This window comes from Opisthocomus hoazin, chromosome 10 (genome assembly GCF_030867145.1).
Source record: "Opisthocomus hoazin isolate bOpiHoa1 chromosome 10, bOpiHoa1.hap1, whole genome shotgun sequence".
Classification (NCBI taxonomy): domain Eukaryota; kingdom Metazoa; phylum Chordata; class Aves; order Opisthocomiformes; family Opisthocomidae; genus Opisthocomus; species Opisthocomus hoazin.
Genome location: NC_134423.1, coordinates 2,000,762 through 2,071,256, shown reverse-complemented (window position 1 = coordinate 2,071,256; position 70,495 = coordinate 2,000,762).

Sequence of the window (70,495 nt, the reverse complement as noted above, 5' to 3'; positions counted from 1 at the left end):
CCAGTCTCTGTGCCTCTGTGCGAGCAGTGCCATGGGCAGATGAGGCTGAGCAACAGCTTTCCAGGCTACCTATTTCTGGCTGCGAGCTATCTGCAGACGTTCTCATTTTCGGAGCAGGGCTGCCAGAGTCGCCCGGCACGGACCTGCACATACAGTTTTGAAGTTTGAGGTGGCAAGACAAGCAAGCAGTCACCAGTCTCTGTGCCTCTGTGCAAGCAGTGCCATGGGCAGATGAGGCTGAGCAACAGCTTTCCAGGCTAGCTCTTTCTGCCTGCAAGCTATCTACAGACATTCGCATTTTCTGAGCATGGCTGCGTAGGCCCCTGCATGGACACCCAAAGATACGTTTGAAGTTAGCGGGGGCAAGACAAGCAAGCAGCCCCAGTCTCTGTGCCTCTGTGCGAGCAGTGCCATGGGCAGATGAGCCTGACCAACAGCTTTCCAGGCTAGCTCTTTCTGGCTGCGAACTATCTGCAGACGTTCGCATTTTCGGAGCAGGGCTGCCAGACGTGCACGGCACGGTCCACCTAATATACGTTTGAATTTTGAGGTGGCAAGACAAGCAAGCAGCCCCAGTCTCTGTGCCTCTGTGTGAGCAGTGCCATGGGCAGATGAGGCTGAGCAACAGCTTTCCAGGCTAGCTCTTTCTGCCTGCGAGCTATCTGCAGACTTTCGCATTTTCAGAGCAGGGGTGCTAGAGGCCGCATGCACGGACCACCCAAGCTACGTTTGAAGTTTGAGGTGGCAAGACAAGCAAGCAGCCCCAGTCTCTGTGCCTCTGGGCGAGCAGTGCCATGGGCAGAGGAGGCTGAGCAAGAGCTTTCCAGGCTAGCTCTTTCTGCCTGCGAGCTATCTGCAGACTTTCGCATATTCGGAGCAGGGCTGCCGGAAACTCCCTGCACGGTCCACCTAAGATTCGTTTGAATTTTGAGGTGGCAAGACAAGCAAGTAGCCCCAGTCTCTGTGCCTCTGTGCGAGCAGTGCCATGGGCAGATGAGGCTGAGCAACAGCTTTCCAGGCTAGCTCTTTCTGCCTGCGAGCTATCTGCAGACGTTCGCATGTTCGGAGCAGGAGTGCTGAATGTGCCCGTCACGGACCCCTAAAGACACTTTTGAAATTTGAGGGGGCAAGAAAAGCAAGCAGTCACCAGTCTCTGTGCCTCTGCGTGAGCAGTGCCATGGGCAGATGAGGCTGAGCAACAGCTTTCCAGGCTAGCTATTTCTGGCTGCGAGCTATCTGCAGACGTTCACATTTTCAGAGCAGGGCTACCGGAGACGCCCGGTACGGACCACCTAAGATACATTTGAAGTTTGAGGTTGCAAGACAAGCAAGCAGCCCCAGTCTCTGTGCCTCTGTGTGAGCAGTGCCATGGGCAGATGAGGCTGAGCAACAGCTTTCCAGGCTAGCTCTTTCTGGCTGCGAGCTATCTGCAGACGTTCGCATTTTCAGAGCAGGGTTGACAGAGTCGCCCGGCACGGACCTTCACATACATTTTTGAAGTTCGAGGTGGCAAGACAAGCAAGCAGTCACCAGTCTCTGTGCCTCTGTGCGAGCAGTGCCATGGGCAGATGAGGCTGAGCAACAGCTTTCCAGGCTAGCTCTTTCTGCCTGCGAGCTATCTGCAGACGTTCGCATTTTCAGATCAGGGCTGCTTAGGCCCCCGCATGGACACCCAAAGATACGTTTGAAGTTTGAGGTTTCAAGACAAGTAAGCACCCCCAGTCTCTGTGCCTCTGTGCAAGCAGTGCCATGGGCAGATGAGGCTGACCAACAGCTTTCCAGGCTAGCTCTTTCTGGGTGCGAGCTATCTGCAGACGTTCGCATTTACGGAGCAGGGCTGCCTAGGCCCGTGCATGTACACCCAAAGATACCTTTGAAGTTTGAGGGGGCAAGACAAGCAAGCAGCCCCAGTCTCTGTGCCTCTGTGCGAGCAGTGCCATGGGCAGATGAGGCTGAGCAACAGCTTTCCAGGCTAGCTCTTTCTGGCTGCCTGTTATCTGCAGACGTTCGCGTTTTGGGAGCAGGGATGCCGGAGGCACCCTCCACGGAATCCCAATATACGTTTGAATTTTGAGGTGGCAAGACAAGCAAGCAGCCCCAGTCTCTGTGCCTCTGTGCGAGCAGTGCCATGGGCAGATGGGGCTGAGCAACAGCTTTCCAGGCTAGCTCTTTCTGCCTGCGAGCTATCTGCAGACTTTCGCATTTTCAGAGCAGGGCTGCCAGAGGCCGCATGCACGGACCACCCAAGCTACGTTTGAAGTTTGAGGGGACAAGAGAAGCAAGCAGCCCCAGTCTCTGTGCCTCTGTGCGAGCAGTGCCATGGGCAGATGAGGCTGAGCAACAGCTTTCCAGGCTAGCTCTTTCTGGCTGCGAACTATCTGCAGACGTTCGCATTTTCGGAGCAGGGCTGCCGGGGGCGCCCGGCACGGACCACCTATGCTACGTTTGAAGTTTGAGGGGGCAAGACAAGCAAGCAGCCCCAGTCTCTGTGCCTCTGTGCGAGCAGTGCAATGGGCAGATGAGGCTGAGCAAGAGCTTTCCAGGCTAGCTCTTTCTGCCTGCGAGCTATCTGCAGACGTTCACATTTTCAGAGCAGGGCTACCGGAGACGCCCGGTACGGACCACCTAAGATACATTTGAAGTTTGAGGTTGCAAGACAAGCAAGCAGCCCCAGTCTCTGTGCCTCTGTGCGAGCAGTGCCATGGGCAGATGAGGCTGAGCAAGAGCTTTCCAGGCTAGCTCTTTCTGCCTGCGAGCTATCTGCAGACGTTCGCATTTTCAGAGCAGGGCTGACAGATTCGCCCGGCACGGATTTCCACATACAGTTTTGAAGTTCGAGGTGGCAAGACAAGCAAGCAGTCACCAGTCTCTGTGCCTCTGTGCAAGCAGTGCCATGGGCAGATGAGGCTGAGCAACAGCTTTCCAGGCTAGCTCTTTCTGGCTGCGAGCTATCTGCAGACGTTCGCATTTTCAGAGCAGGGCTGTGTAGGCCCCCGCATGGACACCCAAAGATACGTTTGAAGTTTGAGGTTTCAAGACAAGCAAGAACCCCCAGTCTCTGTGCCTCTGGGTGAGCAGTGCCATGGGCAGATGAGGCTGAGCAACAGCTTTCCAGGCTAGCTCTTTCTGCCTGCGAGCTATCTGCAGACATTCGCATTTTCGGAGCAGGGCTGCCGGAATCTTCTGCCACGGTCCACCTAAGATACTTTTGAAGTTTTAGGTGGCAGAACAAGCAAGCAGCCCCAGTCTCTGTGCCTCTGTGCGAGCAGTGCCATGGGCAGATGAGGCTGAGCAACAGCTTTCCAGGCTAGCTCTTTCTGGCTGCGAGCTATCTGCAGACGTTCGCATTTTCGGAGCAGGGCTGCGTAGGCCCCTGCATGGACACCCAAAGATACCTTTCAAGTTTGAGGTGGCAAGACAAGCAAGCAGCCCCAGTCTCTGTGCCTCTGTGCGAGCAGTGCCATGGGCAGATGAGGCTGAGCAACAGCTTTCCAGGCTAGCTCTTTCTGGCTGCCTGTTATCTGCAGACGTTCGCGTTTTGGGAGCAGGGCTGCCGTAGGCACCCTCCACGGAATCCCAATTTACGTTTGAATTTTGAGGTGGCAAGACAAGCAAGCAGCCCCAGTCTCTGTGCCTCTGTGCGAGCAGTGCCATGGGCAGATGAGGCTGAGCAACAGCTTTACAGGCTAGCTGTTTCTGGCTGCGAGCTATCTGCAGATGTTCGCATTTTCAGAGCAGGGATGCTAGAGGCCCCATGCACGGACCACCTAAGCTACGTTTGAAGTTTAAGGTGGCAAGACAAGCAAGCAGCCCCAGTCTCTGTGCCTCTGTGCAAGCAGTGCCATGGGCAGATGAGGCTGAGCAACAGCTTTCCAGGCTAGCTCTTTCTGCCTGCAAGCTATCTGCAGACGTTCGCATTCTCGGAGCAGTGCTGCCTGAAGCTTACGGCACGGACCACCTAAGATACTTTTCAAGTTTTAGGTGGCGGTACAAGCAAGCAGCCCCAGTCTCTGTGCCTCTGTGCGAGCAGTGTCATGGGCAGATGAGGCTGAGCAACAGCTTTCCAGGCTAGCTCTTTCTGGCTGCGAGCTATCTGCAGACGTTCGCATTTACGGAGCAGGGCTGCGTAGGCCCCTGCATGGACATCCAAAGATACCTTTGAAGTTTGAGGTGGCAAGAGAAGCAAGCAGCCCGAGTCTCTGTGCCTCTGTGCGAGCAGTGCCGTGGGCAGATGAGGCTGAGCAACAGCTTTCCAGGATAGCTCTTTCTGGCTGCGAGCTATCTGCAGACGTTCGCATTTTCAGAGCAGGGCTGCCAGAGGCGCCCGTCACGAACTCTGTGAGGTACGTTTGAAGTTTGAGGTGGCAAGACAAGCAAGCAGCCCCAGTCTCTGTGCCTCTGTGCGAGCAGTGCCATGGGCAGATGAGGCTGAGCAACAGCTTTCCAGGCTACCTATTTCTGGCTGCGAGCTATCTGCAGACGTTCTCATTTTCGGAGCAGGGCTGCCAGAGTCGCCCGGCACGGACCTGCACATACAGTTTTGAAGTTTGAGGTGGCAAGACAAGCAAGCAGTCACCAGTCTCTGTGCCTCTGTGAAAGCAGTGCCATGGGCAGATGAGGCTGAGCAACAGCTTTCCAGGCTAGCTCTTTCTGGCTGTGAGCTATCTGCAGACATTCGCATTTTCTGAGCATGGCTGCGTAGGCCCCTGCATGGACACCCAAAGATACGTTTGAAGTTTGAGGTGTCAAGACAAGCAAGCAGCCCCAGTCTCTGTGCCTCTGTGCGAGCAGTGCCATGGGCAGATGAGCCTGACCAACAGCTTTCTAGGCTAGCTCTTTCTGGCTGCGAACTATCTGCAGACGTTCTCATTTTCGGAGCAGGGCTGCCAGACGCGCACGGCACGGTCCACCTAATATACGTTTGAATTTTGAGGGGGCAAGACAAGCAAGCAGCCCCAGTCTCTGTGCCTCTGTGCGAGCAGTGCCATGGGCAGATGAGGCTGAGCAACAGCTTTCCAGGCTAGCTCTTTCTGCCTGCGAGCTATCTGCAGACGTTCGCATTTTCAGAGCAGGGGTGCTAGAGGCCGCATGCACGGACCACCCAAGCTACGTTTGAAGTTTGAGGTGGCAAGACAAGCAAGCAGCCCCAGTCTCTGTGCCTCTGGGCGAGCAGTGCCATGGGCAGATGAGGCTGAGCAACAGCTTTCCAGGATAGCTCTTTCTGGCTGCGATCTATCTGCAGACATTCGCATATTCGGAGCAGGGCTGCCGGAAACTCCCTGCACGGTCCACCTAAGATTCGTTTGAATTTTGAGGTGGCAAGACAAGCAAGTAGCCCCAGTCTCTGTGCCTCTGTGCGAGCAGTGCCATGGGCAGATGAGGCTGAGCAACAGCTTTCCATGCTAGCTATTTCTGGCTGCGAGCTATCTGCAGATGTTCAAATTTTCAGAGCAGGGCTGCCAGTGTCGCCCGGCACGGACCACCAGATACAGTTTTGAAGTTTGAAGAGCAAGACAAGCAAGCAACCCCAGTCTCTGTGCCTCTGTGCGAGCAGTGCCATGGGCAGATGAGGCTGAGCAACAGCTTTCCAGGCTAGCTCTTTCTGGCTGCGAGCTATCTGCAGACGTTCTCATTTTCGGAGCAGGGCTGCCAGAGTCGCCCGGCACGGACCTGCACATACAGTTTTGAAGTTTGAGGTGGCAAGACAAGCAAGCAGTCACCAGTCTCTGTGCCTCTGTGCAAGCAGTGCCATGGGCAGATGAGGCTGAGCAACAGCTTTCCAGGCTAGCTCTTTCTGCCTGCAAGCTATCTACAGACATTCGCATTTTCAGATCAGGGCTGCTTAGGCCCCCGCATGGACACCCAAAGATACGTTTGAAGTTTGAGGTTTCAAGACAAGTAAGCACCCCCAGTCTCTGTGCCTCTGTGCAAGCAGTGCCATGGGCAGATGAGGCTGACCAACAGCTTTCCAGGCTAGCTCTTTCTGGGTGCGAGCTATCTGCAGACGTTCGCATTTACGGAGCAGGGCTGCCTAGGCCCGTGCATGTACACCCAAAGATACCTTTGAAGTTTGAGGGGGCAAGACAAGCAAGCAGCCCCAGTCTCTGTGCCTCTGTGCGAGCAGTGCCATGGGCAGATGAGGCTGAGCAACAGCTTTCCAGGCTAGCTCTTTCTGGCTGCCTGTTATCTGCAGACGTTCGCGTTTTGGGAGCAGGGATGCCGGAGGCACCCTCCACGGAATCCCAATATACGTTTGAATTTTGAGGTGGCAAGACAAGCAAGCAGCCCCAGTCTCTGTGCCTCTGTGCGAGCAGTGCCATGGGCAGATGGGGCTGAGCAACAGCTTTCCAGGCTAGCTCTTTCTGCCTGCGAGCTATCTGCAGACTTTCGCATTTTCAGAGCAGGGCTGCCAGAGGCCGCATGCACGGACCACCCAAGCTACGTTTGAAGTTTGAGGGGACAAGAGAAGCAAGCAGCCCCAGTCTCTGTGCCTCTGTGCGAGCAGTGCCATGGGCAGATGAGGCTGAGCAACAGCTTTCCAGGCTAGCTCTTTCTGGCTGCGAACTATCTGCAGACGTTCGCATTTTCGGAGCAGGGCTGCCGGGGGCGCCCGGCACGGACCACCTATGCTACGTTTGAAGTTTGAGGGGGCAAGACAAGCAAGCAGCCCCAGTCTCTGTGCCTCTGTGCGAGCAGTGCAATGGGCAGATGAGGCTGAGCAAGAGCTTTCCAGGCTAGCTCTTTCTGCCTGCGAGCTATCTGCAGACGTTCACATTTTCAGAGCAGGGCTACCGGAGACGCCCGGTACGGACCACCTAAGATACATTTGAAGTTTGAGGTTGCAAGACAAGCAAGCAGCCCCAGTCTCTGTGCCTCTGTGCGAGCAGTGCCATGGGCAGATGAGGCTGAGCAAGAGCTTTCCAGGCTAGCTCTTTCTGCCTGCGAGCTATCTGCAGACGTTCGCATTTTCAGAGCAGGGCTGACAGATTCGCCCGGCACGGATTTCCACATACAGTTTTGAAGTTCGAGGTGGCAAGACAAGCAAGCAGTCACCAGTCTCTGTGCCTCTGTGCAAGCAGTGCCATGGGCAGATGAGGCTGAGCAACAGCTTTCCAGGCTAGCTCTTTCTGGCTGCGAGCTATCTGCAGACGTTCGCATTTTCAGAGCAGGGCTGTGTAGGCCCCCGCATGGACACCCAAAGATACGTTTGAAGTTTGAGGTTTCAAGACAAGCAAGAACCCCCAGTCTCTGTGCCTCTGGGTGAGCAGTGCCATGGGCAGATGAGGCTGAGCAACAGCTTTCCAGGCTAGCTCTTTCTGCCTGCGAGCTATCTGCAGACATTCGCATTTTCGGAGCAGGGCTGCCGGAATCTTCTGCCACGGTCCACCTAAGATACTTTTGAAGTTTTAGGTGGCAGAACAAGCAAGCAGCCCCAGTCTCTGTGCCTCTGTGCGAGCAGTGCCATGGGCAGATGAGGCTGAGCAACAGCTTTCCAGGCTAGCTCTTTCTGGCTGCGAGCTATCTGCAGACGTTCGCATTTTCGGAGCAGGGCTGCGTAGGCCCCTGCATGGACACCCAAAGATACCTTTCAAGTTTGAGGTGGCAAGACAAGCAAGCAGCCCCAGTCTCTGTGCCTCTGTGCGAGCAGTGCCATGGGCAGATGAGGCTGAGCAACAGCTTTCCAGGCTAGCTCTTTCTGGCTGCCTGTTATCTGCAGACGTTCGCGTTTTGGGAGCAGGGCTGCCGTAGGCACCCTCCACGGAATCCCAATTTACGTTTGAATTTTGAGGTGGCAAGACAAGCAAGCAGCCCCAGTCTCTGTGCCTCTGTGCGAGCAGTGCCATGGGCAGATGAGGCTGAGCAACAGCTTTACAGGCTAGCTGTTTCTGGCTGCGAGCTATCTGCAGATGTTCGCATTTTCAGAGCAGGGATGCTAGAGGCCCCATGCACGGACCACCTAAGCTACGTTTGAAGTTTAAGGTGGCAAGACAAGCAAGCAGCCCCAGTCTCTGTGCCTCTGTGCAAGCAGTGCCATGGGCAGATGAGGCTGAGCAACAGCTTTCCAGGCTAGCTCTTTCTGCCTGCAAGCTATCTGCAGACGTTCGCATTCTCGGAGCAGTGCTGCCTGAAGCTTACGGCACGGACCACCTAAGATACTTTTCAAGTTTTAGGTGGCGGTACAAGCAAGCAGCCCCAGTCTCTGTGCCTCTGTGCGAGCAGTGTCATGGGCAGATGAGGCTGAGCAACAGCTTTCCAGGCTAGCTCTTTCTGGCTGCGAGCTATCTGCAGACGTTCGCATTTACGGAGCAGGGCTGCGTAGGCCCCTGCATGGACATCCAAAGATACCTTTGAAGTTTGAGGTGGCAAGAGAAGCAAGCAGCCCGAGTCTCTGTGCCTCTGTGCGAGCAGTGCCGTGGGCAGATGAGGCTGAGCAACAGCTTTCCAGGATAGCTCTTTCTGGCTGCGAGCTATCTGCAGACGTTCGCATTTTCAGAGCAGGGCTGCCAGAGGCGCCCGTCACGAACTCTGTGAGGTACGTTTGAAGTTTGAGGTGGCAAGACAAGCAAGCAGCCCCAGTCTCTGTGCCTCTGTGCGAGCAGTGCCATGGGCAGATGAGGCTGAGCAACAGCTTTCCAGGCTACCTATTTCTGGCTGCGAGCTATCTGCAGACGTTCTCATTTTCGGAGCAGGGCTGCCAGAGTCGCCCGGCACGGACCTGCACATACAGTTTTGAAGTTTGAGGTGGCAAGACAAGCAAGCAGTCACCAGTCTCTGTGCCTCTGTGAAAGCAGTGCCATGGGCAGATGAGGCTGAGCAACAGCTTTCCAGGCTAGCTCTTTCTGGCTGTGAGCTATCTGCAGACATTCGCATTTTCTGAGCATGGCTGCGTAGGCCCCTGCATGGACACCCAAAGATACGTTTGAAGTTTGAGGTGTCAAGACAAGCAAGCAGCCCCAGTCTCTGTGCCTCTGTGCGAGCAGTGCCATGGGCAGATGAGCCTGACCAACAGCTTTCTAGGCTAGCTCTTTCTGGCTGCGAACTATCTGCAGACGTTCTCATTTTCGGAGCAGGGCTGCCAGACGCGCACGGCACGGTCCACCTAATATACGTTTGAATTTTGAGGAGGCAAGACAAGCAAGCAGCCCCAGTCTCTGTGCCTCTGTGCGAGCAGTGCCATGGGCAGATGAGGCTGAGCAACAGCTTTCCAGGCTAGCTCTTTCTGCCTGCGAGCTATCTGCAGACGTTCGCATTTTCAGAGCAGGGGTGCTAGAGGCCGCATGCACGGACCACCCAAGCTACGTTTGAAGTTTGAGGTGGCAAGACAAGCAAGCAGCCCCAGTCTCTGTGCCTCTGGGCGAGCAGTGCCATGGGCAGATGAGGCTGAGCAACAGCTTTCCAGGATAGCTCTTTCTGGCTGCGATCTATCTGCAGACATTCGCATATTCGGAGCAGGGCTGCCGGAAACTCCCTGCACGGTCCACCTAAGATTCGTTTGAATTTTGAGGTGGCAAGACAAGCAAGTAGCCCCAGTCTCTGTGCCTCTGTGCGAGCAGTGCCATGGGCAGATGAGGCTGAGCAACAGCTTTCCATGCTAGCTATTTCTGGCTGCGAGCTATCTGCAGATGTTCAAATTTTCAGAGCAGGGCTGCCAGTGTCGCCCGGCACGGACCACCAGATACAGTTTAGAAGTTTGAAGAGCAAGACAAGCAAGCAACCCCAGTCTCTGTGCCTCTGTGCGAGCAGTGCCATGGGCAGATGAGGCTGAGCAACAGCTTTCCAGGCTAGCTCTTTCTGGCTGCGAGCTATCTGCAGACGTTCGCATTTTCAGAGCAGGGCTGCCGGAGGCGGCCGTCATGCACCCCCTAAGCTATGTTTGAAGATTGAGGTGGCAAGACAAGCAAGCAGTCACCAGTCTCTGTGCCTCTGTGCGAGCAGTGCCATGGGCAGATCAGGCTGAGCAACAGCTTTACAGGCTAGCTCTTTCTGGCTGCGAGCTATCTGCAGACGTTCTCATTTTGGGAGCAGGGATACTGGAGGCCCCCTGCACGGACCTCCAAAGATACATTTGAAGTTTGAGGGGGCAAGACAAGCAAGCACCCCAGTCTCTGTGCCTCTGTGCGAGCAGTGCCATGGGCAGATGAGACTGAGCAACAGCTTTCCAAGCTAGCTCTTTCTGGCTGCGATCTATCTGCAGACGTTCGCATATTCAGAGCAGGGCTGCAGGAGGTGCCCGTAATGCACCCCCAAATCTATGTTTGAAGTTTGAGGGGGCAAGACAAGCAAGCAGCCCCAGTCTCTGTGCCTCTGTGCGAGCAGTGCCATGGCCAGATGAGGCTGAGCAACAGCTTTCCTAGCTAGCGTCTTCTGGATGTAATCTACAGGAATATGTATGGATTTTTGGAGCATTTCTGCGAAATGCTCCTGGCAGGGACCCCGCAAGGTACGTTTGAAATTCGAGGTGTTAAGACAAGCAAGCTGCCCCAGTCTCTGTGCTCCTATGCTAGCAGTGCCATGGGCAGATGAGGCTGAGCAACAGCTTTCCAGGCATGGCCCTTACGGCTGCGAGGTAGCTGGAGACGTTCGCGTTTTGGGAGCAGGGCTGAGAAAAGGGACCAGCAGGGACCCCTTAAGATACTTTTGAAGTTTGAGGAGGCAAGGCAAGAAAGCAGCCCCAGTCTTTGTGCCTCTGTGCGAGCAGTGCCATGTGCACATGGGGCCTAGCAACAGCTTTCCAGGCTAGCCTCTTCTGGCTGCGAGCTACATGCTCTAATACTAGAAGCATATGTGGTTAGCACAGAATAAATTTTGTTTAGGGATAACTTCTTAAGAATGAAACATCAGATATACGTTTTCTGTAATGACATGTCACACTATTTGAATTAATTATTTGTTTGGACTTAGGAAAATTGTACATAGCTAAGAACCTGTTCCTCAGGGAATATGTATATATATTTTTTTGCAACCTGTCCAAGGAATTAATTCTGTTTTCTTTGTTTCTTCTGTTCTGTTGTGTTCACATGTAGTATTCTCTTGCGTTTTGTGGTATTTTGTTGTGTTCTCCTGTGTTCTGATGTGTACTCATGTTTAGTGTTCCGTTGTTTTTTGTTGTGTTCTGTTGTGTTCTGTTGTGGTCTGATGTGTTCTCATGTGTAGTATTTTGTTGTGATCTGTTGTGTTCTGATGTGTTCTCAGGTGTTGTGTTCTTTTGTCTTCTGTTGTGTTCTGTTGTGTTCTGTTGAGTTCTCAGGTGTTGTCTTCTGTTGTGTTTTGTTGTGTTCTCTTGTGCTCTGTGGTGTTATGATGTGTACGGTTCTGTTGCGTTCTGTTGTGTTCTTATGTCTTCACGTGTGTAGTGTTCTGTTGTATTCTTCATTCTGTATTCTCTCAAGTGTAGTGTTCTCCTGTGTTCTCTTGTGTTCTCACGTGTAGTGTTCTGTTGTGTTCTGTTGTGTTCAAATGTGTAGTGTTCTGTTGTGTTCTGTTGTCTTCTGTTGTGTTCTCACGTGTACTGTTCTTTTGTGTTCTGTTGTGTTCTATTGTGTTCTCTTGTGTTCTCATGCGTACTCATGTATAGTGTTCTGTTGTGTTCTGTTGTGTTCTGAGGTGTTCAAGAGTAGCAGTTTTGCAGTGTTCTGTAGTGTTCTGTTGTGTTCGAATGTGTAGTGTTCTGTTCTGTTCTGTTCACATGTGTAGTGTTCTTTTTTGTTCTGTTGTGTTCTCAGGCGTAGTTGTGTCAGGTCCGTTGTGTTCTGTTGTGTTCTCATGTGTTCTCTTTTGTTCTGATGTTTAGTGTTCTGTTGCGTTCTTTTGTGTTCTGATGTGTTCACATGTGAGGTGTTCTGTTGTGTTCTGTTGTGTTCTCACCTGTAGTGTTCTGTTGTGTTCTGTTGTATTCGGTTGTGTTCACATGTGTGGTGTTCTGCTGTGTTCTGTTGTGTTCTGTTGTGTTCTCAAGTGTAGTGTTCTCTTGTGTTCTGTTGTGTTCTCACGTGTAGTGTTCTGTTGTGTTCTGTTGTATTCGGTTGTGTTCACATGTGTGGTGTTCTGCTGTGTTCTGTTGTGTTCTGTTGTGTTCTCAAGTGTAGTGTTCTCTTGTGTTCTCTTGTGTTCTCACGTGTAGTGTTCTGTTGTGTTCTGTTGTCTTCTGTTGTGTTCTCTTGTGTTCTGATGTGTTCTGCTGTGTACTCATGTATAGTGTTCTGTTGTGTTCTCATGTGTTCTCATCTGCAGTGTTCTGTTCTGTTCTGCATTTTTCTGATGTGCAGAGTTCTGTTGTGTTCTCTTGTGTTCACGTGTAGTGTTCTGTTGTGTTTGGTTGTGTTCTGTTGAGTTCTGTTGTGTTCTCATGTGTTCTCTTGTGTTCTGTGTAGTATTCTCTTGTGTTCAGTGTTCGGTTGTGTTCTGGTCTGTTCTGCTGTGTTCTGATGTGTTCTCATATGTAGTGTTCTGTTATGTTCTGATGTGTTCTGTTGTATTCTGTTGTGTTCTCATGTGTAGTGTTCTGTTGTATTCAGATGTGTTCTGTTGTTTTCTGATGTGTTGTGTTCTGTTGTATTCTTTTGTGTTCTCTTGTGTTCTGATGTGTTCTCATGTGTAGTGTTCTGTTGTGTTCTGATGTGTTCTGTTGTATTCTGTTGTGTTTACATGTGTAGTGTTCTGTTGTATTGTGATGTGTTCTGTTGTGTTCACGTGTAGTATTCTCTTGTATTCTGTAATATTGGGTTGTGTTCTGCTGTGTTCTGATGTATACTCATGTTTTGTGTTCTGTTTTTTGTTCTGTTCTGTTGTGTTTTGTTGTGTTCTGATGTGCAGTGTTCTGTTGTGTTCTCTTGTGTTCACATATAGTTTTCTGTTGTGTTCTGTTGTGTTCTGTTGTTTTCTGATGTGTTCTGCTGTGTTTTGATGTGTTGAGTTGTGTTATGATGTATTGTGTTCTGTTGTGTTCTGTTGTGTTCTGCTTTTTTCTGATGTGTTCTGTTGTGTTCTGATATGTTTTCTTGTGTTCTCATTTATAGTGTTCTCCTGTGTTCTGGTGTGTTCTGTTGTGTTCTCTGGTGTTCTGATGTGTTCTCATGTGTAGTGTTGTGTTCTGTTGTGTTCTGTTGTGTTCTGTTGTGTTCTCATGTGTAGTGTTCTGTACTGTTCTGTTGTGTTGTCTTGTGAACTATTGTGTTCAATTCTGTTCACATGTGTAGTGTTCTCGTGTTCTGTTCTGTTCTTGTGTGTTCTGTTGTGTTCTGATGTGTTCTCATGTGCAGTGTTCTGTTATGTTTTGAAGTGTTCTCATGTATACTATTGTGTTGTGTTCTGATGTGTTCTGTTGTGTTCTGATGTGTTGTGTTCTGTTGTGTTCTGTTGTGTACTGTTGTGTTCGTTTGTGTTCATTTGTGTTCTGTTGTGTTTTGAAGTGTTCTCATGTATACTATTGTGTTGTGTTCTGATGTGTTCTGTTGTGTTCTGATGTGTTGTGTTCTGTTGTGTTCTGTTGTGTACTGTTGTGTTCGTTTGTGTTCATTTGTGTTCTGTTGTGTTTTGAAGTGTTCTCATGTGTAGTGTTCTGTTGTGTTCTGTTGTTTTCTGACGTGTTCTCTCTTGTTCTCATTTTTACTGTTATGCTGTGTTCTGTTGTGTTCTGTTGTGTTCTGTTGTGTTCTGTTGTGTTCTTTTGTGTTCTGTTGTGTTCTGTTGTGTTCTGTTGTGTTCACATGTGTAGTGTTCTTTTGCGTTCTGTTGTGTTTTGAAGTATTCTCATGTGTAGTGTTCAGTTGTGTTCAGTGGTGTTCTGTTGTGTTCTCTTGAGTTCTCTTGTGTTCTCTTGTGTTCTCTTGAGTTAATGTGTAGTGTTCTTTTGTTTTCTGTTGTGTTCTCGTGTGTAGTTTTCTATTGTGTTCTGTTGTGTTCTCATGTGTTCTCATATGTAGTGTTCTGTTCTGTTGTGTTCTCTTGTGTTCTGTGGTGTTCTGAAGTGTAGTGTTCTGTTGCGTTCTGTTGTGTTCTGATGTGTTCACATGTGAAGTGTTCTGGTTTGTTCTGTACTGTTCTAATGTGTAGTGTTCTGTTGCGTTCTGTTGTGTCTTGAAGTGTTCTCATGTGTAGTGTTCACTTGTGTTCAGTGGTGTTCTGTTGTGTTCTCTTCTGTTCAGTGTAGTGTTCTGCTGTATTCTGCTGTGTTCTGTTGTGTTCTGTTGTGTTTTGTTTTGTTCTGTTGTGTTCTCATGTGTAGTGTTCTGTTGTGTTCTGTTGTGTTCTGTTGTGTTCTTTTGTGTTCTTATGTATTCTGTTGTGTTCTGATGTGTTCTCATGTGTAGTATTGTGTTGTGCTCTGTTGTGTTCTTTTGTGTTCTGTTCTCTTCATATGTGTAGTGCTCTGCTGTGTTCTGTTTTGTTCTGATGTTTTCTGATGTGTTCTCATTTTTAGTTTTCTGTTGTTATTTTTTGTGTTCTGTTGTGTTCTGTTGTGTTCTGATGTGCAGTGATCTGTTGTGTTCTCTTGTGTTGTCATGTGTAGTGTTCTGTTGTGTTGACTTGACTTCAGCAAGGCTTTCGACACTGTCTCCCATAATATCCTCCTAGGGATGCTCAGGCAGTGTGGGCTGGATGAGTGGTCGATGAAGTGGATTGAGAACTGGCTGAATGGCAGAACTCAGAGGGTTGTCATCAGTGGCGCTGAGTCTAGTTGGAGGCTGGTAACTAGAGGTGTCCCTCAGGGGTCAGTGCTGGGCCCAGTCTTGTTTAACTTCTTCATCAACGACCTGGATGAAGAGTTAGAATGTACCCTCAGCAAGTTTGCTGATGACACCAAACTGGGAGGTGTGGTGGACACAGCGGAAGGCTGTGCTGCCATTCAGCGTGACCTGGATAGGCTGGAAAGCTGGGCAGAGAGGAACCTGATGAGGTTTAACAAAGGCAAATGCAGGGTCCTGCACCTGGGGAGGAACAACCCCATGCATCAGTACAGGCTTGGGATGGACCTGCTGGAGAGCAGCTCTGCGGAGAGGGACCTGGGTGTCCTGGTGGACGACAGGTTAACCATGAGGCAGCAGTGTGCCCTGGCTGCCAAGAAAGCCAATGGGATCCTAGGGTGCATCAAGAAGAGTGCGGCCAGCAGGACGAGGGAGGTTCTGCTTCCCCTCTACACTGCCCTGGTGAGGCCTCAAATGGAGTACGCTGTCCAGTTCTGGGCTCCCCAGTTCAAAAAAGATGAGGAGCTACTGGAAAGAGTCCAGCGGAGGGCTACAAGGATGGTGAGGGGACTGGAACATGTTGCCTACGAGGAGAGGCTGAGAGAGCTGGGCTTGTTCAGCCTGAAGAAGAGAAGGCTGAGAGGGGACCTAATAAATGCTGATAAATATCTGAAGGGTGGGTGTCAGGAGGATGGGGGCAAGCTCTTTTCAGTGGTGCCCAGTGACAGGACAAGGGGCAATGGGCACAAGCTGAGGCACAGGAAGTTCCACCTGAACATGAGGAAGAACTTCTTCCCTCTGAGGGTGACGGAGCCCTGGAACAGGCTGCCCAGGGAGGTTGTGGAGTCTCCTTCTCTGGAGATATTGACGATCCGCCTGGACAAGGTCCTGTGCAGCCTGCTGTAGGTGTCCCGATGTCCTGGGTTTGGCCAGGACAGGGTTAATTTTCACTGGACTCCAGGAAGGGGCACAGCCGGGGGGTGGGGGCTGACCCCGCCTGGCCAAACAGAGCCCGATATTCCATACCATGTGACGTCACGCTGGGTTCCGGTGGGGGGGGCGGTGCAGCGGATAGGGACTCATGGCTTGGGGGGGCGCGGCACCGGTGCTGTTCGGGAGAGCGGCTGTCTGGGTCGTTGCGGTTCGTTGTTGTGTTTTCTCCTTATTTGTATCGTTGTTGTTACTGTTTCCCTCTGTTTGCTGTTCTGTTAAACTGCCCTTATCCCGACCCACCAGTTTCTGCCTCTTTCTTTTCATTCTCCTCCGCACGCCGGCGGGGGGGTGGGGCGGCTGCGTGGCGCTTTTGTTGCCGGCGGCACCCGAAACCGAGACATTTAATTGGCGCCCAATGTGGGGGGGGGATAACGGCAGGGCTGAGCAGCGGGTGTTAAAACTGCTTTCTTAGATTTTGTTAAATTTTGTTGTAGGCATTTTTTCTGTGTTACTTAAATAGTCGCCGGTAAAAATGTTTCTGTCTTTCATCAGATGGTTGTGGTTTTTGAATGCGTACTTGCTGTACTTGTTCCCTGTGGTGCTCTTCATCGTCACGAGGAAAAGGATCAGGATTATAATTTTACTGTACTGTACGATATCGACTTATGACATGATGACGTCAATGTGCATGAAATTAGGCTTGTGTTTGCATGCGGCACTGCGGTCATTTCCGTACCTCGTATCCTGTGTCGTAGAATTTGTTAGTAATCAAACCCAGTCTGTGGGGAAAACCGAAGGGGATACCTTCCCCCACTCTTTCGCCCCCCCTCTCTTCCTCAGGCTGGTCCTAACTGCTTTTGAGAATTTCGAGTACCCCTGGGATGCTCAGGGCAGCACTCCCCTTTTGTTATGCCTCCTGAACGGGTTTTGGTTTTTGTTTAGGGTTAAGCAAGTCATTAAGAACATCCTGCAGAGACCTGCCCCGGGGCTGGATAGCTGTGAGTGGCTGGGTGTGTAGGACAGCATGGGCAAGTACCTAGGGCAGTGGGCACCTCCGGTGTTTTTTAAACTCACCCCTGAGGAAGTACAGGATCCGGACAAACTAGTAAAGTATGTGCAAAAAGTGTGCTGCCACCCTGGGAACTCCAGAGAGACACAGATCACCACAATGTGCTGGGGTCTGGCCCACGCCTACCGAGCCCTGTTCAACACTGTTCAGTGTCTTAAGGGGGAAAGGGGGGGAAACAAAGCAGCAGGCACTGCGACTGGCGCTGCCCCCCCAGCCGGCCCTGCAGCCCCTCCAGCCCAGCAGGCAGCTGCAGCCACAGCTGCACGATCTGCCTCGGTTTCCCTGGCAGGCACAGCAGCGGCTCCAGCCCCAGCTCCAGCCGCAGGCATCGTGGCTGAGCCCAATGACCAACCTGTGCAGGTAGCAGTCGCCCCTGTAAAACTAAAGAAAGACGCAAAGAGAGCAGATCGCTCTGGGAGGGATGACGATGAGCCAGGGTCATCACGGGAGATAGAGACAGAGATCATCACCCAGTCCCTGTCCCTGGGCGAGCTGTGAGACATGCGGAAAGATTTCAGCCGCCACCCAGGCGAGCACATTGTCACCTGGCTGCTGCGGTGCTGGGATAACGGGGCCAGCAGCTTGGAGTTAGAGCGCAAGGAAGCCAAGCAGCTGGGATCCCTGGCCAGGGATGGGGGCATTGACAAGGCCATTGGGAAAAAGGAACAAAGCCTCAGCCTTTGGAGGAGACTTCTGTCAGGCATGAGGGAGAGGTACCCCTTCAGTGACGATTTTGTATGCTATCCTGGCAAGTGGACCAATATGGAAAGGGGTATTCAGTACTTGAAGGAATTAGCTGTGCGGGAGCTGGTTTACTGTGACACAGACGATGAGCAGGTACCCACAGACCCAGATGACCTCCAGTGCTCACAATCCATGTGGAGGAAGTTTGTGCGGAGCGCACCCTCCTCGCATGCCAACTCACTGGCAGTTGTAAACTGGAAAGGTAAAGACGCACCAACAGCGGATGAGGTGGCTGTCAGACTCCGCCAATACGAGGAAAGTCTCTCTTCCTCCCTTGTCTCAGCTGTGGAGAAACTGGTCAAGCGACTAGACAGGAATACGTCCTACTCCCCACCTGTACGGGCCAGTGTCTCAGCTATTAGGGGCAGGCGTTACTCTGCTCAGGAGAGGGAATACAGAGGCTATACACCCCGGGGCACCCTGTGGTTCTACCTGCGTGACCACGGAGAGGACATGAGGAAGTGGGATGGAAAACCCACCTCAAGTCTAGAGGCACGAGTCTGTGAGTTGCGAGGTAAAACAATCGCAAAAGGGGATTCTGTTAGGAAAAATGCAGCTGCAGTTTCCAGAAGCCAGCTCTCCAGACCAGGTAGACAGTTTGACCTTGATTCCGATCCTCTGGAGGGGACCTCCAAGTCATTCTTACAGCAAGTGAGCAGCAAATTCTCTGACGAGGATTAGAGGGGCCCTGCCTCCAGCCAGGTGGAGGAAAGGGACAACTGCGTTTATTGGTCGGTGTGGATTCGGTGGCCTGGCACGTCAGATCCACAAGAGTATAAAGCTCTAGTGGACACTGGTGCACAGTGTACTTTAATGCCATCAGAGTTCAAAGGGTCAGAGTCCATTTGCATTTCGGGAGTGACAGGGGGGTCCCAAGAGCTGAGTGTACTGGAAGCTGAAGTGAGCCTCACTGGGCAGGACTGGCAGAAGCACCCCATTGTAACTGGCCCTGAGGCTCCGTGCATCCTTGGGATAGACTATCTTAGGAGAGGCTATTTCAAGGACCCAAAGGGGTATCGGTGGGCTTTTGGCATAGCTGCTGTGGAGACGGAAGAAATTAAACAGCTGTCCATTTTGCCTGGTCTCTCGGAGGATCCTTCCATTGTGGGGTTGCTGAGAGTTGAAGAACAACAGGTGCCAATCGCGACCACAACGGTGCACCGGCGACAGTATCGTACCAACCGAGACTCCCTTCTCCCCATTCATCAGCTGATCCGCCAGCTGGAGAGTCAAGGAGTGATCACCAAAACTCGCTCACCCTTTAATAGTCTCATATGGCCAGTGAGAAAATCTACTGGAGAGTGGAGACTGACAATAGACTACCGTGGCCTGAATGAAGTCACACCACCGCTGAGTGCTGCCGTGCCAGACATGCTAGAACTTCAGTATCAGCTGGAGTCAAAGGCAGCCAAGTGGTATGCTACAATTGACATCGCTAATGCATTCTTCTCCATCCCTTTGGCAGCAGAGTTCAGGCCACAGTTTGCTTTCACCTGGAGGGGCATCCAGTACACCTGGAATCGACTGCCCCAGGGGTGGAAACACAGTCCCACCATTTGCCATGGACTAATCCAGACTGCACTGGAAAAGGGTGAAGCTCCAGAACATCTGCAGTACATCGATGACATCATTATATGGGGCGACACAGCGGAGGAGGTTTTTGAGAAAGGGGAGAAAATAGTTCAGATCCTTCTGAAAGCCAGTTTCGCCATTAAGCGAAGTAAATTCAAGGGACCTGCTCAAGAGATCCAGTTTTTGGGAATAAAATGGCAGGATGGGCGCCGTCAAATCCCAATGGATGTCATCAACAAAATAGTAGCTATGTCCCCACCAACCAGCGAAAAGGAAGCACAGGCCTTCCTGGGTGTTGTGGGTTTTTGGAGGATGCACATCCCAAATTACAGCCAGATTGTAAGTCCTCTGTACCACGTGACCCGGAAGAAGAATGATTTTGAATGGGGCCCTGAGCAACGACAGGCATTTGAACAAATTAAACAGGAGATAGTTCATGATGTAGCCCTTGGTCCAGTCCGGTCAGGGCAAGATGTTAAAAACATGCTCTACACCGCAGCCGGGGAGAATGGCCCAACCTGGAGTCTCTGGCAGAAAGCACCAGGGGAGACTCGAGGTCGACCCCTGGGGTTCTGGAGCTGGGGATACAAAGGATCGGAGGCCCACTATACTTCCACTGAAAAAGAGATTCTGGCAGCATATGAAGGCGTTTGAGCTGCTTAAGAAGTGGTCGGCACTGAAGCACAGGTCCTCCTAGCACCACGGTTGCCGGTCCTGGGCTGGATGTTCAAAGAGAGGGTCCCCTCTACTCATCATGCCACCGATGCTACGTGGAGTAAGTGGGTCGCTCTGATCACCCAGCGTGCCCGAATGGGAAACCCCAGTCGCCCAGGAATTCTGGAGGTAATCATGGACTGGCCAGAAGGCAAAGATTTTGGAGCATCGCCAGAGGAGGAGGTGAGACGTGCTGAAGAGGCCCCACTGTATAACCAGCTGCCAGAAGATATGAAACAGTATGCCCTGTTCACGGATGGGTCCTGTCGCATTGTGGGGAAGCAGCGGAGGTGGAAGGCTGCTGTATGGAGCCCTACACGACAAGTCGCAGAAACTGCCGAGGGAGAAGGTGAGTCCAGCCAGTTTGCAGAGGTGAAAGCCATCCAGCTGGCTTTAGACATTGCCAGTCGAGAGAAGTGGCCAGTGCTCTATCTTTACACCGACTCTTGGATGGTGGCCAATGCCTTGTGGGGGTGGCTGCAGCAATGGAACAAGAACAACTGGCAGCGCAGAGGCAAACCTATCTGGGCTGCCCCATTGTGGCAAGATATTCCTGCCCGCCTGGAGCAGTTGGTTGTAAAAGTGCCTCACATGGACGCTCACATCCCTAAGAGTCTGGCCACTGAGGAACATCAAAACAACCACCAGGTAGATCAGGCTGCTAAGATTGAAGTGGCTCAGGTGGATCTGGACTGGCAACATAAGGGTGAACTGTTTATAGCTCGGTGGGCCCATGACACCTCGGGCCACCAAGGAAGAGACGCGACATACCGATGGGCTCGTGACCGATGGGTGGACTTGGCTATGGATACCATCACACAGGTTATCCATGAATGTGAAACATGTGCTGCAATCAAGCAAGCCAAGCGGGTAAAGCCTCAGTGGTATGGAGGACGATGGCTAAAATATAAATATGGGGAGGCTTGGCAGATTGACTACATCACACTGCCACAAACCCGCCAAGGCAAGCGCTATGTGTTCACAATGTTGGAGGCCACCACCGGATGGCTGGAAACCTACCCTGTGCCCCATGCCACCGCCCGGAATACCATCCTGGGCCTGGAAAAACAAGTCCTGTGGTGACATGGCACCCCCGAAAGAATTGAGTCAGAAAACGGGACTCATTTTCATAACAGCCTCATAGACACCTGGGCCAAAGAACACAGTATTGAGTGGGTATATCACATCCCCTACCATGCACCAGCCTCTGGAAAGATCAAGCGGTACAATGGGCTGCTAAAAAACCTATCTGAGGGCAATGGGGGGTGGGACTTTCAAAAATTGGGATCCCCATTTAGCAAAGGTCACCTGGTTGGTTAACAACCGGGGATCCACCAACCAGCCTGGTCCTGCCCAGTCAAAACCTCAGTGCCCCGTAGAAGGAGATAAAGTCCCTGAGGTGCACATGCGGAACATGTTAGGGAAGACGGTTTGGGTTAGTCCTGCCTCGGGCAAAGGCAAGCCCGTCCGCGGGATTGCTTTTGCTCAAGGTCCTGGGTGTACCTGGTGGGTAATGCGGAAGGATGGGGAAGTCGGATGTGTACCTCATGGGGATTTGATTACGGGCGAGAATAGTCCATAAATAAATTGTATAAAGTTAATTGTTAAATAACCCTGTCACTGTCTGTCATCACTGTTATAATTGTTATATTTTGTACCAGTAGTAGCATAGTGAGAATCATCCAGATTAAAGAAGGATGGACTTTTTCGATGAAAACCTAGCAGAGCACAGTGATGATGGAACTGGACCTGGTTTTCAACAACTGGCATCCAGCAACTTCATCAAGATCAACATCTCCTGCAGACTGTGGGCACGGGCCGCACCAGATACATCAGCCGTGAGCTCCGGATGCAGCAAATGACCGCCCACCACCACACATCACCCCTCCTGCCACGGAAGACCAGTACGACAGATGGAACCCAAAGTCATGGATTAAATGAACTCAATGGACACTTTAGAGTGATGATCCATAGACTAAGGGAATGATATCTGGAGACAGGAGAAGTGGTGGTGATCAACTGGACAATGGGGGACCTGGGCATGACGTAGATGGTATGGAATAAAGGGTGGATAATGTCCTGGGTTTGGCCAGAACAGGGTTAATTTTCACCGGAATCCAGGAAGGGGCACAGCCGGGGGGTGAGGGCTGACCCCACCTGGCCGAACAGAGCCCGGTGTTCCATACCCTGTGACGTCACGCTGGGTTCCGGTGGGGGGGGCGGGGCGGCGCAAAGGCACTCGCGGCTTGGCGGGACGCAGCGCCGGTCCTGTTTCGGGAGAGCGGCTGTCTGGGTTGTACGGTTCGTTGTTGTGTTTTCTCCTTATTTGTATCGTTGTTGTTCCTGTTTTCCCTCTGTTTGCTGTTCTGTTAAACTGCCCTTATCCCGACCCACCTGTTTCTGCCTCTTTCTTTTCATTCTCCTCCGCACGCCGGCGGGGGGAGGGGCGGCTGCGTGGCGCTTTTGTTGCCGGCGGCAGCCGAAACCAAAACAGTTTTTCAGCAATTTAAGTCACAGATACGATCTGTAATGGGACAGATGACACTAACTGCATCTGACCATCCTAATATACTCCAGATGTTTATCTTTGCAAATATTGTTAGCTTGCAGTAGACTTTGTGCAAAGGTAGCAAGAGGAAGAGAAGTCTGTCTTTGAATTTTAAAGCTTTCTTTGCAGGTGTCATTTTGTGTCCTTCTGTCTACGTGACTCGCAGCACTACACTGCACGTTCTGCGGAGCCCCTGATCTGCTAGTGACATTAACGGCTAGCTGGGTGGTGGTGGAAGGGTGCCAGTTCTCGCAGTGCGATTTCAGTAAGGAATTTCAAACTAGTTAGACTTCCCTAAAATCCAGAAACTCATTTACCAGTTCAGGAAGAGGTGGTGGTGTTGCCTTGTCCTGCCAGTGCTGAGTGCTGTACGTCCTGGGTTCGGCCAGAACAGGGTTAATTTTCACCGGACTCCAGGAAGGGGCACAGCCGAGGGGTGGGGGCTGACCCCACCTGGCCGAACAGAGCCCGGTGTTCCATACCCTGTGACGTCACGCTGGGTTCCAGTGGGGGGGGCGGGGCGGCGGGAAGGCACTCGTGGCTTGGGGGGACGCAGCGCCGGTCCTGTTTCGGGAGAGCGGCTGTCTGGGTTGTACTGTTCGTTGTTGTGTTTTCTCCTTATTTGTATCGTTGTTGTTCCTGTTTTCCCTCTGTTTGCTGTTCTGTTAAACTGCCCTTATCCCGACCCACCTGTTTCTGCCTCTTTCTTTTCATTCTCCTCCGCACGCCGGCGGGGGGAGGGGCGGCTGCATGGCGCTTTTGTTGCCGGCGGCAGCCGAAACCAAAACAGTTTTTCAGCAATTTAAGTCACAGATACGATCTGTAATGGGACAGATGACACTAACTGCATCTGACCATCCTAATATACTCCAGATGTTTATCTTTGCAAATATTGTTAGCTTGCAGTAGACTTTGTGCAAAGGTAGCAAGAGGAAGAGAAGTCTGTCTTTGAATTTTAAAGCTTTCTTTGCAGGTGTCATTTTGTGTCCTTCTGTCTACGTGACTCGCAGCACTACACTGCACGTTCTGCGGAGCCCCTGATCTGCTAGTGACATTAACGGCTAGCTGGGTGGTGGTGGAAGGGTGCCAGTTCTTGCAGTGCGATTTCAGTAAGGAATTTCAAACTAGTTAGACTTCCCAAAAATCCAGAAACTCATTTACCAGTTCAGGAAGAGGTGGTGCTGTTGCCTTGTCCTGCCAGTGCTGAATGCTGTATGTTCTGGGTTCGGTCAGAACAGGGTTAAATTTCACCGGACTCCAGGAAGGGGCACAGCCGGGGGGTGGAGGCTGACCCCACCTGGCCGAACAGAGCCCGGTGTTCCATACCCTGTGACGTCACGCTGGGTTCCGGTGGTGGGGGCGGGGCAGCGGGAAGGCACTCGCGGCTTGAGGGGGCGCAGCGCCGGTCCTGTTTCGGGAGAGCGGCTGTCTGGGTTGTACGGTTCGTTGTTGTGTTTTCTCCTTATTTGTATCGTTGTTGTTCCTGTTTTCCCTCTGTTTGCTGTTCTGTTAAACTGCCCTTATCCCGACCCACCTGTTTCTGCCTCTTTCTTTTCATTCTCCTCCGCACGCCGGCGGGGGGAGGGGCGGCTGCGTGGCGCTTTTGTTGCCGGCGGCAGCCGAAACCAAAACAGTTTTTCAGCAATTTAAGTCACAGATACGATCTGTAATGGGACAGATGACACTAACTGCATCTGACCATCCTAATATACTCCAGATGTTTATCTTTGCAAATATTGTTAGCTTGCAGTAGACTTTGTGCAAAGGTAGCAAGAGGAAGAGAAGTCTGTCTTTGAATTTTAAAGCTTTCTTTGCAGGTGTCATTTTGTGTCCTTCTGTCTACGTGACTCGCAGCACTACACTGCACGTTCTGCGGAGCCCCTGATCTGCTAGTGACATTAACGGCTAGCTGGGTGGTGGTGGAAGGGTGCCAGTTCTCGCAGTGCGATTTCAGTAAGGAATTTCAAACTAGTTAGACTTCCCTAAAATCCAGAAACTCATTTACCAGTTCAGGAAGAGGTGGTGGTGTTGCCTTGTCCTGCCAGTGCTGAGTGCTGTACGTCCTGGGTTCGGCCAGAACAGGGTTAATTTTCACCGGACTCCAGGAAGGGGCACAGCCGGGGGGTGGGGGCTGACCCCACCTGGCCGAACAGAGCCCGGTGTTCCATACCCTGTGACGTCACGCTGGGTTCCAGTGGGGGGGGCGGGGCGGCGGGAAGGCACTCGCGGCTTGGGGGGACGCAGCGCCGGTCCTGTTTCGGGAGAGCGGCTGTCTGGGTTGTACTGTTCGTTGTTGTGTTTTCTCCTTATTTGTATCGTTGTTGTTCCTGTTTTCCCTCTGTTTGCTGTTCTGTTAAACTGCCCTTATCCCGACCCACCTGTTTCTGCCTCTTTCTTTTCATTCTCCTCCGCACGCCGGCGGGGGGAGGGGCGGCTGCGTGGCGCTTTTGTTGCCGGAGGCAGCCGAAACCGAAACAGTTTTTCAGCAATTTAAGTCACAGATACGATCTGTAATGGGACAGATGACACTAACTGCATCTGACCATCCTAATATACTCCAGATGTTTATCTTTGCAAATATTGTTAGCTTGCAGTAGACTTTGTGCAAAGGTAGCAAGAGGAAGAGAAGTCTGTCTTTGAATTTTAAAGCTTTCTTTGCAGGTGTCATTTTGTGTCCTTCTGTCTACGTGACTCGCAGCACTACACTGCACGTTCTGCGGAGCCCCTGATCTGCTAGTGACATTAACGGCTAGCTGGGTGGTGGTGGAAGGGTGCCAGTTCTCGCAGTGCGATTTCAGTAAGGAATTTCAAACTAGTTAGACTTCCCAAAAATCCAGAAACTCATTTACAAGTTCAGGAAGAGGTGGTGCTGTTGCCTTGTCCTGCCAGTGCTGAATGCTGTATGTCCTGGGTTTGGCCAGAACATGGTTAATTTTCACCGGACTCCAGGAAGGGGCACAGCCGGGGGATGGGGGCTGACCCCACCTGGCCGAACAGAGCCCGGTGTTCCATACCCTGTGACGTCACGCTGGGTTCCGGTGGGGGGGGCGGGGCGGCGGGAAGGCACTCGTGGCTTGGGGGGACGCAGCGCCGGTCCTGTTTCGGGAGAGCGGCTGTCTGGGTTGTACGGTTCGTTGTTGTGTTTTCTCCTTATTTGTATCGTTGTTGTTCCTGTTTTCCCTCTGTTTGCTGTTCTGTTAAACTGCCCTTATCCCGACCCACCAGTTTCTGCCTCTTTCTTTTCATTCTCCTCCGCACGCCGGCGGGGGGAGGGGCGGCTGCGTGGCGCTTTTGTTGCCGGCGGCAGCCGAAACCGAAACAGTTTTTCAGCAATTTAAGTCACAGATACGATCTGTAATGGGACAGATGACACTAACTGCATCTGACCATCCTAATATACTCCAGATGTTTATCTTTGCAAATATTGTTAGCTTGCAGTAGACTTTGTGCAAAGGTAGCAAGAGGAAGAGAAGTCTGTCTTTGAATTTTAAAGCTTTCTTTGCAGGTGTCATTTTGTGTCCTTCTGTCTACGTGACTCGCAGCACTACACTGCACGTTCTGCGGAGCCCCTGATCTGCTAGTGACATTAACGGCTAGCTGGGTGGTGGTGGAAGGGTGCCAGTTCTCGCAGTGCGATTTCAGTAAGGAATTTCAAACTAGTTAGACTTCCCTAAAATCCAGAAACTCATTTACCAGTTCAGGAAGAGGTGGTGGTGTTGCCTTGTCCTGCCAGTGCTGAGTGCTGTATGTCCTGGGTTCGGCCAGAACAGGGTTAATTTTCACCGGACTCCAGGAAGGGGCACAGCCGGGGGGTGGAGGCTGACCCCACCTGGCCGAACAGAGCCCGGTGTTCCATACCCTGTGACGTCACGCTGGGTTCCAGTGGGGGGGGCGGGGCGGCGGGAAGGCACTCGCGGCTTGGGGGGACGCAGCGCCGGTCCTGTTTCGGGAGAGCGGCTGTCTGGGTTGTACGGTTCGTTGTTGTGTTTTCTCCTTATTTGTATCGTTGTTGTTCCTGTTTTCCCTCTGTTTGCTGTTCTGTTAAACTGCCCTTATCCCGACCCACCTGTTTCTGCCTCTTTCTTTTCATTCTCCTCCGCACGCCGGCGGGGGGAGGGGCGGCTGCGTGGCGCTTTTGTTGCCGGCGGCAGCCGAAACCGAAACAGTTTTTCAGCAATTTAAGTCACAGATACGATCTGTAATGGGACAGATGACACTAACTGCATCTGACCATCCTAATATACTCCAGATGTTTATCTTTGCAAATATTGTTAGCTTGCAGTAGACTTTGTGCAAAGGTAGCAAGAGGAAGAGAAGTCTGTCTTTGAATTTTAAAGCTTTCTTTGCAGGTGTCATTTTGTGTCCTTCTGTCTACGTGACTCGCAGCACTACACTGCACGTTCTGCGGAGCCCCTGATCTGCTAGTGACATTAACGGCTAGCTGGGTGGTGGTGGAAGGGTGCCAGTTCTCGCAGTGCGATTTCAGTAAGGAATTTCAAACTAGTTAGACTTCCCTAAAATCCAGAAACTCATTTACCAGTTCAGGAAGAGGTGGTGGTGTTGCCTTGTCCTGCCAGTGCTGAGTGCTGTATGTCCTGGGTTTGGCCAGAACAGGGTTAATTTTCACCGGACTCCAGGAAGGGGCACAGCCGGGGGGTGGGGGCTGACCCCACCTGGCCGAACAGAGCCCGGTGTTCCATACCCTGTGACGTCACGCTGGGTTCCGGTTTGGGGGGCGGGGCGGCGGGAAGGCACTCGCGGCTTGGGGGGACGCAGCGCCGGTCCTGTTTCGGGAGAGCGGCTGTCTGGGTTGTACGGTTCGTTGTTGTGTTTTCTCCTTATTTGTATCGTTGTTGTTCCTGTTTTCCCTCTGTTTGCTGTTCTGTTAAACTGCCCTTATCCCGACCCACCTGTTTCTGCCTCTTTCTTTTCATTCTCCTCCGCACGCCGGCGGGGGGAGGGGCGGCTGCGTGGCGCTTTTGTTGCCGGAGGCAGCCGAAACCAAAACAGTTTTTCAGCAATTTAAGTCACAGATACGATCTGTAATGGGACAGATGACACTAACTGCATCTGACCATCCTAATATACTCCAGATGTTTATCTTTGCAAATATTGTTAGCTTGCAGTAGACTTTGTGCAAAGGTAGCAAGAGGAAGAGAAGTCTGTCTTTGAATTTTAAAGCTTTCTTTGCAGGTGTCATTTTGTGTCCTTCTGTCTACGTGACTCGCAGCACTACACTGCACGTTCTGCGGAGCCCCTGATCTGCTAGTGACATTAACGGCTAGCTGGGTGGTGGTGGAAGGGTGCCAGTTCTCGCAGTGCGATTTCAGTAAGGAATTTCAAACTAGTTAGACTTCCCTAAAATCCAGAAACTCATTTACCAGTTCAGGAAGAGGTGGTGGTGTTGCCTTGTCCTGCCAGTGCTGAGTGCTGTATGTCCTGGGTTTGGCCAGAACAGGGTTAATTTTCACCGGACTCCAGGAAGGGGCACAGCCGGGGGGTGGGGGCTGACCCCACCTGGCCGAACAGAGCCCGGTGTTCCATACCCTGTGACGTCACGCTGGGTTCCGGTGGGGGGGGCGGGGCGGCGTGAAGGCACTCGCGGCTTGGGGGGACGCAGCGCCGGTCCTGTTTCGGGAGAGCGGCTGTCTGGGTTGTACGGTTCGTTGTTGTGTTTTCTCCTTATTTGTATCGTTGTTGTTCCTGTTTTCCCTCTGTTTGCTGTTCTGTTAAACTGCCCTTATCCCGACCCACCTGTTTCTGCCTCTTTCTTTTCATTCTCCTCCGCACGCCGGCGGGGGGAGGGGCGGCTGCGTGGCGCTTTTGTTGCCGGCGGCAGCCGAAACCGAAACAGTTTTTCAGCAATTTAAGTCACAGATACGATCTGTAATGGGACAGATGACACTAACTGCATCTGACCATCCTAATATACTCCAGATGTTTATCTTTGCAAATATTGTTAGCTTGCAGTAGACTTTGTGCAAAGGTAGCAAGAGGAAGAGAAGTCTGTCTTTGAATTTTAAAGCTTTCTTTGCAGGTGTCATTTTGTGTCCTTCTGTCTACGTGACTCGCAGCACTACACTGCACGTTCTGCGGAGCCCCTGATCTGCTAGTGACATTAACGGCTAGCTGGGTGGTGGTGGAAGGGTGCCAGTTCTCGCAGTGCGATTTCAGTAAGGAATTTCAAACTAGTTAGACTTCCCTAAAATCCAGAAACTCATTTACCAGTTCAGGAAGAGGTGGTGGTGTTGCCTTGTCCTGCCAGTGCTGAGTGCTGTATGTCCTGGGTTCGGCCAGAACAGGGTTAATTTTCACCGGACTCCAGGAAGGGGCACAGCCGGGGGGTGGAGGCTGACCCCACCTGGCCGAACAGAGCCCGGTGTTCCATACCCTGTGACGTCACGCTGGGTTCCGGTGGGAGGGGCGAGGCGGCGCGAAGGCACTCGCGGCTTGGGGGGACGCAGCGCCGGTCCTGTTTCGGGAGAGCGGCTGTCTGGGTTGTACGGTTCGTTGTTGTGTTTTCTCCTTATTTGTATCGTTGTTGTTCCTGTTTTCCCTCTGTTTGCTGTTCTGTTAAACTGCCCTTATCCCGACCCACCTGTTTCTGCCTCTTTCTTTTCATTCTCCTCCGCACGCCGGCGGGGGGAGGGGCGGCTGCGTGGCGCTTTTGTTGCCGGCGGCAGCCGAAACCGAAACAGTTTTTCAGCAATTTAAGTCACAGATACGATCTGTAATGGGACAGATGACACTAACTGCATCTGACCATCCTAATATACTCCAGATGTTTATCTTTGCAAATATTGTTAGCTTGCAGTAGACTTTGTGCAAAGGTAGCAAGAGGAAGAGAAGTCTGTCTTTGAATTTTAAAGCTTTCTTTGCAGGTGTCATTTTGTGTCCTTCTGTCTACGTGACTCACAGCACTACACTGCACGTTCTGCGGAGCCCCTGATCTGCTAGTGACATTAACGGCTAGCTGGGTGGTGGTGGAAGGGTGCCAGTTCTCGCAGTGCGATTTCAGTAAGGAATTTCAAACTAGTTAGACTTCCCTAAAATCCAGAAACTCATTTACCAGTTCAGGAAGAGGTGGTGGTGTTGCCTTGTCCTGCCAGTGCTGAGTGCTGTATGTCCTGGGTTCGGCCAGAACAGGGTTAATTTTCACCGGACTCCAGGAAGGGGCACAGCCGGGGGGTGGGGGCTGACCCCACCTGGCCGAACAGAGCCCGGTGTTCCATACCCTGTGACGTCACGCTGGGTTCCGGTGGGGGGGGCGGGGCGGCGCGAAGGCACTCGCGGCTTGGGGGGACGGAGCGCCGGTCCTGTTTCGGGAGAGCGGCTGTCTGGGTTGTACGGTTCGTTGTTGTGTTTTCTCCTTATTTGTATCGTTGTTGTTCCTGTTTTCCCTCTGTTTGCTGTTCTGTTAAACTGCCCTTATCCCGACCCACCTGTTTCTGCCTCTTTCTTTTCATTCTCCTCCGCACGCCGGCGGGGGGAGGGGCGGCTGCGTGGCGCTTTTGTTGCCGGCGGCAGCCGAAACCGAAACAGTTTTTCAGCAATTTAAGTCACAGATACGATCTGTAATGGGACAGATGACACTAACTGCATCTGACCATCCTAATATACTCCAGATGTTTATCTTTGCAAATATTGTTAGCTTGCAGTAGACTTTGTGCAAAGGTAGCAAGAGGAAGAGAAGTCTGTCTTTGAATTTTAAAGCTTTCTTTGCAGGTGTCATTTTGTGTCCTTCTGTCTACGTGACTCGCAGCACTACACTGCACGTTCTGCGGAGCCCCTGATCTGCTAGTGACATTAACGGCTAGCTGGGTGGTGGTGGAAGGGTGCCAGTTCTCGCAGTGCGATTTCAGTAAGGAATTTCAAACTAGTTAGACTTCCCTAAAATCCAGAAACTCATTTACCAGTTCAGGAAGAGGGGGTGGTGTTGCCTTGTCCTGCCAGTGCTGAGTGCTGTATGTCCTGGGTTCGGCCAGAACAGGGTTAATTTTCACCGGACTCCAGGAAGGGGCACAGCCGGTGGGTGGAGGCTGACCCCACCTGGCCGAACAGAGCCCGGTGTTCCATACCCTGTGACGTCACGCTGGGTTCCGGTGGGGGGGGCGAGGCGGCGCGAAGGCACTCGCGGCTTGGGGGGACGCAGCGCCGGTCCTGTTTCGGGAGAGCGGCTGTCTGGGTTGTACGGTTCGTTGTTGTGTTTTCTCCTTATTTGTATCGTTGTTGTTCCTGTTTTCCCTCTGTTTGCTGTTCTGTTAAACTGCCCTTATCCCGACCCACCTGTTTCTGCCTCTTTCTTTTCATTCTCCTCCGCACGCCGGCGGGGGGAGGGGCGGCTGCGTGGCGCTTTTGTTGCCGGCGGCAGCCGAAACCGAAACAGTTTTTCAGCAATTTAAGTCACAGATACGATCTGTAATGGGACAGATGACACTAACTGCATCTGACCATCCTAATATACTCCAGATGTTTATCTTTGCAAATATTGTTAGCTTGCAGTAGACTTTGTGCAAAGGTAGCAAGAGGAAGAGAAGTCTGTCTTTGAATTTTAAAGCTTTCTTTGCAGGTGTCATTTTGTGTCCTTCTGTCTACGTGACTCGCAGCACTACACTGCACGTTCTGCGGAGCCCCTGATCTGCTAGTGACATTAACGGCTAGCTGGGTGGTGGTGGAAGGGTGCCAGTTCTCGCAGTGCGATTTCAGTAAGGAATTTCAAACTAGTTAGACTTCCCTAAAATCCAGAAACTCATTTACCAGTTCAGGAAGAGGTGGTGGTGTTGCCTTGTCCTGCCAGTGCTGAGTGCTGTATGTCCTGGGTTCGGCCAGAACAGGGTTAATTTTCACCGGACTCCAGGAAGGGGCACAGCCGGTGGGTGGAGGCTGACCCCACCTGGCCGAACAGAGCCCGGTGTTCCATACCCTGTAACGTCACGCTGGGTTCCGGTGGGGGCGGCGAGGCGGCGCAAAGGCACTCGCGGCTTGGGGGGACGCAGCGCCGGTCCTGTTTCGGGAGAGCGGCTATCTGGGTTGTACTGTTCGTTGTTGTGTTTTCTCCTTATTTGTATCGTTGTTGTTCCTGTTTTCCCTCTGTTTGCTGTTCTGTTAAACTGCCCTTATCCCGACCCACCTGTTTCTGCCTCTTTCTTTTCATTCTCCTCCGCACGCCGGCGGGGGGAGGGGCGGCTGCGTGGCGCTTTTGTTGCCGGCGGCAGCCGAAACCGAAACAGTTTTTCAGCAATTTAAGTCACAGATACGATCTGTAATGGGACAGATGACACTAACTGCATCTGACCATCCTAATATACTCCAGATGTTTATCTTTGCAAATATTGTTAGCTTGCAGTAGACTTTGTGCAAAGGTAGCAAGAGGAAGAGAAGTCTGTCTTTGAATTTTAAAGCTTTCTTTGCAGGTGTCATTTTGTGTCCTTCTGTCTACGTGACTCGCAGCACTACACTGCACGTTCTGCGGAGCCCCTGATCTGCTAGTGACATTAACGGCTAGCTGGGTGGTGGTGGAAGGGTGCCAGTTCTCGCAGTGCGATTTCAGTAAGGAATTTCAAACTAGTTAGACTTCCCTAAAATCCAGAAACTCATTTACCAGTTCAGGAAGAGGTGGTGGTGTTGCCTTGTCCTGCCAGTGCTGAATGCTGTATGTCCTGGGTTCGGCCAGGACAGGGTTAATTTTCACCGGACTCCAGGAAGGGGCACAGCCGGGGGATGGGGGCTGACCCCACCTGGCCGAACAGAGCCCGGTGTTCCATACCCTGTGACGTCACGCTGGGTTCCGGTGGGGGGGGCGAGGCGGCGCGAGGGCACTCGCGGCTTGGGGGGACGCAGCGCCGGTCCTGTTTCGGGAGAGCGGCTGTCTGGGTTGTACGGTTCGTTGTTGTGTTTTCTCCTTATTTGTATCGTTGTTGTTCCTGTTTTCCCTCTGTTTGCTGTTCTGTTAAACTGCCCTTATCCCGACCCACCTGTTTCTGCCTCTTTCTTTTCATTCTCCTCCGCACGCCGGCGGGGGGAGGGGCGGCTGCGTGGCGCTTTTGTTGCCGGCGGCAGCCGAAACCGAAACAGTTTTTCAGCAATTTAAGTCACAGATACGATCTGTAATGGGACAGATGACACTAACTGCATCTGACCATCCTAATATACTCCAGATGTTTATCTTTGCAAATATTGTTAGCTTGCAGTAGACTTTGTGCAAAGGTAGCAAGAGGAAGAGAAGTCTGTCTTTGAATTTTAAAGCTTTCTTTGCAGGTGTCATTTTGTGTCCTTCTGTCTACGTGACTCGCAGCACTACACTGCACGTTCTGCGGAGCCCCTGATCTGCTAGTGACATTAACGGCTAGCTGGGTGGTGGTGGAAGGGTGCCAGTTCTCGCAGTGCGATTTCAGTAAGGAATTTCAAACTAGTTAGACTTCCCTAAAATCCAGAATCTCATTTACCAGCTCAGGAAGAGGTGGTGGTGTTGCCTTGTCCTGCCAGTGCTGAGTGCTGTATGTCCTGGGTTCGGCCAGAACAGGGTTAATTTTCACCGGACTCCAGGAAGGGGCACAGCCGGTGGGTGGAGGCTGACCCCACCTGGCCGAACAGAGCCCGGTGTTCCATACCCTGTGACGTCACGCTGGGTTCCGGTGGGGGCGGCGAGGCGGCGCAAAGGCACTCGCGGCTTGGGGGGACGCAGCGCCGGTCCTGTTTCGGGAGAGCGGCTGTCTGGGTTGTACGGTTCGTTGTTGTGTTTTCTCCTTATTTGTATCGTTGTTGTTCCTGTTTTCCCTCTGTTTGCTGTTCTGTTAAACTGCCCTTATCCCGACCCACCAGTTTCTGCCTCTTTCTTTTCATTCTCCTCCGCACGCCGGCGGGGGGAGGGGCGGCTGCGTGGCGCTTTTGTTGCCGGCGGCAGCCGAAACCGAAACAGTTTTTCAGCAATTTAAGTCACAGATACGATCTGTAATGGGACAGATGACACTAACTGCATCTGACCATCCTAATATACTCCAGATGTTTATCTTTGCAAATATTGTTAGCTTGCAGTAGACTTTGTGCAAAGGTAGCAAGAGGAAGAGAAGTCTGTCTTTGAATTTTAAAGCTTTCTTTGCAGGTGTCATTTTGTGTCCTTCTGTCTACGTGACTCGCAGCACTACACTGCACGTTCTGCGGAGCCCCTGATCTGCTAGTGACATTAACGGCTAGCTGGGTGGTGGTGGAAGGGTGCCAGTTCTCGCAGTGCGATTTCAGTAAGGAATTTCAAACTAGTTAGACTTCCCTAAAATCCAGAAACTCATTTACCAGTTCAGGAAGAGGTGGTGGTGTTGCCTTGTCCTGCCAGTGCTGAGTGCTGTACGTCCTGGGTTCGGCCAGAACAGGGTTAATTTTCACCGGACTCCAGGAAGGGGCACAGCCGGGGGGTGGGGGCTGACCCCACCTGGCCGAACAGAGCCCGGTGTTCCATATCCTGTGACGTCACGCTGGGTTCCGGTGGGGGGGGCGGGGCGGCGCAAAGGCACTCGCGGCTTGGGGGGACGCAGCGCCGGTCCTGTTTCGGGAGAGCGGCTGTCTGGGTTGTACTGTTCGTTGTTGTGTTTTCTCCTTATTTGTATCGTTGTTGTTCCTGTTTTCCCTCTGTTTGCTGTTCTGTTAAACTGCCCTTATCCCGACCCACCTGTTTCTGCCTCTTTCTTTTCATTCTCCTCCGCACGCCGGCGGGGGGAGGGGCGGCTGCGTGGCGCTTTTGTTGCCGGCGGCAGCCGAAACCGAAACAGTTTTTCAGCAATTTAAGTCACAGATACGATCTGTAATGGGACAGATGACACTAACTGCATCTGACCATCCTAATATACTCCAGATGTTTATCTTTGCAAATATTGTTAGCTTGCAGTAGACTTTGTGCAAAGGTAGCAAGAGGAAGAGAAGTCTGTCTTTGAATTTTAAAGCTTTCTTTGCAGGTGTCATTTTGTGTCCTTCTGTCTACGTGACTCGCAGCACTACACTGCACGTTCTGCGGAGCCCCTGATCTGCTAGTGACATTAACGGCTAGCTGGGTGGTGGTGGAAGGGTGCCAGTTCTCGCAGTGCGATTTCAGTAAGGAATTTCAAACTAGTTAGACTTCCCTAAAATCCAGAAACTCATTTACCAGTTCAGGAAGAGGTGGTGGTGTTGCCTTGTCCTGCCAGTGCTGAATGCTGTATGTCCTGGGTTCGGCCAGGACAGGGTTAATTTTCACCGGACTCCAGGAAGGGGCACAGCCGGGGGATGGGGGCTGACCCCACCTGGCCGAACAGAGCCCGGTGTTCCATACCCTGTGACGTCACGCTGGGTTCCGGTGGGGGGGGCGAGGCGGCGCGAAGGCACTCGCGGCTTGGGGGGACGCAGCGCCGGTCCTGTTTCGGGAGAGCGGCTGTCTGGGTTGTACGGTTCGTTGTTGTGTTTTCTCCTTATTTGTATCGTTGTTGTTCCTGTTTTCCCTCTGTTTGCTGTTCTGTTAAACTGCCCTTATCCCGACCCACCTGTTTCTGCCTCTTTCTTTTCATTCTCCTCCGCACGCCGGCGGGGGGAGGGGCGGCTGCGTGGCGCTTTTGTTGCCGGCGGCAGCCGAAACCGAAACAGTTTTTCAGCAATTTAAGTCACAGATACGATCTGTAATGGGACAGATGACACTAACTGCATCTGACCATCCTAATATACTCCAGATGTTTATCTTTGCAAATATTGTTAGCTTGCAGTAGACTTTGTGCAAAGGTAGCAAGAGGAAGAGAAGTCTGTCTTTGAATTTTAAAGCTTTCTTTGCAGGTGTCATTTTGTGTCCTTCTGTCTACGTGACTCGCAGCACTACACTGCACGTTCTGCGGAGCCCCTGATCTGCTAGTGACATTAACGGCTAGCTGGGTGGTGGTGGAAGGGTGCCAGTTCTCGCAGTGCGATTTCAGTAAGGAATTTCAAACTAGTTAGACTTCCCTAAAATCCAGAATCTCATTTACCAGCTCAGGAAGAGGTGGTGGTGTTGCCTTGTCCTGCCAGTGCTGAGTGCTGTATGTCCTGGGTTCGGCCAGAACAGGGTTAATTTTCACCGGACTCCAGGAAGGGGCACAGCCGGTGGGTGGAGGCTGACCCCACCTGGCCGAACAGAGCCCGGTGTTCCATACCCTGTGACGTCACGCTGGGTTCCGGTGGGGGCGGCGAGGCGGCGCAAAGGCACTCGCGGCTTGGGGGGACGCAGCGCCGGTCCTGTTTCGGGAGAGCGGCTGTCTGGGTTGTACGGTTCGTTGTTGTGTTTTCTCCTTATTTGTATCGTTGTTGTTCCTGTTTTCCCTCTGTTTGCTGTTCTGTTAAACTGCCCTTATCCCGACCCACCTGTTTCTGCCTCTTTCTTTTCATTCTCCTCCGCACGCCGGCGGGGGGAGGGGCGGCTGCGTGGCGCTTTTGTTGCCGGCGGCAGCCGAAACCGAAACAGTTTTTCAGCAATTTAAGTCACAGATACGATCTGTAATGGGACAGATGACACTAACTGCATCTGACCATCCTAATATACTCCAGATGTTTATCTTTGCAAATATTGTTAGCTTGCAGTAGACTTTGTGCAAAGGTAGCAAGAGGAAGAGAAGTCTGTCTTTGAATTTTAAAGCTTTCTTTGCAGGTGTCATTTTGTGTCCTTCTGTCTACGTGACTCGCAGCACTACACTGCACGTTCTGCGGAGCCCCTGATCTGCTAGTGACATTAACGGCTAGCTGGGTGGTGGTGGAAGGGTGCCAGTTCTCGCAGTGCGATTTCAGTAAGGAATTTCAAACTAGTTAGACTTCCCTAAAATCCAGAAACTCATTTACCAGTTCAGGAAGAGGTGGTGGTGTTGCCTTGTCCTGCCAGTGCTGAGTGCTGTACGTCCTGGGTTCGGCCAGAACAGGGTTAATTTTCACCGGACTCCAGGAAGGGGCACAGCCGGGGGGTGGGGGCTGACCCCACCTGGCCGAACAGAGCCCGGTGTTCCATATCCTGTGACGTCACGCTGGGTTCCGGTGGGGGGGGCGGGGCGGCGGGAAGGCACTCGCGGCTTGGGGGGACGCAGCGCCGGTCCTGTTTCGGGAGAGCGGCTGTCTGGGTTGTACTGTTCGTTGTTGTGTTTTCTCCTTATTTGTATCGTTGTTGTTCCTGTTTTCCCTCTGTTTGCTGTTCTGTTAAACTGCCCTTATCCCGACCCACCTGTTTCTGCCTCTTTCTTTTCATTCTCCTCCGCACGCCGGCGGGGGGAGGGGCGGCTGCGTGGCGCTTTTGTTGCCGGCGGCAGCCGAAACCAAAACAGTTTTTCAGCAATTTAAGTCACAGATACGATCTGTAATGGGACAGATGACACTAACTGCATCTGACCATCCTAATATACTCCAGATGTTTATCTTTGCAAATATTGTTAGCTTGCAGTAGACTTTGTGCAAAGGTAGCAAGAGGAAGAGAAGTCTGTCTTTGAATTTTAAAGCTTTCTTTGCAGGTGTCATTTTGTGTCCTTCTGTCTACGTGACTTGCAGCACTACACTGCACGTTCTGCGGAGCCCCTGATCTGCTAGTGACATTAACGGCTAGCTGGGTGGTGGTGGAAGGGTGCCAGTTCTCGCAGTGCGATTTCAGTAAGGAATTTCAAACTAGTTAGACTTCCCTAAAATCCAGAAACTCATTTACCAGTTCAGGAAGAGGTGGTGGTGTTGCCTTGTCCTGCCAGTGCTGAATGCTGTATGTCCTGGATTCGGCCAGGACAGGGTTAATTTTCACCGGACTCCAGGAAGGGGCACAGCCGGGGGATGGGGGCTGACCCCACCTGGCCGAACAGAGCTTGGTGTTCCATACCCTGTGACGTCACGCTGGGTTCCGGTGGGGGGGGCGAGGCGGCGCGAAGGCACTCGCGGCTTGGGGGGACGCAGCGCCGGTCCTGTTTCGGGAGAGCGGCTGTCTGGGTTGTACGGTTCGTTGTTGTGTTTTCTCCTTATTTGTATCGTTGTTGTTCCTGTTTTCCCTCTGTTTGCTGTTCTGTTAAACTGCCCTTATCCCGACCCACCTGTTTCTGCCTCTTTCTTTTCATTCTCCTCCGCACGCCGGCGGGGGGAGGGGCGGCTGTGTGGCGCATTTGTTGCCGGCGGCAGCCGAAACCGAAACAGTTTTTCAGCAATTTAAGTCACAGATACGATCTGTAATGGGACAGATGACACTAACTGCATCTGACCATCCTAATATACTCCAGATGTTTATCTTTGCAAATATTGTTAGCTTGCAGTAGACTTTGTGCAAAGGTAGCAAGAGGAAGAGAAGTCTGTCTTTGAATTTTAAAGCTTTCTTTGCAGGTGTCATTTTTGTGTCCTTCTGTCTACGTGACTCACAGCACTACACTGCACGTTCTGCGGAGCCCCTGATCTGCTAGTGACATTAACGGCTAGCTGGGTGGTGGTGGAAGGGTGCCAGTTCTCGCAGTGCGATTTCAGTAAGGAATTTCAAACTAGTTAGACTTCCCTAAAATCCAGAAACTCATTTACCAGTTCAGGAAGAGGTGGTGGTGTTGCCTTGTCCTGCCAGTGCTGAGTGCTGTATGTCCTGGGTTCGGCCAGAACAGGGTTAATTTTCACCGGACTCCAGGAAGGGGCACAGCCGGTGGGTGGAGGCTGACCCCACCTGGCCGAACAGAGCCCGGTGTTCCATACCCTGTGACGTCACGCTGGGTTCCGGTGGGGGCGGCGAGGCGGCGCAAAGGCACTCGCGGCTTGGGGGGACGCAGCGCCGGTCCTGTTTCGGGAGAGCGGCTATCTGGGTTGTACGGTTCGTTGTTGTGTTTTCTCCTTATTTGTATCGTTGTTGTTCCTGTTTTCCCTCTGTTTGCTGTTCTGTTAAACTGCCCTTATCCCGACCCACCTGTTTCTGCCTCTTTCTTTTCATTCTCCTCCGCACGCCGGCGGGGGGAGGGGCGGCTGCGTGGCGCTTTTGTTGCCGGCGGCAGCCGAAACCGAAACAGTTTTTCAGCAATTTAAGTCACAGATACGATCTGTAATGGGACAGATGACACTAACTGCATCTGACCATCCTAATATACTCCAGATGTTTATCTTTGCAAATATTGTTAGCTTGCAGTAGACTTTGTGCAAAGGTAGCAAGAGGAAGAGAAGTCTGTCTTTGAATTTTAAAGCTTTCTTTGCAGGTGTCATTTTGTGTCCTTCTGTCTACGTGACTCGCAGCACTACACTGCACGTTCTGCGGAGCCCCTGATCTGCTAGTGACATTAACGGCTAGCTGGGTGGTGGTGGAAGGGTGCCAGTTCTCGCAGTGCGATTTCAGTAAGGAATTTCAAACTAGTTAGACTTCCCTAAAATCCAGAAACTCATTTACCAGTTCAGGAAGAGGTGGTGGTGTTGCCTTGTCCTGCCAGTGCTGAATGCTGTATGTCCTGGGTTCGGCCAGGACAGGGTTAATTTTCACCGGACTCCAGGAAGGGGCACAGCCGGGGGATGGGGGCTGACCCCACCTGGCCGAACAGAGCTTGGTGTTCCATACCCTGTGACGTCACGCTGGGTTCCGGTGGGGGGGGCGAGGCGGCGCGAAGGCACTCGCGGCTTGGGGGGACGCAGCGCCGGTCCTGTTTCGGGAGAGCGGCTGTCTGGGTTGTACTGTTCGTTGTTGTGTTTTCTCCTTATTTGTATCGTTGTTGTTCCTGTTTTCCCTCTGTTTGCTGTTCTGTTAAACTGCCCTTATCCCGACCCACCTGTTTCTGCCTCTTTCTTTTCATTCTCCTCCGCACGCCGGCGGGGGGAGGGGCGGCTGCGTGGCGCTTTTGTTGCCGGCGGCAGCCGAAACCGAAACAGTTTTTCAGCAATTTAAGTCACAGATACGATCTGTAATGGGACAGATGACACTAACTGCATCTGACCATCCTAATATACTCCAGATGTTTATCTTTGCAAATATTGTTAGCTTGCAGTAGACTTTGTGCAAAGGTAGCAAGAGGAAGAGAAGTCTGTCTTTGAATTTTAAAGCTTTCTTTGCAGGTGTCATTTTGTGTCCTTCTGTCTACGTGACTCGCAGCACTACACTGCACGTTCTGCGGAGCCCCTGATCTGCTAGTGACATTAACGGCTAGCTGGGTGGTGGTGGAAGGGTGCCAGTTCTCGCAGTGCGATTTCAGTAAGGAATTTCAAACTAGTTAGACTTCCCTAAAATCCAGAAACTCATTTACCAGCTCAGGAAGAGGTGGTGGTGTTGCCTTGTCCTGCCAGTGCTGAGTGCTGTATGTCCTGGGTTCGGCCAGAACAGGGTTAATTTTCACCGGACTCCAGGAAGGGGCACAGCCGGTGGGTGGAGGCTGACCCCACCTGGCCGAACAGAGCCCGGTGTTCCATACCCTGTGACGTCACGCTGGGTTCCGGTGGGGGGGGCGAGGCGGCGCGAAGGCACTCGCGGCTTGGGGGGACGCAGCGCCGGTCCTGTTTCGGGAGAGCGGCTGTCTGGGTTGTACTGTTCGTTGTTGTGTTTTCTCCTTATTTGTATCGTTGTTGTTCCTGTTTTCCCTCTGTTTGCTGTTCTGTTAAACTGCCCTTATCCCGACCCACCTGTTTCTGCCTCTTTCTTTTCATTCTCCTCCGCACGCCGGCGGGGGGAGGGGCGGCTGCGTGGCGCTTTTGTTGCCGGCGGCAGCCGAAACCGAAACAGTTTTTCAGCAATTTAAGTCACAGATACGATCTGTAATGGGACAGATGACACTAACTGCATCTGACCATCCTAATATACTCCAGATGTTTATCTTTGCAAATATTGTTAGCTTGCAGTAGACTTTGTGCAAAGGTAGCAAGAGGAAGAGAAGTCTGTCTTTGAATTTTAAAGCTTTCTTTGCAGGTGTCATTTTGTGTCCTTCTGTCTACGTGACTCGCAGCACTACACTGCACGTTCTGCGGAGCCCCTGATCTGCTAGTGACATTAACGGCTAGCTGGGTGGTGGTGGAAGGGTGCCAGTTCTCGCAGTGCGATTTCAGTAAGGAATTTCAAACTAGTTAGACTTCCCTAAAATCCAGAAACTCATTTACCAGCTCAGGAAGAGGTGGTGGTGTTGCCTTGTCCTGCCAGTGCTGAGTGCTGTATGTCCTGGGTTCGGCCAGAACAGGGTTAATTTTCACCGGACTCCAGGAAGGGGCACAGCCGGTGGGTGGAGGCTGACCCCACCTGGCCGAACAGAGCCCGGTGTTCCATACCCTGTGACGTCACGCTGGGTTCCGGTGGGGGGGGCGAGGCGGCGCGAAGGCACTCGCGGCTTGGGGGGACGCAGCGCCGGTCCTGTTTCGGGAGAGCGGCTGTCTGGGTTGTACTGTTCGTTGTTGTGTTTTCTCCTTATTTGTATCGTTGTTGTTCCTGTTTTCCCTCTGTTTGCTGTTCTGTTAAACTGCCCTTATCCCGACCCACCTGTTTCTGCCTCTTTCTTTTCATTCTCCTCCGCACGCCGGCGGGGGGAGGGGCGGCTGCGTGGCGCTTTTGTTGCCGGCGGCAGCCGAAACCGAAACAGTTTTTCAGCAATTTAAGTCACAGATACGATCTGTAATGGGACAGATGACACTAACTGCATCTGACCATCCTAATATACTCCAGATGTTTATCTTTGCAAATATTGTTAGCTTGCAGTAGACTTTGTGCAAAGGTAGCAAGAGGAAGAGAAGTCTGTCTTTGAATTTTAAAGCTTTCTTTGCAGGTGTCATTTTGTGTCCTTCTGTCTACGTGACTCGCAGCACTACACTGCACGTTCTGCGGAGCCCCTGATCTGCTAGTGACATTAACGGCTAGCTGGGTGGTGGTGGAAGGGTGCCAGTTCTCGCAGTGCGATTTCAGTAAGGAATTTCAAACTAGTTAGACTTCCCTAAAATCCAGAAACTCATTTACCAGCTCAGGAAGAGGTGGTGGTGTTGCCTTGTCCTGCCAGTGCTGAGTGCTGTATGTCCTGGGTTCGGCCAGAACAGGGTTAATTTTCACCGGACTCCAGGAAGGGGCACAGCCGGTGGGTGGAGGCTGACCCCACCTGGCCGAACAGAGCCCGGTGTTCCATACCCTGTGACGTCACGCTGGGTTCCGGTGGGGGGGGCGAGGCGGCGCGAAGGCACTCGCGGCTTGGGGGGACGCAGCGCCGGTCCTGTTTCGGGAGAGCGGCTGTCTGGGTTGTACGGTTCGTTGTTGTGTTTTCTCCTTATTTGTATCGTTGTTGTTCCTGTTTTCCCTCTGTTTGCTGTTCTGTTAAACTGCCCTTATCCCGACCCACCTGTTTCTGCCTCTTTCTTTTCATTCTCCTCCGCACGCCGGCGGGGGGAGGGGCGGCTGCGTGGCGCTTTTGTTGCCGGCGGCAGCCGAAACCGAAACAGTTTTTCAGCAATTTAAGTCACAGATACGATCTGTAATGGGACAGATGACACTAACTGCATCTGACCATCCTAATATACTCCAGATGTTTATCTTTGCAAATATTGTTAGCTTGCAGTAGACTTTGTGCAAAGGTAGCAAGAGGAAGAGAAGTCTGTCTTTGAATTTTAAAGCTTTCTTTGCAGGTGTCATTTTGTGTCCTTCTGTCTACGTGACTCGCAGCACTACACTGCACGTTCTGCGGAGCCCCTGATCTGCTAGTGACATTAACGGCTAGCTGGGTGGTGGTGGAAGGGTGCCAGTTCTCGCAGTGCGATTTCAGTAAGGAATTTCAAACTAGTTAGACTTCCCTAAAATCCAGAAACTCATTTACCAGTTCAGGAAGAGGTGGTGGTGTTGCCTTGTCCTGCCAGTGCTGAGTGCTGTATGTCCTGGGTTCGGCCAGGACAGGGTTAATTTTCACCGGACTCCAGGAAGGGGCACAGCCGGGGGGTGGAGGCTGACCCCACCTGGCCGAACAGAGCCCGGTGTTCCATACCCTGTGACGTCACGCTGGGTTCCGGTGGGAGGGGCGAGGCGGCGCGAAGGCACTCGCGGCTTGGGGGGACGCAGCGCCGGTCCTGTTTCGGGAGAGCGGCTGTCTGGGTTGTACGGTTCGTTGTTGTGTTTTCTCCTTATTTGTATCGTTGTTGTTCCTGTTTTCCCTCTGTTTGCTGTTCTGTTAAACTGCCCTTATCCCGACCCACCTGTTTCTGCCTCTTTCTTTTCATTCTCCTCCGCACACCGGCGGGGGGAGGGGTGGCTGCGTGGCGCTTTTGTTGCCGGCGGCAGCCGAAACCGAAACAGTTTTTCAGCAATTTAAGTCACAGATACGATCTGTAATGGGACAGATGACACTAACTGCATCTGACCATCCTAATATACTCCAGATGTTTATCTTTGCAAATATTGTTAGCTTGCAGTAGACTTTGTGCAAAGGTAGCAAGAGGAAGAGAAGTCTGTCTTTGAATTTTAAAGCTTTCTTTGCAGGTGTCATTTTGTGTCCTTCTGTCTACGTGACTCGCAGCACTACACTGCACGTTCTGCGGAGCCCCTGATCTGCTAGTGACATTAACGGCTAGCTGGGTGGTGGTGGAAGGGTGCCAGTTCTCGCAGTGCGATTTCAGTAAGGAATTTCAAACTAGTTAGACTTCCCTAAAATCCAGAAACTCATTTACCAGTTCAGGAAGAGGGGGTGGTGTTGCCTTGTCCTGCCAGTGCTGAGTGCTGTATGTCCTGGGTTCGGCCAGAACAGGGTTAATTTTCACCGGACTCCAGGAAGGGGCACAGCCGGGGGGTGGGGGCTGACCCCACCTGGCCGAACAGAGCCCGGTGTTCCATACCCTGTGACGTCACGCTGGGTTCCGGTGGGGGGGGCGGGGCGGCGCGACGGCACTCGCGGCTTGGGGGGACGCAGCGCCGGTCCTGTTTCGGGAGAGCGGCTGTCTGGGTTGTACGGTTCGTTGTTGTGTTTTCTCCTTATTTGTATCGTTGTTGTTCCTGTTTTCACTCTGTTTGCTGTTCTGTTAAACTGCCCTTATCCCGACCCACCTGTTTCTGCCTCTTTCTTTTCATTCTCCTCCGCACGCCGGCGGGGGGAGGGGCGGCTGCGTGGCGCTTTTGTTGCCGGCGGCAGCCGAAACCGAAACAGTTTTTCAGCAATTTAAGTCACAGATACGATCTGTAATGGGACAGATGACACTAACTGCATCTGACCATCCTAATATACTCCAGATGTTTATCTTTGCAAATATTGTTAGCTTGCAGTAGACTTTGTGCAAAGGTAGCAAGAGGAAGAGAAGTCTGTCTTTGAATTTTAAAGCTTTCTTTGCAGGTGTCATTTTGTGTCCTTCTGTCTACGTGACTCGCAGCACTACACTGCACGTTCTGCGGAGCCCCTGATCTGCTAGTGACATTAACGGCTAGCTGGGTGGTGGTGGAAGGGTGCCAGTTCTCGCAGTGCGATTTCAGTAAGGAATTTCAAACTAGTTAGACTTCCCTAAAATCCAGAAACTCATTTACCAGTTCAGGAAGAGGTGGTGGTGTTGCCTTGTCCTGCCAGTGCTGAATGCTGTATGTCCTGGGTTCGGCCAGGACAGGGTTAATTTTCACCGGACTCCAGGAAGGGGCACAGCCGGGGGATGGGGGCTGACCCCACCTGGCCGAACAGAGCTTGGTGTTCCATACCCTGTGACGTCACGCTGGGTTCCGGTGGGGGGGGCGAGGCGGCGCGAAGGCACTCGCGGCTTGGGGGGACGCAGCGCCGGTCCTGTTTCGGGAGAGCGGCTGTCTGGGTTGCACTGTTCGTTGTTGTGTTTTCTCCTTATTTGTATCGTTGTTGTTCCTGTTTTCCCTCTGTTTGCTGTTCTGTTAAACTGCCCTTATCCCGACCCACCTGTTTCTGCCTCTTTCTTTTCATTCTCCTCCGCACGCCGGCGGGGGGAGGGGCGGCTGCGTGGCGCTTTTGTTGCCGGCGGCAGCCGAAACCGAAACAGTTTTTCAGCAATTTAAGTCACAGATACGATCTGTAATGGGACAGATGACACTAACTGCATCTGACCATCCTAATATACTCCAGATGTTTATCTTTGCAAATATTGTTAGCTTGCAGTAGACTTTGTGCAAAGGTAGCAAGAGGAAGAGAAGTCTGTCTTTGAATTTTAAAGCTTTCTTTGCAGGTGTCATTTTGTGTCCTTCTGTCTACGTGACTCGCAGCACTACACTGCACGTTCTGCGGAGCCCCTGATCTGCTAGTGACATTAACGGCTAGCTGGGTGGTGGTGGAAGGGTGCCAGTTCTCGCAGTGCGATTTCAGTAAGGAATTTCAAACTAGTTAGACTTCCCTAAAATCCAGAAACTCATTTACCAGTTCAGGAAGAGGTGGTGGTGTTGCCTTGTCCTGCCAGTGCTGAGTGCTGTACGTCCTGGGTTCGGCCAGAACAGGGTTAATTTTCACCGGACTCCAGGAAGGGGCACAGCCGGGGGGTGGGGGCTGACCCCACCTGGCCGAACAGAGCTTGGTGTTCCATACCCTGTGACGTCACGCTGGGTTCCGGTGGGGGGGGCGGGGCGGCGGGAAGGCACTCGCGGCTTGGGGGGACGCAGCGCCGGTCCTGTTTCGGGAGAGCGGCTGTCTGGGTTGTACGGTTCGTTGTTGTGTTTTCTCCTTATTTGTATCGTTGTTGTTCCTGTTTTCCCTCTGTTTGCTGTTCTGTTAAACTTCCCTTATCCCGACCCACCTGTTTCTGCCTCTTTCTTTTCATTCTCCTCCGCACGCCGGCGGGGGGAGGGGCGGCTGCGTGGCGCTTTTGTTGCCGGCGGCAGCCGAAACCGAAACAGTTTTTCAGCAATTTAAGTCACAGATACGATCTGTAATGGGACAGATGACACTAACTGCATCTGACCATCCTAATATACTCCAGATGTTTATCTTTGCAAATATTGTTAGCTTGCAGTAGACTTTGTGCAAAGGTAGCAAGAGGAAGAGAAGTCTGTCTTTGAATTTTAAAGCTTTCTTTGCAGGTGTCATTTTGTGTCCTTCTGTCTACGTGACTCGCAGCACTACACTGCACGTTCTGCGGAGCCCCTGATCTGCTAGTGACATTAACGGCTAGCTGGGTGGTGGTGGAAGGGTGCCAGTTCTCGCAGTGCGATTTCAGTAAGGAATTTCAAACTAGTTAGACTTCCCTAAAATCCAGAAACTCATTTACCAGTTCAGGAAGAGGTGGTGGTGTTGCCTTGTCCTGCCAGTGCTGAATGCTGTATGTCCTGGGTTCGGCCAGGACAGGGTTAATTTTCACCGGACTCCAGGAAGGGGCACAGCCGGGGGATGGGGGCTGACCCCACCTGGCCGAACAGAGCTTGGTGTTCCATACCCTGTGACGTCACGCTGGGTTCCGGTGGGGGGGGCGAGGCGGCGCGAAGGCACTCGCGGCTTGGGGGGACGCAGCGCCGGTCCTGTTTCGGGAGAGCGGCTGTCTGGGTTGCACTGTTCGTTGTTGTGTTTTCTCCTTATTTGTATCGTTGTTGTTCCTGTTTTCCCTCTGTTTGCTGTTCTGTTAAACTGCCCTTATCCCGACCCACCTGTTTCTGCCTCTTTCTTTTCATTCTCCTCCGCACGCCGGCGGGGGGAGGGGCGGCTGCGTGGCGCTTTTGTTGCCGGCGGCAGCCGAAACCGAAACAGTTTTTCAGCAATTTAAGTCACAGATACGATCTGTAATGGGACAGATGACACTAACTGCATCTGACCATCCTAATATACTCCAGATGTTTATCTTTGCAAATATTGTTAGCTTGCAGTAGACTTTGTGCAAAGGTAGCAAGAGGAAGAGAAGTCTGTCTTTGAATTTTAAAGCTTTCTTTGCAGGTGTCATTTTGTGTCCTTCTGTCTACGTGACTCGCAGCACTACACTGCACGTTCTGCGGAGCCCCTGATCTGCTAGTGACATTAACGGCTAGCTGGGTGGTGGTGGAAGGGTGCCAGTTCTCGCAGTGCGATTTCAGTAAGGAATTTCAAACTAGTTAGACTTCCCTAAAATCCAGAAACTCATTTACCAGTTCAGGAAGAGGTGGTGGTGTTGCCTTGTCCTGCCAGTGCTGAGTGCTGTACGTCCTGGGTTCGGCCAGAACAGGGTTAATTTTCACCGGACTCCAGGAAGGGGCACAGCCGGGGGGTGGGGGCTGACCCCACCTGGCCGAACAGAGCTTGGTGTTCCATACCCTGTGACGTCACGCTGGGTTCCGGTGGGGGGGGCGGGGCGGCGGGAAGGCACTCGCGGCTTGGGGGGACGCAGCGCCGGTCCTGTTTCGGGAGAGCGGCTGTCTGGGTTGTACGGTTCGTTGTTGTGTTTTCTCCTTATTTGTATCGTTGTTGTTCCTGTTTTCCCTCTGTTTGCTGTTCTGTTAAACTTCCCTTATCCCGACCCACCTGTTTCTGCCTCTTTCTTTTCATTCTCCTCCGCACGCCGGCGGGGGGAGGGGCGGCTGCGTGGCGCTTTTGTTGCCGGCGGCAGCCGAAACCGAAACAGTTTTTCAGCAATTTAAGTCACAGATACGATCTGTAATGGGACAGATGACACTAACTGCATCTGACCATCCTAATATACTCCAGATGTTTATCTTTGCAAATATTGTTAGCTTGCAGTAGACTTTGTGCAAAGGTAGCAAGAGGAAGAGAAGTCTGTCTTTGAATTTTAAAGCTTTCTTTGCAGGTGTCATTTTGTGTCCTTCTGTCTACGTGACTCGCAGCACTACACTGCACGTTCTGCGGAGCCCCTGATCTGCTAGTGACATTAACGGCTAGCTGGGTGGTGGTGGAAGGGTGCCAGTTCTCGCAGTGCGATTTCAGTAAGGAATTTCAAACTAGTTAGACTTCCCTAAAATCCAGAAACTCATTTACCAGTTCAGGAAGAGGTGGTGGTGTTGCCTTGTCCTGCCAGTGCTGAATGCTGTATGTCCTGGGTTCGGCCAGGACAGGGTTAATTTTCACCGGACTCCAGGAAGGGGCACAGCCGGGGGATGGGGGCTGACCCCACCTGGCCGAACAGAGCTTGGTGTTCCATACCCTGTGACGTCACGCTGGGTTCCGGTGGGGGGGGCGAGGCGGCGCGAAGGCACTCGCGGCTTGGGGGGACGCAGCGCCGGTCCTGTTTCGGGAGAGCGGCTGTCTGGGTTGCACTGTTCGTTGTTGTGTTTTCTCCTTATTTGTATCGTTGTTGTTCCTGTTTTCCCTCTGTTTGCTGTTCTGTTAAACTGCCCTTATCCCGACCCACCTGTTTCTGCCTCTTTCTTTTCATTCTCCTCCGCACGCCGGCGGGGGGAGGGGCGGCTGCGTGGCGCTTTTGTTGCCGGCGGCAGCCGAAACCGAAACAGTTTTTCAGCAATTTAAGTCACAGATACGATCTGTAATGGGACAGATGACACTAACTGCATCTGACCATCCTAATATACTCCAGATGTTTATCTTTGCAAATATTGTTAGCTTGCAGTAGACTTTGTGCAAAGGTAGCAAGAGGAAGAGAAGTCTGTCTTTGAATTTTAAAGCTTTCTTTGCAGGTGTCATTTTGTGTCCTTCTGTCTACGTGACTCGCAGCACTACACTGCACGTTCTGCGGAGCCCCTGATCTGCTAGTGACATTAACGGCTAGCTGGGTGGTGGTGGAAGGGTGCCAGTTCTCGCAGTGCGATTTCAGTAAGGAATTTCAAACTAGTTAGACTTCCCTAAAATCCAGAAACTCATTTACCAGTTCAGGAAGAGGTGGTGGTGTTGCCTTGTCCTGCCAGTGCTGAGTGCTGTACGTCCTGGGTTCGGCCAGGACAGGGTTAATTTTCACCGGACTCCAGGAAGGGGCACAGCCGGGGGATGGGGGCTGACCCCACCTGGCCGAACAGAGCTTGGTGTTCCATACCCTGTGACGTCACGCTGGGTTCCGGGGGGGGGGGCGAGGCGGCGCGAAGGCACTCGCGGCTTGGGGGGACGCAGCGCCGGTCCTGTTTCGGGAGAGCGGCTGTCTGGGTTGCACTGTTCGTTGTTGTGTTTTCTCCTTATTTGTATCGTTGTTGTTCCTGTTTTCCCTCTGTTTGCTGTTCTGTTAAACTGCCCTTATCCCGACCCACCTGTTTCTGCCTCTTTCTTTTCATTCTCCTCCGCACGCCGGCGGGGGGAGGGGCGGCTGCGTGGCGCTTTTGTTGCCGGCGGCAGCCGAAACCGAAACAGTTTTTCAGCAATTTAAGTCACAGATACGATCTGTAATGGGACAGATGACACTAACTGCATCTGACCATCCTAATATACTCCAGATGTTTATCTTTGCAAATATTGTTATCTTGCAGTAGACTTTGTGCAAAGGTAGCAAGAGGAAGAGAAGTCTGTCTTTGAATTTTAAAGCTTTCTTTGCAGGTGTCATTTTGTGTCCTTCTGTCTACGTGACTCGCAGCACTACACTGCACGTTCTGCGGAGCCCCTGATCTGCTAGTGACATTAACGGCTAGCTGGGTGGTGGTGGAAGGGTGCCAGTTCTCGCAGTGCGATTTCAGTAAGGAATTTCAAACTAGTTAGACTTCCCTAAAATCCAGAAACTCATTTACCAGTTCAGGAAGAGGTGGTGGTGTTGCCTTGTCCTGCCAGTGCTGAGTGCTGTACGTCCTGGGTTCGGCCAGGACAGGGTTAATTTTCACCGGACTCCAGGAAGGGGCACAGCCGGGGGATGGGGGCTGACCCCACCTGGCCGAACAGAGCTTGGTGTTCCATACCCTGTGACGTCACGCTGGGTTCCGGTGGGGGGGGCGAGGCGGCGCGAAGGCACTCGCGGCTTGGGGGGACGCAGCGCCGGTCCTGTTTCGGGAGAGCGGCTGTCTGGGTTGCACTGTTCGTTGTTGTGTTTTCTCCTTATTTGTATCGTTGTTGTTCCTGTTTTCCCTCTGTTTGCTGTTCTGTTAAACTGCCCTTATCCCGACCCACCTGTTTCTGCCTCTTTCTTTTCATTCTCCTCCGCACGCCGGCGGGGGGAGGGGCGGCTGCGTGGCGCTTTTGTTGCCGGCGGCAGCCGAAACCGAAACAGTTTTTCAGCAATTTAAGTCACAGATACGATCTGTAATGGGACAGATGACACTAACTGCATCTGACCATCCTAATATACTCCAGATGTTTATCTTTGCAAATATTGTTAGCTTGCAGTAGACTTTGTGCAAAGGTAGCAAGAGGAAGAGAAGTCTGTCTTTGAATTTTAAAGCTTTCTTTGCAGGTGTCATTTTGTGTCCTTCTGTCTACGTGACTCGCAGCACTACACTGCACGTTCTGCGGAGCCCCTGATCTGCTAGTGACATTAACGGCTAGCTGGGTGGTGGTGGAAGGGTGCCAGTTCTCGCAGTGCGATTTCAGTAAGGAATTTCAAACTAGTTAGACTTCCCTAAAATCCAGAAACTCATTTACCAGTTCAGGAAGAGGTGGTGGTGTTGCCTTGTCCTGCCAGTGCTGAGTGCTGTACGTCCTGGGTTCGGCCAGAACAGGGTTAATTTTCACCGGACTCCAGGAAGGGGCACAGCCGGGGGGTGGGGGCTGACCCCACCTGGCCAAACAGAGCCTGGTGTTCCATACCCTGTGACGTCACGCTGGGTTCCGGTGGGGGGGGCGGGGCGGCGGGAAGGCACTCGCAGCTTGGGGGGACGCAGCGCCGGTCCTGTTTCGGGAGAGCGGCTGTCTGGGTTGTACGGTTCGTTGTTGTGTTTTCTCCTTATTTGTATCGTTGTTGTTCCTGTTTTCCCTCTGTTTGCTGTTCTGTTAAACTGCCCTTATCCCGACCCACCTGTTTCTGCCTCTTTCTTTTCATTCTCCTCCGCACGCCGGCGGGGGGAGGGGCGGCTGCGTGGCGCTTTTGTTGCCGGCGGCAGCCGAAACCGAAACAGTTTTTCAGCAATTTAAGTCACAGATACGATCTGTAATGGGACAGATGACACTAACTGCATCTGACCATCCTAATATACTCCAGATGTTTATCTTTGCAAATATTGTTAGCTTGCAGTAGACTTTGTGCAAAGGTAGCAAGAGGAAGAGAAGTCTGTCTTTGAATTTTAAAGCTTTCTTTGCATGTGTCATTTTGTGTCCTTCTGTCTACGTGACTCGCAGCACTACACTGCACGTTCTGCGGAGCCCCTGATCTGCTAGTGACATTAACGGCTAGCTGGGTGGTGGTGGAAGGGTGCCAGTTCTCGCAGTGCGATTTCAGTAAGGAATTTCAAACTAGTTAGACTTCCCTAAAATCCAGAAACTCATTTACCAGTTCAGGAAGAGGTGGTGGTGTTGCCTTGTCCTGCCAGTGCTGAGTGCTGTACGTCCTGGGTTCGGCCAGAACAGGGTTAATTTTCACCGGACTCCAGGAAGGGGCACAGCCGGGGGGTGGGGGCTGACCCCACCTGGCCGAACAGAGCCTGGTGTTCCATACCCTGTGACGTCACACTGGGTTCCGGTGGGGGGGGCGGGGCGGCGCAAAGGCACTCGCGGCTTGGGGGGACGCAGCGCCGGTCCTGTTTCGGGAGAGCGGCTGTCTGGGTTGTACGGTTCGTTGTTGTGTTTTCTCCTTATTTGTATCGTTGTTGTTCCTGTTTTCCCTCTGTTTGCTGTTCTGTTAAACTGCCCTTATCCCGACCCACCTGTTTCTGCCTCTTTCTTTTCATTCTCCTCCGCACGCCAGCGGGGGGAGGGGTGGCTGCGTGGCGCTTTTGTTGCCGGCGGCAGCCGAAACCAAAACAGTTTTTCAGCAATTTAAGTCACAGATACGATCTGTAATGGGACAGATGACACTAACTGCATCTGACCATCCTAATATACTCCAGATGTTTATCTTTGCAAATATTGTTAGCTTGCAGTAGACTTTGTGCAAAGGTAGCAAGAGGAAGAGAAGTCTGTCTTTGAATTTTAAAGCTTTCTTTGCAGGTGTCATTTTGTGTCCTTCTGTCTACGTGACTCGCAGCACTACACTGCACGTTCTGCGGAGCCCCTGATCTGCTAGTGACATTAACGGCTAGCTGGGTGGTGGTGGAAGGGTGCCAGTTCTCGCAGTGCGATTTCAGTAAGGAATTTCAAACTAGTTAGACTTCCCTAAAATCCAGAAACTCATTTACCAGTTCAGGAAGAGGTGGTGGTGTTGCCTTGTCCTGCCAATGCTGAGTGCTGTACGTCCTGGGTTCGGCCAGAACAGGGTTAATTTTCACCGGACTCCAGGAAGGGGCACAGCCGGGGGGTGGGGGCTGACCCCACCTGGCCGAACAGAGCCCGGTGTTCCATACCCTGTGACGTCACGCTGGGTTCCGGTGGGGGGGGCGGGGCGGCGGGAAGGCACTCGCGGCTTGGGGGGACGCAGCGCCGGTCCTGTTTCGGGAGAGCGGCTGTCTGGGTTGTACGGTTCGTTGTTGTGTTTTCTCCTTATTTGTATCGTTGTTGTTCCTGTTTTCCCTCTGTTTGTTGTTCTGTTAAACTGCCCTTATCCCGACCCACCTGTTTCTGCCTCTTTCTTTTCATTCTCCTCCGCACGCCGGCGGGGGGAGGGGCGGCTGCGTGGCGTTTTTGTTGCCGGCGGCAGCCGAAACCGAAACAGTTTTTCAGCAATTTAAGTCACAGATACGATCTGTAATGGGACAGATGACACTAACTGCATCTGACCATCCTAATATACTCCAGATGTTTATCTTTGCAAATATTGTTAGCTTGCAGTAGACTTTGTGCAAAGGTAGCAAGAGGAAGAGAAGTCTGTCTTTGAATTTTAAAGCTTTCTTTGCAGGTGTCATTTTGTGTCCTTCTGTCTACGTGACTCGCAGCACTACACTGCACGTTCTGCGGAGCCCCTGATCTGCTAGTGACATTAACGGCTAGCTGGGTGGTGGTGGAAGGGTGCCAGTTCTCGCAGTGCGATTTCAGTAAGGAATTTCAAACTAGTTAGACTTCCCTAAAATCCAGAAACTCATTTACCAGTTCAGGAAGAGGTGGTGGTGTTGCCTTGTCCTGCCAGTGCTGAGTGCTGTACGTCCTGGGTTCGGCCAGAACAGGGTTAATTTTCACCGGACTCCAGGAAGGGGCACAGCCGGGGGGTGGGGGCTGACCCCACCTGGCCGAACAGAGCCCGGTGTTCCATACCCTGTGACGTCACGCTGGGTTCCAGTGGGAGGGGCGAGGCGGCGCGAAGGCACTCGCGGCTTGGGGGGACGCAGCGCCGGTCCTGTTTCGGGAGAGCGGCTGTCTGGGTTGTACGGTTCGTTGTTGTGTTTTCTCCTTATTTGTATCGTTGTTGTTCCTGTTTTCCCTCTGTTTGCTGTTCTGTTAAACTGCCCTTATCCCGACCCACCTGTTTCTGCCTCTTTCTTTTCATTCTCCTCCGCACGCCGGCGGGGGGAGGGGCGGCTGCGTGGCGCTTTTGTTGCCGGCGGCAGCCGAAACCGAAACAGTTTTTCAGCAATTTAAGTCACAGATACGATCTGTAATGGGACAGATGACACTAACTGCATCTGACCATCCTAATATACTCCAGATGTTTATCTTTGCAAATATTGTTAGCTTGCAGTAGACTTTGTGCAAAGGTAGCAAGAGGAAGAGAAGTCTGTCTTTGAATTTTAAAGCTTTCTTTGCAGGTGTCATTTTGTGTCCTTCTGTCTACGTGACTCGCAGCACTACACTGCACGTTCTGCGGAGCCCCTGATCTGCTAGTGACATTAACGGCTAGCTGGGTGGTGGTGGAAGGGTGCCAGTTCTCGCAGTGCGATTTCAGTAAGGAATTTCAAACTAGTTAGACTTCCCTAAAATCCAGAAACTCATTTACCGGTTCAGGAAGAGGTGGTGGTGTTGCCTTGTCCTGCCAGTGCTGAGTGCTGTATGTCCTGGGTTCGGCCAGAACAGGGTTAATTTTCACCGGACTCCAGGAAGGGGCACAGCCGGGGGGTGGGGGCTGACCCCACCTGGCCGAACAGAGCCCGGTGTTCCATACCCTGTGACGTCACGCTGGGTTCCAGTGGGGGGGGGCGGGGCGGCGGGAAGGCACTCGCGGCTTGGGGGGACGCAGCGCCGGTCCTGTTTCGGGAGAGCGGCTGTCTGGGTTGTACGGTTCGTTGTTGTGTTTTCTCCTTATTTGTATCGTTGTTGTTCCTGTTTTCCCTCTGTTTGCTGTTCTGTTAAACTGCCCTTATCCCGACCCACCTGTTTCTGCCTCTTTCTTTTCATTCTCCTCCGCACGCCGGCGGGGGGAGGGGCGGCTGCGTGGCGCTTTTGTTGCCGGCGGCAGCCGAAACCGAAACAGTTTTTCAGCAATTTAAGTCACAGATACGATCTGTAATGGGACAGATGACACTAACTGCATCTGACCATCCTAATATACTCCAGATGTTTATCTTTGCAAATATTGTTAGCTTGCAGTAGACTTTGTGCAAAGGTAGCAAGAGGAAGAGAAGTCTGTCTTTGAATTTTAAAGCTTTCTTTGCATGTGTCATTTTGTGTCCTTCTGTCTACGTGACTCGCAGCACTACACTGCACGTTCTGCGGAGCCCCTGATCTGCTAGTGACATTAACGGCTAGCTGGGTGGTGGTGGAAGGGTGCCAGTTCTCGCAGTGCGATTTCAGTAAGGAATTTCAAACTAGTTAGACTTCCCTAAAATCCAGAAACTCATTTACCGGTTCAGGAAGAGGTGGTGGTGTTGCCTTGTCCTGCCAGTGCTGAGTGCTGTATGTCCTGGGTTCGGCCAGAACAGGGTTAATTTTCACCGGACTCCAGGAAGGGGCACAGCCGGGGGGTGGGGGCTGACCCCACCTGGCCGAACAGAGCCCGGTGTTCCATACCCTGTGACGTCACGCTGGGTTCCAGTGGGGGGGGCGGGGCGGCGGGAAGGCACTCGCGGCTTGGGGGGACGCATCGCCGGTCCTGTTTCGGGAGAGCGGCTGTGTGGGTTGTACGGTTCGTTGTTGTGTTTTCTCCTTATTTGTATCGTTGTTGTTCCTGTTTTCCCTCTGTTTGTTGTTCTGTTAAACTGCCCTTATCCCGACCCACCTGTTTCTGCCTCTTTCTTTTCATTCTCCTCCGCACGCCGGCGGGGGGAGGGGCGGCTGCGTGGCGCTTTTGTTGCCGGCGGCAGCCGAAACCGAAACAGTTTTTCAGCAATTTAAGTCACAGATACGATCTGTAATGGGACAGATGACACTAACTGCATCTGACCATCCTAATATACTCCAGATGTTTATCTTTGCAAATATTGTTAGCTTGCAGTAGACTTTGTGCAAAGGTAGCAAGAGGAAGAGAAGTCTGTCTTTGAATTTTAAAGCTTTCTTTGCAGGTGTCATTTTGTGTCCTTCTGTCTACGTGACTCGCAGCACTACACTGCAGGTTCTGCGGAGCCCCTGATCTGCTAGTGACATTAACGGCTAGCTGGGTGGTGGTGGAAGGGTGCCAGTTCTCGCAGTGCGATTTCAGTAAGGAATTTCAAACTAGTTAGACTTCCCTAAAATCCAGAAACTCATTTACCAGTTCAGGAAGAGGTGGTGGTGTTGCCTTGTCCTGCCAGTGCTGAGTGCTGTACGTCCTGGGTTCGGCCAGAACAGGGTTAATTTTCACCGGACTCCAGGAAGGGGCACAGCCGGGGGGTGGGGGCTGACCCCACCTGGCCGAACAGAGCCCGGTGTTCCATACCCTGTGACGTCACGCTGGGTTCCGGTGGGGGGGGCGGGGCGGCGGGAAGGCACTCGCGGCTTGGGGGGACGCAGCGCCGGTCCTGTTTCGGGAGAGCGGCTGTCTGGGTTGTACGGTTCGTTGTTGTGTTTTCTCCTTATTTGTATCGTTGTTGTTCCTGTTTTCCCTCTGTTTGTTGTTCTGTTAAACTGCCCTTATCCCGACCCACCTGTTTCTGCCTCTTTCTTTTCATTCTCCTCCGCACGCCGGCGGGGGGAGGGGCGGCTGCGTGGCGTTTTTGTTGCCGGCGGCAGCCGAATCCGAAACAGTTTTTCAGCAATTTAAGTCACAGATACGATCTGTAATGGGACAGATGACACTAACTGCATCTGACCATCCTAATATACTCCAGATGTTTATCTTTGCAAATATTGTTAGCTTGCAGTAGACTTTGTGCAAAGGTAGCAAGAGGAAGAGAAGTCTGTCTTTGAATTTTAAAGCTTTCTTTGCAGGTGTCATTTTGTGTCCTTCTGTCTACGTGACTCGCAGCACTACACTGCACGTTCTGCGGAGCCCCTGATCTGCTAGTGACATTAACGGCTAGCTGGGTGGTGGTGGAAGGGTGCCAGTTCTCGCAGTGCGATTTCAGTAAGGAATTTCAAACTAGTTAGACTTCCCTAAAATCCAGAAACTCATTTACCGGTTCAGGAAGAGGTGGTGGTGTTGCCTTGTCCTGCCAGTGCTGAGTGCTGTATGTCCTGGGTTCGGCCAGAACAGGGTTAATTTTCACCGGACTCCAGGAAGGGGCACAGCCGGGGGGTGGGGGCTGACCCCACCTGGCCGAACAGAGCTCGGTGTTCCATACCCTGTGACGTCACGCTGGGTTCCAGTGGGGGGGGCGGGGCAGCGGGAAGGCACTCGCGGCTTGGGGGGACGCAGCGCCGGTCCTGTTTCGGGAGAGCGGCTGTCTGGGTTGTACGGTTCGTTGTTGTGTTTTCTCCTTATTTGTATCGTTGTTGTTCCTGTTTTCCCTCTGTTTGCTGTTCTGTTAAACTGCCCTTATCCCGACCCACCTGTTTCTGCCTCTTTCTTTTCATTCTCCTCCGCACGCCGGCGGGGGGAGGGGCGGCTGCGTGGCGCTTTTGTTGCCGGCGGCAGCCGAAACCGAAACAGTTTTTCAGCAATTTAAGTCACAGATACGATCTGTAATGGGACAGATGACACTAACTGCATCTGACCATCCTAATATACTCCAGATGTTTATCTTTGCAAATATTGTTAGCTTGCAGTAGACTTTGTGCAAAGGTAGCAAGAGGAAGAGAAGTCTGTCTTTGAATTTTAAAGCTTTCTTTGCAGGTGTCATTTTGTGTCCTTCTGTCTACGTGACTCACAGCACTACACTGCACGTTCTGCGGAGCCCCTGATCTGCTAGTGACATTAACGGCTAGCTGGGTGGTGGTGGAAGGGTGCCAGTTCTCGCAGTGCGATTTCAGTAAGGAATTTCAAACTAGTTAGACTTCCTTAAAATCCAGAAACTCATTTACCGGTTCAGGAAGAGGTGGTGGTGTTGCCTTGTCCTGCCAGTGCTGAATGCTGTATGTCCTGGGTTCGGCCAGGACAGGGTTAATTTTCACCGGACTCCAGGAAGGGGCACAGCCGGGGGATGGGGGCTGACCCCACCTGGCCGAACAGAGCCCGGTGTTCCATACCCTGTGACGTCACGCTGGGTTCCGGTGGGGGGGGCGAGGCGGCGCGAAGGCACTCGCGGCTTGGGGGGACACAGCGCCGGTCCTGTTTCGGGAGAGCGGCTGTCTGGGTTGTACGGTTCGTTGTTGTGTTTTCTCCTTATTTGTATCGTTGTTGTTCCTGTTTTCCCTCTGTTTGCTGTTCTGTTAAACTGCCCTTATCCCGACCCACCTGTTTCTGCCTCTTTCTTTTCATTCTCCTCCGCACGCCGGCGGGGGGAGGGGCGGCTGCGTGGCGCTTTTGTTGCCGGCGGCAGCCGAAACCGAAACAGTTTTTCAGCAATTTAAGTCACAGATATGATCTGTAATGGGACAGATGACACTAACTGCATCTGACCATCCTAATATACTCCAGATGTTTATCTTTGCAAATATTGTTAGCTTGCAGTAGTCTTTGTGCAAAGGTAGCAAGAGGAAGAGAAGTCTGTCTTTGAATTTTAAAGCTTTCTTTGCAGGTGTCATTTTGTGTCCTTCTGTCTACGTGACTCGCAGCACTACACTGCACGTTCTGCGGAGCCCCTGATCTGCTAGTGACATTAACGGCTAGCTGGGTGGTGGTGGAAGGGTGCCAGTTCTCGCAGTGCGATTTCAGTAAGGAATTTCAAACTAGTTAGACTTCCCTAAAATCCAGAAACTCATTTACCAGTTCAGGAAGAGGTGGTGGTGTTGCCTTGTCCTGCCAGTGCTGAGTGCTGTATGTCCTGGGTTCGGCCAGAACAGGGTTAATTTTCACCGGACTCCAGGAAGGGGCACAGCCGGGGGGTGGGGGCTGACCCCACCTGGCCGAACAGAGCTTGGTGTTCCATACCCTGTGACGTCACGCTGGGTTCCGGTGGGGGGGGCGAGGCGGCGCGAAGGCACTCGCGGCTTGGGGGGACGCAGCGCCGGTCCTGTTTCGGGAGAGCGGCTGTCTGGGTTGTACGGTTCGTTGTTGTGTTTTCTCCTTATTTGTATCGTTGTTGTTCCTGTTTTCCCTCTGTTTGCTGTTCTGTTAAACTGCCCTTATCCCGACCCACCTGTTTCTGCCTCTTTCTTTTCATTCTCCTCCGCACGCCGGCGGGGGGAGGGGCGGCTGCGTGGCGCTTTTGTTGCCGGCGGCAGCCGAAACCGAAACAGTTTTTCAGCAATTTAAGTCACAGATATGATCTGTAATGGGACAGATGACACTAACTGCATCTGACCATCCTAATATACTCCAGATGTTTATCTTTGCAAATATTGTTATCTTGCAGTAGTCTTTGTGCAAAGGTAGCAAGAGGAAGAGAAGTCTGTCTTTGAATTTTAAAGCTTTCTTTGCAGGTGTCATTTTGTGTCCTTCTGTCTACGTGACTCGCAGCACTACACTGCACGTTCTGCGGAGCCCCTGATCTGCTAGTGACATTAACGGCTAGCTGGGTGGTGGTGGAAGGGTGCCAGTTCTCGCAGTGCGATTTCAGTAAGGAATTTCAAACTAGTTAGACTTCCCTAAAATCCAGAAACTCATTTACCAGTTCAGGAAGAGGTGGTGGTGTTGCCTTGTCCTGCCAGTGCTGAGTGCTGTATGTCCTGGGTTCGGCCAGAACAGGGTTAATTTTCACCGGACTCCAGGAAGGGGCACAGCCGGGGGGTGGGGGCTGACCCCACCTGGCCGAACAGAGCCCGGTATTCCATACCCTGTGACGTCACGCTGTGTTCCGCTGGGAGGGCGGCTCGGCGAGAACCCTCTCGTGGCTCGGGAGCGTGCGGCGCTGGTGCGGTCCGAGAGAGCGGCTGTCTGTTTTTTGTCGTGTTTTCTCCTTATCTGTATCGTTGTTGTTCCTGTTTCCCTCTGTTTGCTGTTCTGTTAAACTGCCCTTATCCCGACCCACCGGTTTTCTGCCTGTTTTCTTTCCATTCTCCTCCGCACCGCGGCGGGGGGAAGGGTCGGCCACGTGGCGCTTTTGTTGCAGGCGGCAACCGAAACCAAAACACTGTAGCTGTCACAAGAAGATGTGCAGATGTTGTAAACCTGCCTAACAATAAGAAAAGCAACTGTTTTGCTACCGTTTTCCTTTAGAACAGCGTCTTTCCCAAGCAGGCGTTTGACCTGTTCGTGGAATAACAACTGCCACTAGAAGTGGGCCGCATGGGAAGAGCATGCTGTTCTCCTGGAAGTCAGAAGACTGGCTTCCGTTCCTGCGTGTTGCTGATTTGCTTTATGACCTGCGAGTCCTCTCCTGCTATGTTTGCTTTACTTGTTTTCTCGATGGCGATCTGTTCAGCAGAGGAAATGCCTTTTACTTCTGTGCAAGATCTGGGCTCAAGTTGCTTGGGGGGGAAATTGCAGCTGGTTGAGAAGTCAGTCACTAATTTTTGCTAACCAAATAGTAGCTGAGATAAATTTGCCTGACAAGTACTTTCCTTTATTGGAAAGGACTCTATAGCTTTACACGCAATGAATTTAAAACCATGTAGAAACTTCAAAGTGCTTATGCCAGCTGAGCTTTTTGTATTTTAAATGTGTTTGGAGCTGCTTCAGAGCAGAAGCTTTTGCTGCTCTAGGGAAAAAAGCTTTAATTCTAGATACTGCATCAATTTACCAGCGACTGTCAGACTTTCCTTGACCTGTCTCTGTAACGTAGTTTGTAATGGAGAGATCCTTCAGTTAATTGATGGAATAACCTTGTACCTCCAGCTTGAGGCTATTGCTAAGGACGGTTTGCTTGCTTGGATGCGTTGTTTGCCGTAGCCCCTGGCTGGAGTTGATACAGCATTTGAATTCAGGCTGGTAAGGTTTTGTTTCTACTGGTAGTGGAATTGAGACTGAAATAAAGCAGGTGAAATTACGACCTTACTGAAGTCATTAGCAAAGCTGCCATTGACTGAAGTAAGGCTAGGATCTCAGCCAAGGGTTTGGGTTGTTTAATTTATGGTAACATATTAATTGAGTTGTATTAAAACAAGGTTTTGAAAAAGTTTAGCTTCGTGATACAATCTCCATTCCATAAATATTGTACATAGTGTTACTAAAAGTTTACCTTTTTTTGGCAGGTTGATAGAGGTAGATTTTAATTTATTTTTATAATCTGTGTGTTTGCACTCCTAGGAAAGAACTAAAGTACGCAGATGTCATTATTTCTGTAAATGAAAAGGACTTAATCCTAAATCTTCTAATTCTTTTATAGTATATGGCAGCAGAGCTATCTAACACTCTGTCCTGCAGGAAATATTTGGCATACTTGTTATCTCCAGGGAGAGGAGAAGTAGGATGATAATATCCATTAACGTTGTTTTTGAATGAGAACTTGCATAAAGACTTTCTCGAGGAAAAAAAAGAAAATCACTATTAGATTTAAAGGCTTTTTAGCAAAAGGAATGTATTGCAAGCTTTCGACCTTCCTGTGCTGTATGAAGCTTTACTGGTGCGTATGCCAGAAAATCCTGTTGATTACTGGACTCTTCCAATGTGTGCTGCCCTTCTAGAAAGTCGACATCTGGACTGTATTTATTCTACTATTTTCTCGTCACTGGATGAGTCAGAGTAGATTTTCCTCCTTTAAATTTTGATAAACTTTGTTTCTATGATTTGGCAGAAAAGATTTTGTGCAATTTTAAAGGCACAACTAATAATGCGTTCCCAAGCTCTAATGACAGTTAGAACAAACGGTATTGTTTTAAAACATAAATGTATATTTTGCTGTACTACTCTTCTTGCTTCTCTTATCTGCTAGAATAGTTTTAGCATTAAGCATATTTTAATACACATCTAGAAACAGGCAAGACTGCTTTTATTATATTATTATATTGCTTGAAGTCATGAATTATGTTAATGTAAACACTGTAGTAAAAGGGAGACTGTATTGGCACCTGAGGTCTTTTATTCCTGCTTGTCAGTCTTCGCGTTTGTCTTGTATGTGGAGACTCTGGCCTGGGTAGAAATGGGATTGTTCATTAAGAGTCAAAGTGTGTTCTTCCACTTGTAGCAGTCCCAAAGTACACCCAGGTTGTGTTGCACATCGATGGTATCTTGGCAAAAAGGAAACCGAGTTATCCATTAGCTAATTCTCAGAGTAATCTTCTTTGTAACCAGCTCTTCAAGTAATACCTTCCAAGTTTTCCCATGCAATGAGTAAAGCTAGCATAGTCAACAGGTTTCAAGGAACTACTCTCTCAATCACTGGAAAGTTTTGACTAATTGAGCACAGTGATTTTTAATCTCTGGTATTCTGTATTATTTTTCAGTGATGTTTGTCTTATGAGGAACAATGGAACAAAATGGTTTTGGACAGGTTGATGTAGTTGCTTCTGAGAATTCGGGAGCATGCGGCGCCGGTGCGGTCCGAGAGAGCGGGTCTGTTTTATTGATGTATGCCATCAATAAAATCAGGTGCCTTGATTAATCCTCTAGTATTGCAGGCCACAACTTGGTAACTGAGGCTGTGATAAATATCCCACAGCTTGTCTGCAGAATCAACTTTTTTTTTTAGTGTTTTCTGTTAAAAGTTTTCTCCTGCAAAACCTAGGGACTGATACTGTTCTGTCAGGTCAAACAGATAAGATGTTTCACCTGAAGTTTGTACCTAGCTCTTGTAGGCTACTTTTCCGTGATGGGTTTGCTAAGCTGCTGTGAGTGCACTTCCTCAGTCTCCATTGCTGCTTGCTCATGGGTGGAGGAGTGCACATATGGCCACCTCATAGCGAGAGGTCACCTCTGCTAGCGCAGCTGTCCCGTGGGCTTTCCGTCATTTGAGAGGGTTGGAAGGTAAGAAGAAATGAGATGGTTTTAGAGTCCATTCTCTTTGAACATCTGGGGTGATATCCTTTCTGGGGTGATATCCTTTCTGGGGTGATATCCTTTCTGTATATGCAAAGTTAAAATTTCAAGTGCTATATTGTCTCATTTTTGCAGAGGTTAAGTGTAATGTGAGGATAGGGATGCTTCTAAGCTGCCTATCTGATCAAGAAGTGCAGGTCTGAAGGTACTAAATACCCAAGTGAATGCAGACTAGCTGCAAAACTGACGTATGCAGCATGGTGGAGAAAGGTGAAGACTGTAAGAATGTGCTTAAACTCCCCCTGCTAAATTAACATTGCTGTTCTGAGTATCTTAGCTGAGAAATATGCAAGCATGCAAAATGTACACTTGTCATTCTTGAAGTAGCTGGTTTCCAAACTTTAGTTTCTGAAGGACTGTTGAATGACGGAACTACTTTGACTTTTTCCACACAAATCCCTCTAATGAAATGCATTGCTGCTTCACACCCGTCAGAGTTGCTAGTGGCAGTCACTGTCTCGCTTGAAATGGGATCTTTCTCCAGTAATCTACTGCCAGTTAATCATGGCTAAGTGAGACCTGGTAATCCCATTGATGTGCCTGGACTTATCTGAAGACAAGACCTAATTTTTATTTTTTTAAAAAGAGCTGTAGTAACATCATTTGTAATTATAGTGATATGAACTTGGTCACGCTTCCTGCCTACAAAATCATGTATGTAAACACTACAATAAATTCTGTCTAAACACGTTCTGCTTTAACTCTAACTCTGTCTTAAGAAGTAAATGTGCATTTGCTATCTTTATTTATCTCTGTACTGCACCACTCTGCACTAATAAATTCATTTGTTAATGAATTCATGTAGCCGTATGGCCAGAAATATATTTTTTAACTAGCTAAGAGTCTGTGATAAGCAGTGCAAAGAATCTGTTTCTTTAAAATATGCTTTACTGTACTTTGAAACTGGCTTCTAAAGATACTGAATGTTTCCATCAACTTGGTAATACTCATAACCAGCTCCTGGTATATACAATATATTAAAATGATGCTAAATATAAAAGTGTGTGTGTATAATGATTTTAAGAAAACTAATATATATGTCTCTGCACTCTGAATAAATCTGTCTCTGGACTTGTGATCAAGGCAGAGGACAGGGCTGTTTCTTGTTACTTAAGGTAACACAGGAATTCAGGCACATAGCAAAAAGCTTTTAATCACACTAATGTGATGCATTGTATCGACATCTTAATGCTAAGATGATCTTCAGGATGAAGAAAGTATTTTAAACAAACACCATGTAGTTCCCTGCAACATCAGTGCTTTTTGTTCTAGACAGTGAAGGTCTGTTGTGTAGTCAAAGCCGTAAATGGAATGAAATGAGGTTGCTTTAAACAAAGGTTTCATAAGTTGTTGAAAATCAGTTTTGAGGAAAATGTCTGAAATGTTTTGCAGAGGTGAATCTGGTGCTGGGAAGACTGAAAACACAAAGAAGGTTATTCAATACCTTGCTCATATTGCTTCCTCCCATAAAGGAAGAAAGGACCATAATATTCCCGTAAGCTGGGATATTTTATCATTTGTTTATTGTTCTTTTTGAAAACCACCATCTTTGCATTTAAAAAAAACATAACTTTTTTATTAAAGATAAGCTGTAATGTAATCCACATAATTTTCTCAACCGTTATTTTCTCTTTAGTAGGGGCTGAAAAGAGCAGTTACGTTAAAATTTCCAGTTGATGTTAGCTGTTTAACTTCTCTTCTGAAATTAAAGGCTTTATGCAACCATTGTAACTAGGAACGGTATCAAAGCTTTCTGATGCAGTGTGTGCCAGTTTTCCAAAAATTTAATTAACTTGGGCAAGTCTTAGTGAATTTAGTTCCCTCAGATGCAGTTTTCAGTACTATATTTGTGAACAAGCTTTCTGTTCTTTCAAAAATTATCTTGTAGATAAGAAAAATCATCAAGCTTCAAAACTGCTGTAGACTTGATATGTCTACAAGCGAGCAACTAATAAAAAGCTCTAGTTTTAGTACATTACAGACAAAAGCATATGCACTTATGTCAGAGTCTTGGGTTTTTTGGTAAGTTGTCACTAACTGATTTATGTAGAACTTTCTTCAGATTTACTGCTAGACTTCAAAATTCACAATGAGTTTTTATCAATATTTTGCTTTACAAGATATGGATGGGTTTGAATATCTGTTGCTATGAGCACTTGGATCTCTTTGCAGTGGAATATTATTAATTCAACTTGCTAGAAGCAAGTGGCTTGCTATATTCGATACTGGCGTATGTGGTTGGAAGTTTTCAAACTATATCAGACTCAGAAGCATCAGCTTCTGTAATTTCTAGTGTATAACACTTAATATTAAGATATTCTGGAATGTGTCAAGACGCAAACTCCTAGAAAACCAGGAGAGGACTTTTGACCAGTCTGTGAAGGAAAAAAAGCAAGAATTTGAAGTTGGAGAGAGGGAAAGATTGCTCTGCAGATAGATTTGGAGGCCTTAGGAGGATGCTGTGACTGGAGTGTCGGCAGCATTAGCATTGTCATGTGCTAGGGGAATACATGGCTCTGCAGAATGCTATTTAGAAAGTCATCCTTCAGAACTTGTTTTCTGTGTGGGTTTTGATTTATAAATATTCTTGGATTTATGGCTGTGCAGCCTTGAACAAAACTAGTGTTTTTAAAATTTCTACAGGAGTATAATTGCCTACAACTTTGGGGGGCGGGAAGGGAATTATGCAGAGAATGGAACTGCACAGAGTTTGTATACCAAGTACTTCTAAACACACTATTGACAGCTTGGAATGCACCAGGTTGAAGAGACTTCTGTGAGCCTCTTGTCGAGCCTCCTTTCAAAATATGCTTCCCTTTAAAGCTGAGTTTTGAAAACCTTGTGTGATGAAGATTATACAACCTTTCTGCAAAACTTTTCCTGTGCTTAACCACTTAAACAGTCAAAAACAGGGGTTTAGAAAGTACTCCTTGTTTGTTTGGCTGTGTTTCCATAAGCACTTTGTGCCAGTACCTGTGCTAAAAGTAGTCCCCTTTTTGAGTTTTGTCATCGTAACAATTCCTGTGGCCACTCACTGGGCTTGGAGACTGCAGGCTCAAACTACTGTTCTGAAAGTCATAGAATCATAGAAAGGTTTGGGTTGGAAAAGACCTTAAAGATCATCTGGTTCCAACCCCCCTGCCATCAGCAGGGACATCTTCCACCAGACCAGGTTGCTCACAGCTCCATCCAACCTGGCCTTGAACCCTGCCAGGGAGGGGGCAGCCACAGCTTCTCTGGGCAACCTGGACCAGTGTTTCATCACCCTCATGGGGAAGAAATGAAGTCCGTCTGGCTTTAGATGAAACAAGTTTCCTCTGTTTGTTGCGTGGCTGCATAACTGATATGAAGTGAAGGCACAGAAAAAAGCTGGGGTGGAAGATGTTGGTGAAGGGAAGGATGAGTTGCTCAGTCTAATGCAGTGCTGGCTAATTCTGTTTAAGTTGCTGGTTGAACTGGAATCTAATTCTCTACTTAGCAGCGTGATCAAATGGGACAGGAGTTTAAGATGGTGGGTGTAATCAGCTGCTTCGTGAGCCATCGAAGACTGTCACGATGAAGACTGGAAAAGTTTTTATTCTTTGTAAAACATAGTTCAGACACAGTAAAAAGAATAGGGTAGTGTCCTGAATAGAAGTTTGATACTTTGATTGTGCGCTTCATTCAATGCACTGCTATAGTAAGCACTGAATTAAGTATATGTTTATGAAAAATGCAAAATGTTCACGTAACCTAAACCGTTTTGAAAATACAAATGAGTCTCGCTTCTGTAACAATTAATTTTTATTTATATACTGCAGATGAAGAATGTCTAATCTACACACCTAACACTCAAAAGTTAGGAAGTGTCAGAATTGGTTATATTTAAGCAGCCCTAACTTGTTCCTGTTCACATATACATTAGAAAACTGTAGAGGGCTGGTGGTGATCCGTAGTATCCATCTGTACAGCCTTTGCACTGACCTGTGCACAAAGATGATGCTAAACAGGCTTGTTAAATAGACAGCAAGTCATGGATTTACTTTTATCCATCGTGTAACGAATAATTATCAGTGCTATGCATATTACTGAGACTTCTGAAAGTTGCATGGATTTTTTTTTATGAACAATTTGTATGCTGATGAATGAATAATTATCTTCCCGACACCATTCTGAAGTGTAGGGTTAACTTTGTCTCTTTTGCCTGACAGGCAAACCTTTACAGGGTGCTGTAGAAGTATTACAAACAAACGCAGCCCCCAGTTTGACACCTCAGGCCATGGCCAGAGTAACAGTAATGGTCTGCCATGCCACAAATGCTCACCATGTACGTTCTCCAGCGGCACTGGCTGTGAAATGTTTGGCTTACGCAAGGAGCATCACATAGGAGCTCTACTCATCCCTTCAACAGCCTTCTTGTGTCTGGCATTCAGCTGTTTGTCTGTGACACTTTTCTTTCCCAGAAGCCCTGTTTCATCACAGCTAGTAACTGTGTGCCTGCAGAGTAGTCCTGCGTACCCCTTGGCACGTCATCCCCAGGCAGCGGTCCTGTGGGGAACGGAGCCAGTAACACAGTGTAACCACGGAGGGTGGAATTACAGAGCCGAACAGCCTGAATACTAACGTTTCCTAGTTTTTGAGTGTTTGAATCTGTAGCCACACTGTCTCTTTTCTGTTTAATCACAAAGAATGTTAAAGGTATTGTCTTGGGCACAGTGCTAGGAAGCGTGGGTGGGTGGTGGTGTTACGTAAAAAGGTAGAAGAGAAGCTTTAGTGCTTGTGAGACTTGGCAGAGCTAGGTGAGACTAGGGTAGTCCCTTAAATTAGGAATTGAGTCTGGGCTTTCTAGAGCCAGGTGATGGAGAGCAAGGAGAAGCGCATGGCAGTGAGTTATGAACAGGCTCATCTACAGATTTAAGGTGGAATGAAAGTGAGCCTGAATCCTTGTCTGCAGTGTGCTTGGTTGAGCATCAGAACTAACACGTGTACAGTTCTAGTTGGTGCGTAGCAAGGGAGAAAAGATGGAGGATATCTGTTGTAAATAACTGGAAGCTTTAGCTTCACATCCAACACATGTGCGCTCTAATGAATTTGGGGGGAGTGGGGTGGTAGTGTTAAGAACTTTACCAGTAAATCTGAATATTTTATCTGCACCAGGCATATTGTGGTTTATTCGGTTGTTAACCAGGTCATACATGGACCAGCTTTCTAAAGGCAACCATTGTGCTTTAGCCTGGGCATCTCAGACCAAAGGTGACCCACACTGGTGTCTGTTGGTCTGGTCAGCTATCCCATGCTCCTAGATCAGCATAGGAGTCTCTCTTGCCTTTGCTCTCAATTATTCCTCTGTAGACTCAGGTGGTGTGGAGAAAAGGTTATTTAGAATGAAAGGGTGAGGAAGAGAACAAGGACAGGTAACTGGTGAGTGGAGGGGGGGGCTCATGTGTCCAGAGAGGGTTTTTGACAGATTAAGCAAGGAGGGTAGAGAGTAAACAGAGTCTTCTAAACTACTTGGCTTTGTGGCTCATCAATCCTGTGTGCACTAAGTGGCATGGGAAAGAGAGAAAAGAATGAAATCGTGTTAATGCATGTGTTAGAGCTGCTTTAATATGGTTAAGTAATGAGTCCTAATTCTGACTCTTGGGCTCTGCTTTAGTTTAGAAACTTTGTGTTTTTGAATGGGGAGGGAAGTCAGTGCAAAATGTAGAAATAACTAAAAAAAGTTTGCATACACAGCTTTCCAAAAGAAGGAAAAGTACTGGTTGTCACTCACTGCCTGGGGGCTGCCATGAACTTGCAGGTTCTCCAGGCTGCGTGAGGTTAAGGGGGTACTCTAAGCTGGACTGTGGCCATACCTGGACCCTATTCATGGTCAGATACCTGAAATGGGCAGGTGTGTTCCATTGTGGTAGTGTGTGAAGTAAAGTTCTATAAATAATTGCATGCATCTACCACCGCTGTATCCAGTTCTAGGCATTCTGGTACTGTGTACCTCTGGTTCAGGTGAATGGAATTAGACTTTTGTTCACTTCCCTGCTCCTCAAAGCCTTCACATCCCAAACCCACTCTTATTGTCACGAAAATTCAGGTTTCTAGGTGGTGCCGTTTTAAGCTTCAGAAATAGAAGCATAGAATCACTTAAGCTGGAAAAGACCTTTAAGGTCATCGAGTTCAACCGTAACATAATTACTGGTACTTGCAGGTTAATGATGGCTTTCAGTGACTGCATTTGCCTTTGTAGCTGAAATACTAAATTGTTTAATCTGTTTTATGAATTTCAGAAGAAATATAATTGGCTTTGAAGTACAGGATCATGGGTAGGCTCATTCAGACTGAAGCTCCCCTTGGTGAGGATTTCCCAGATGAGCTTTAACTGCCCTAATTGGAACACAGAAGTTAAGTGTGTGTCTGATTATGTTCCGTTCTGTTTCTAAGTGAGGACAGAAATGGACACCCTGAGGAAGCAGTCTATCCTGTCTGAAGATAAGCAAAAGAAATGCCTCTTAAGTTCCCAGGTGTACCTATCCTTCTCCAGTGATTTCGGAAGGAGCGGTAGCTTCATACTGAAACATCTAACCTTATTTTTAGATCCTGAGTTGTTTTCTGAGCAGGTATGATGCAGCTTTGCAAAATTCACATCACTTAGCTGAGTAAACTAAACCTTTGCTAGCTGCTTTACAGAACTCTGTCAAAACCTGTTATTCTTCACGAAAACAGTGCTAGTTGCTAGTTATTTAAATTAGTAGACATAAACGGAAGAAGTGTGCGTCTGTCTTGGTGTGAAAATTTCTTGTGGTCTGAGTTTCACCACCGCATTTTCTCCCTAGGCTCTCTGGTGTGAAGCTCAAGATTGTTACATTTGCTGACTGAGACAAGGGAATAGGGGAATTGAAAATTTCTGCGTTTCTGCAGAAACTGCAAATTTGGATTTTGGGGATTTTTTTGTTTTGCTTTATTACACTCATGTTCCATTTACCCTTTTTTCTGGCAAAAGTTAAAGGTATTCCAGTTTTTTAAGACTTTGCTTCTCATGTGGACGGTAATTCTTGAAAGAAAGCTTCTGTCTCGATTGTAGGATTGCCTTTCTTAAGTACTTGAAGTACAGGGCAAAAACAAAGCCACAGGCTCTGTAAGTATTGCTTTCCTCTTGGTTCTTTCATAACCTTTTTGATTTTTGAAAAATAGTGATGATCTTATCCATACAAAAACACCTTGCAGTGACTAAGGCTGTCGAGACAGTTACTTGCTGTTGTGGGTTTATTTTTGTTGTTGTTTGTCAAAACTGTGGAAAGCAGGGCTGCCGGAGGCCCGGCCAGTCTGACTAATTGAAGTCTTGCTTGTCTTGCAAGTCCCCCTTTCTGTTTGTTGGAGGACCAAAATTCCAAATTTCTGAAGGTGAGACCAGTATGCGTGGTGGAGATTCTGCTCTTAAGTGATGGTAGTACCACGTGATAGCTCTCAAAACATTTCAGGCTGCTGTTGCGTTATCTATAGAGTTTGCGCCTGAAGACTTGTGGGGTTTGACCAAGTGGAAGCTGAGACACTGAGAGCTTTAAAAGGGAGATATTTGCCATGCATTCTTTCCAATTCCATGGGTCTTCCAAACCTAAGAGCTGGAAACAGTGTTTATCATAGCTACTGTTGTTCATTGCAAACAGAGTTCCAAAAGTGTAAAACAAAGGCTGTGCTAAAACCAGACCTCCTGTGTGTTCAATTCCGAGTCTCGCTTTCTTGGAAAACAAGTGTTCATGTCTCTGTACGGTTCCAGTTGATCCGTAGTATTGACAGGTCAGTCACTTGAAATGAAATCTGTATTATATCTGGTGTATGAGACCACTGTATGGATTTTGTATATTCAGTTATTTGTGTTGCTTAGAGACTATTGTTGTGGAGTCTCCTTCTCTGGAGATATTCAAGACCTGCCTAGACGTGGTCCTGTGCAGCCTGGTCTGGGTGACCCTGCTTCGGCAGGGTTGTTGGACTGGGTGACCCACAGAGGTCCCTTCTAACCCCTACAATTCTGTGATTCTGTGATTCAAATTCTATTGTAGAAGTTATTCTTTCTCCCCTTTCTCATGGCTAGGAAAAGAAGATGATGGAGGATGGAATTGCTGAATGTACTTCTCAGCTGGCTGAAGAAGAAGAAAAGGCCAAAAACTTGGCCAAACTCAAGAACAAACAGGCAATGATGATCACTGATTTGGAAGGTTTGTTCTTGCTACATTTGCCTGTTAACAGGTTGTACATCATGCGAGAAAGGAGTGGATCACTTATTACAGTGTATGCAGTATCTGGTCCAGTCTGCTAAGTGTAACCTTATATGTAGATACCTTAATAGCTGTTGCTTTTATCTAAATCTTGAAAGAATACTTTATTGCTTGCAAGCCTTGTTGCATTTGGCTGCTCAGTCTTTCTCGTGTTTAATTTGTTAGCTTTTCATTTTTGAGAATCCATTTTATTTAATGATACACTAAAAAATTCATGTTGTTGCATGCATCCCTTGGTAACAAGGTAAAACTTCTGTCTCTTGGGAAGGCGCTACACTTTTCTATAATAACACATTAGAACAACATATTTCTGGAAAAATGTTAGTAGGCATTCATTAGTCTTCTAATATTTTTTGAATAAGCAAATCTGAATTGTTCTGCCTTTCTTGATGCTTTGTTTATCTAAAATGGTTCAATTTCTTTAGCCATTTATTTCTGATTGTTTTGCCTGTGTTGTCACGACTGAATTAGCCCTATATGTAACCTTTCATGATGTTATGGTGGGTTTTTTAATTACTTATGGTTGTAAATAGGTATTGTGCAACATTAATAAACTGCCAAGCCAAAGTTGCAAAATATAAGGCAATGTTGCTATCTGCCCTAATTTGGAAATATTTTTTTCACTTACTGTTATGGGCTGTCTTGCTACATATTTTAATACTGATGCGCTTATGGAAAAATACCAAAGTTTAGTCTTATCTGTGTAGGAAGGTATTGAAGTAATATGAATAATAGATGATTGATGTAGCTTTTATTTCAAAAGCCTGTTCAGGGACTTTAAGATGGGCATAAGTAAGCTGTACTCATTGGAAAATAATGCTTGAGTAGTTGTGTACTTAAATTGGGACTAGTGTTTCTTAAGATCCTTGACAGATGTGGTTGGTTATGGTGCTGTTCCCAGAGTGATGACCTT